The sequence below is a fragment of the Tachypleus tridentatus genome, chromosome 6 (genome assembly GCF_004210375.1).
Source record: "Tachypleus tridentatus isolate NWPU-2018 chromosome 6, ASM421037v1, whole genome shotgun sequence".
Lineage (NCBI taxonomy): Eukaryota > Metazoa > Arthropoda > Merostomata > Xiphosura > Limulidae > Tachypleus > Tachypleus tridentatus.
Genome location: NC_134830.1, coordinates 163164165 through 163225112, shown reverse-complemented (window position 1 = coordinate 163225112; position 60948 = coordinate 163164165). Strand labels below are relative to the sequence as shown.

The 60948-nt window shown below is 35.3% G+C and overlaps 1 protein-coding gene across 5 annotated transcripts; it reads right to left on the bottom strand.

Annotated features, from left to right (window-relative positions):
- Nucleotides 1–24080: 24080 nt before the first annotated feature.
- Nucleotides 24081–49079, bottom strand: LOC143254329 (MDS1 and EVI1 complex locus protein EVI1-A-like). Of its 5 annotated transcripts, none has more exons than XM_076509316.1 (3): nucleotides 48864–49079; nucleotides 28949–29078; nucleotides 24081–26730 (listed from the first exon to the last, which is right to left on the bottom strand). In XM_076509316.1, the coding sequence occupies exons 1-3, from the start codon at nucleotides 48886–48888 to the stop codon at nucleotides 24441–24443; spliced, it is 2445 nt and encodes an 814-aa protein (XP_076365431.1). In that variant the 5' UTR covers nucleotides 48889–49079; the 3' UTR covers nucleotides 24081–24440. The 5 variants fall into 5 exon arrangements, with proteins under 5 accessions (XP_076365431.1, XP_076365434.1, XP_076365433.1 ...); XM_076509319.1 differs by lacking the exon at nucleotides 48864–49079 and adding an exon at nucleotides 34243–34589; XM_076509318.1 differs by lacking the exon at nucleotides 48864–49079 and adding an exon at nucleotides 29237–29270.
- Nucleotides 49080–60948: the final 11869 nt, after the last annotated feature.

Sequence of the window (60948 nt, the reverse complement as noted above, 5' to 3'; positions counted from 1 at the left end):
GCACATAATTAATGAGAGCGTAACATAGCTGATAAACATACGATTAATGTATGTATATATATATATATACTAGCTTACCGGGTGACCTAGCTCACCTGATTGTAGAGATTATTCTTTCATGGGTGCATTAAGATGTCATTTTAGCAGTTTCTCAGTAAAATATATTTTTGTAACCAGGACACATACACACGTATTATGTGTTATGTTCTTGGTTTATATTTATCCACTAAATATGACTCAAACAGTACAAATTATAATAATCATTAGGGTTTACCCTTAAGGGCAAGATGCTTTATCCGTCATTTGCTGACCGTTACCACTTACGGTATCCTGATAATATTCTTTGTTACCACATAAATGTATTAATATCACAGTATGAATAGGATACATAAAGCTGGTGTGACAGTATATGATTTATATCAATATACATGATATGTTATTACTATATATAGATATAAAACATAGCATCACTGTAGATATATATTTATATATAACTGTATATTACTTATTATAACCATATTACCATATCATACAAGTGTGCATAGCGTACGACTCTATACATCTTGATAGAACCGTATATAATTAGGTATCGTTGTATGTAACTTGGTGCCGCTTTATATATTTGGTATAACTGTATACATGATTAGGTAACACCATATATAACTTGACATGATTATGTATAATTTTGTATCACTGTATGTTACTTGGTAGTCTGTATATAATTAGGTATTATTGTATATAACGTGGTAGGACTGTTTATAATTTTGTTTTATATAGCTTGGCATCACTATTTATAATTATAAATATATATATATATATTTATGTTTAATAAATCAAACTTCAGTCCCCCTGTGATAAAAATTAGTGTAACGAAGCTTTGTACAAACGTTTGACTTGCTTTGGATACATTATCTAAAAAAAAAAAAAATCATTGTGTGCTGTCTGTTTATTGTTGACATTTATCGCCAGCAGGTCACAGACACCTATTGTAAAAAAATTTCAGCCCAAGTTCAAAACCTGACAAAGCGTGTATAGCGAAAACTTTATAAACGTTAAGACAATCAACTGAAAGTGATTTTGGTCAAGTCATAAAATGATTCCCGTTGTTACGCGACCAACGTGTCAGAGAAAAAATACGGTTGATTAGAACAACTCATTTCCGTTTCTCAAAAGCACGTCGAGAGTGTTGTATCGGCTCTGAATCTTTAAACTCATGAGTCACGTTTGAACATTAACTATAATATCACGAAGTGAAAGAAACTAGTGAGACTAGTTTTAACCACAACTTGTACCAAATGAAACTGTTGTCACGAATAAAAAAAAAACTTAAACTAAGGTGATATATAAAATCCGCAATAACAGTACAATAGACACTAAGACTAACATGTTCCTATTTCAGAAATATAACTCAACATCGTGTTGATAATTTGAAAATTTTTTGTACATCGATTGTCAAATTTGAATCACAGAGAATTGTAGCTGGATCGTGAGTCACAGTACTTAGTCACGTCACACTGGCAACCCGTTGATACTACCCTTGATTTTGGAGTCATTTTTATCGAAAACGAATCTCTCTTTCGGTGCTTTTAATCACATTTGTATCGTCTAGAAAAAAAAACACATTCTGTTCATTAATCCAAAAAAGAAACTAGCACACTTGTAGTAAGTTGAGTTGCACGTGATAGATATATCTTCCTAAAGGGTACTAATTTTCTGTCACGCTCTGGTTCCTTTTCTGTAATAATAAGAGCGTGGTATTTACAACTCGGATAACCCTTAATTAGGGACTTTTCAACTCGGAGGGAATTTCACTTTTGATAGGTCATTCGTCCTTATCTTTTCACTATATGACCATCGTCAATTTTTATTTCCCCTTTCCCGTGGCTCAGAGGCATGTCTGCGGAGTTACAACGCCAAAAACCGGGTTTCGATACGCGTGGTGTACTTAATTCAAAACAACAAAAATTTTATTTTCCCTCCTGTAACTAATTGTTATTCTTCGTCTATTTACGTCATAAATTATCGGTAGAGGTAATGAGCACTCTTGAAAACAAAAAGCTAACCCTAATAAATTTGTCTGAGCTGTAAAAGTGAAGAGACAATTTTTTTTTTGTCATAAGACCCATTTTACGCGCACTAGGAATAATCCTATTAAATAAACTGAAAGTTATTTCAAATTTGTATTTTGGCTTTGTGGATTACTTATTTCAGTTTTATATTGAGACATATAACGAGTTAATCCTTAAAAAGTAAAGATTAGACTATGGATTTGGTAAACGTGGTTTATATTTTTATATAATGCCATTCACGCACGTATATAAATATACAGGGTGAGCCAAAAGTAGGTGGACAGTAAAAAAACATTTATTTAGAGATCACATATACGTACAACTATATGTAATAAGACAATTATATTAATGAAAATAAAATGTTATTTATTAACGCAAATGCTCAAATTGTTTTCCTTCTTGATTTACACAGCTTTGAAGTCTACCTCTTACGCTTCGACAACCATTTTTGCACAAGTCACTCTGGGCATTAATTTCTTGAAATGCATCTCTTATGTAATTTTTTAAATCACCGACACTTCTTGGTTTTTGACTATAAACTTTTTCCTTGAGTACTCCTCAAAAGAAAAAATCCATGGGGGTCAAGTCCGGTGAACGTGCCGGCCAATCGATTGGACCTCTTCGACCAATCCATTTCAATGGAAATGTTTCATCAAGATACTCACGAACTCCTTTGGAATAATGTGGAGGGGCCCCATCGTGTTGAAAATAAAAGTCATGTAAATTAGGTTCTTGCTGTAACTGGGGAACAACTTGATTCCTTAGAATTTCGAGATACTTATCTCCTGTAATTGTTCCGTCCAAAAAAAATGGTCCATAAACACCAGGACTTGAAATACCACCCCAAACATTGACACCAGGCTGATTTAGCTGTGGTTCTAATGTTAAATGCATGTTCTCACTATACCAGTAAACACAATTATGTCTATTGACATGACCGGATAATTTAAAAAAAGCTTCATCACTCCACACAATGTTATCTAAAATTCCTGGGTTTTCTTAAATCTTGTTCAGCATAATTTCACTAAATTGCAGTCGCCTGTCTGGATCATCCTCCAATGAGCCATGAATTAGTTGTGGTCGATAGGGTTTCAACCCAATTTGCGTTATAATTCGCCTAATATAGGTTTGTGGTATGTTCAATTCCATAGAAGTTCTTCTGGTGGACTTGTTTGGACTTTGAACAAATGCATCGGCAACACGTTGCTTATTATTCTCTGTACAGACTGTTTTGGGTCGACCAGTTTTAGCAGCATTAAGGATTGAGCCAGTGGCGTCGAATTTGTCACGGATACGGTAAATGGTTTGTCTTTTTGGAGCTGGAGTATCAAATTTTTCAACCCACTTTCTCCTTACGGTTTCAGTATTTTGAGATTTCCAATACTCTTTTAACACCCATATTCTTTTATCTGTATTTAAAGTATTTGACATTATGGGTTCTATTAACAATCTAAAAAAAAAAAAGAAAGCAGATTAAATTAAAACAAATGTAATTTTAAAATTGTAATTATATAACACAAATAATATAGTTGCAACATAGTTATAATATACAATTACATTAATATAACCGATACATAAACCTATTCCAAATGCTGTCCACCTACTTTTGGCTCACCCTGTATATATATATATATGCATAAATAAAAAGAAGGCCTCTACTAATAAAGACCGTTGGTGTTTAAAGGTAAAGATGTTATTGGCGTTGTGCCCACCGCAGATTTCGAACCCAGAATTTTAGCCTTATAAGCCCTAACGATTACTGCTGAGCCTCCGAAGGTAAAGGTGGGTGGTAAATAAAATAATAGCAACAGAGACAAAATGTTGGGTTTCATATTACACGAAATCATCGTTTGTTGACTTGAAAAACCTAAGTTCAATCACTGAAAGTATAAAAGCCATCCTTACATTTTCAACCAGAGATGTAAAATTACTAATGTAATTTCAACCACAGACGTAAATGAAGAGCCACACACACTTCAGCACGGATGTTAATAAACAGCCACACACACCCAACCACAGATGTCAATGAACAGCCACACAACCTTCAACTACAGATGTTAATGAGCAGCCACACAGCCTTCAACCACAAATATTAATCAACAGTTGTGCACATTTTAACTACAGATATTAATGAGCAGCCACACAGCCTTCAACCACAAATATTAATCAACAGTTGTGCACATTTTAACTACAGATGTTAATGAGCAGCCACACAGCCTTCAACCACAAATATTAATCAACAGTTGTGCACATTTTAACTACAGATGTTAATGAGCAGCCACACAGCCTTTAACCACAAATATTAATCAACAGTTGTGCACATTTTAACTACAGATGTTAATGAGCAGCCACACAGCCTTCAACCACAAATATTAATCAACAGTTGTGCACATTTTAACTACAGATGTTAATGAGCAGCCACACAGCCTTCAACCACAAATATTAATCAACAGTTGTGCACATTTTAACTACAGATGTTAATGAGCAGCCACACAGCCTTCAACCACAAATATTAATCAACAGTTGTGCACATTTTAACTACAGATGTTAATGAGCAGCCACACAGCCTTCAACCACAAATATTAATCAACAGTTGTGCACATTTTAACTACAGATGTTAATGAGCAGCCACACAGCCTTTAACCACAAATATTAATCAACAGTTGTGCACATTTTAACTACAGATGTTAATGAGCAGCCACACAGCCTTTAACCACAAATATTAATCAACAGTTGTGCACATTTTAACTACAGATGTTAATGAGCAGTCACACAGCCTTCAACCACAAATATTAATCAACAGTTGTGCACATTTTAACTGCAGATGTCAAATGACCAAGCCATATATTCTTCAACCCGAGATGTCAAGGTACCAGTTATATATTTTTCAACCAGGGTTGTAAAATGGTTTAACGATACATTTTTCAACCTATCAAAACGAAGAGTACTTGTAACTAACTGTTCACAGTTTACCATGGTACAAACTGTTTTGTTTCAATATTTGAATTCATTTGCAGACCTGTATCGAGTTTATTTTTTTATATGATGAATCATAATTTTATTACGTATACAATGTTATTATTCATAAAAACAATTAGTAGAAAACAAAATTACAGTACCATGTAATAGTGTTGAGTTTGGAATAATTACTAAATAAGATGTCAGATTATCCATATACTTTCAAATTAAGTAATTCATGTAAGATGTTACTTTATCCATATACTTTCATCTTAAGTAATTAGAGAGGAACACAACTTTATAAACCTAAATTCTGAGTTTAAATGCTACTTCACTCATCATGACATTTCTTTTATCAAATCTGGTACAGTTTTGTGGCTACGTCTTAACTGTTTTCACCTTTCATTTATTTGTTTGCTATTTTTGTATCAAACGAACGATTTATCTTCTCACACCACCCAGATTCCCCTTATCAACTGTAGCTATTTTATACTTTGACAGATCCTGTATCTTCTCCCTGTTTAGTGTAATGAACTTTACTTCTACATTTAGTATTATTCACTACACATACTTGCATAGCATTAGCGCCGTATACAAGTTTCTCATTGAGATATAGCTTGATACCAAGATATTTCACAATGAGCAAATTAGTTTGTTGGTAAAAGTGACAGCAGTAAATGTTCTGTACGTTCATAAAAACTTATAGATCATACGATAAAACTGTGCAGAACTTTTACACACGCACACTTATCTTCGGTAATATCAATCGTAAGCAATTTCGAAATGAAAATAGAAGATCATGCAAACACTGAGTAAACTTAATTTTGTGGCCCCGGCATGGCCAGGTGGTTAAGCCAGTCGACTTGTAATCCGAGTGTCGCGGGTTCGAATCCACGTCACACCAAACATGCTCGCGCTTTCAACCGTAGGGGCGTTATAAGTGCGACGGGTAATCCCACTATTTGTTGGTAAAAGTGTAGGCCAAGAGTTGGCGGTGGGTGGTGACGACTAGCTGCCTTTCCTCTAGTCTTGCACTGCTAAATTAGGGACGGCTAGCGCAGATAGCCCTCGAGTAGCTTTGCACGAAATTCAAAACAAACAAACCAAACCTTAACTTTGTATTACATACGCCATATCCTCTGGAACTTAACGTCATGAGAGGTCCAAACAGTGAACAGTAATACGTTTCTTCTTCCATTCGTTAATGTCTCTCAATAGCTAAGTTTAGATATTCACAACAAAGAACCCACTTTAATAGTATTGAGGATCAGAGATGGCTTCAATGAGTAACGAAGAAAACTATTGTAGGTTTAACGTAGTAACTATTATAGAACATCGTCAAATCTCTATGGATAAGTCGTTGTACAGTCGTTATTGTGCTGAATTTCTAAAGAACTTGCTCTTGTTGCGCGTTGAAGTTTCTCTGAACTTTCATAGATAGGTTTTGTTAATTTTTAAGAGAAACAAGTGATTGGCCAGAAGACAAGTATGAAGTTGGAATATAAAAAGTTTAATGAGTTGTTGTAACTCTTGAGGAAAGGAATATTAAGTTGATAGATATTTGTGTTTTTTAATTTGAATAATATGTTATTTGATATATGAGCTGAAATGGCCTAGTCAGAGGCTCCACATAGGGGGTACAATGGCCACATTAGATGCTACTTATATTGGGTAAAACGGCCACGTTAGAGGCCCTTCAAGTTCAGGTGTAGACATTCCTAAGTTAGTAAAAACTACTGATCAAAAGAGAGGACAGCTATTCAGCAACACCTGCCACGTCATGGTTACACTTAACTGAATAGAAGGATTAACTGTCATAATTGTAGCGTCCCTGTAATTGAAAGAACATAATATCGCAGGCCTAACCTAGCCTTCCACCAAGCAATCTGCACGCTAGTTACTGGAAGGAACAGAGTTTGTTTTTGTTTGTTTTTTCACCTCAGTTTGTAACAGCACAAAGCGTTTTTGGTCATCTGTACTGGATAATGATTTGTGACATAAACGATAAAAGGTAGGAATATAAGTAACGTATACGTGCCATAAATAAACAAATACGAAATATTTGTAACTACAGAGGGTTACACAGATAACTTAGAGCAAGAGAATAATAAATATAATAACTCTAGCTGTATTTCAACATTTTTGTTTACTCGGAAGTTTTAGGAGTGATATTTTGTAACTTTAATATTCATTAAATGTAATTAGTAAAGAAAAATCGAAAAAGATGCAAACTTGTTTGTTTGTTTTGAATTTCGCGCAAAGCTACACGAGATCTATCTGCGCTATCCGTCCCTAATTTAGCAGTGTAAGACTAGAGGGAAGGCAGCTAGTCATCACTACCCACCGCCAACTCTTGGGCTACTCTTTTACCAACGAATAGTGGCATTGACCGTAACATTATAACGCCCCAAGGCTGAAAGGGCGAGCATGTTTGGTGTGACGGGGATTAGAACCCGCGACCCGCAGAGTGCAAACTTATCAATGCCGTTCTAAAGAGACGTGTCTGTAAACAAACATGTTCGCCCTTTCAGCCGTGGAGGCGTTATAATGTCACGATCAATCCCACCATGCGTTGGTAAAAGAGTATCCCAAGAGTTGGCGGTGGGTGGTGATAACTAGCTGCCTTCCCTCTAGTCTTACACTGTTAAATTAGGGACGGCTAGCGGAAATAGCCCTCGTGTAGCTTTGCGCGAAATTCAAAACAAATCAAACCAATGTATATGTTTATACTGGCTATGAAACTTTCATTTCTTGTGGGTTTTTTCCCCGTCTCTTTCTCTGAACTTTATTCATACCGTCTCTCGAGTCCCGCCCTCTTATGACCTTAAAGAAGATGATCAAAAAAATGACTCAGAGAAGAACAACATAATGTAGTTACAAGTTTAGAAAACTCGTGAATGATTCACAGATCTATGAATTCAAAAAACCTTAAGATGTTCTTTGCATATCTGGAATTTTTTGGGTTAAATTATATTTATTAAAAAAGTAGAGAAGTTTTGTTTCAAGTGAAGGAATCAAGTTATGCTACAAGACCATGGTCAGCGAGTGCAAAATATTGTGTTTAGGTTTTCGTATTAGATCAACACACATCAGTAAAAAAAACAGTAAAAATTCATAGAAAAGAAATTTTATTTATCAAATGTAAATATAATTCTACCGTGTATATTATTAGCAAAACATTGTTACCTGATCTCAAACTTTTTTATTTCGAAAGGTCAGACCCTAATTTACTGATCAGTTTCTAGTACCTAAAGTGTTTATTACACGACTTATAGCCGGACGTCGTGACTGATACATAAATAGGTTAAAGTATCGAAATGAGTATGTTAATGAATACCAGTCATGTCTAAAATTGATTGTATACATAAAACAAACAGACTAACGTTAATAAACAGAAATTCTAAAACGAAATGGAGTATTTTATTTCAGTGCTTCACAACGAAAGTTCATCATTTGAAGGGCTTTAAGATGGTGGAAAAAGTTGGTCAAACTATATGAATTTTTATGCGAAAACTAGACACGTTTTACCAAATTAGTTCTTAGGTTTAAGTTCTGATGTATCAATGACCTCTTCCTTTGCTACGAACTACTAGCACGTGATTAACAGGACTTGGCAGCTTGTTTTGGGACTTTCAGAAAACAACAGCAAAAAATAAACAAACATACAAAAAAAACCGGCGTGATCCGTTTTGCAAAAGTTGAAAAAAAACTCTGATGAAAGCTCCAAGAACTCGTTCACAAAATACATTATTTATCTAGCTTATAGATTTAAGAGATCCTTTATACGTAAGACCACGTAGTACACAATGAAACCAGAAACAAGTAACGTATAAGGTTATAGTTAGCACGAAATCTTTTCGAAATGATCCAAATATGAATAATACATATACCATATCAAACTAAGGTATGCAGTATTAGTCCTCGCGTACTGCACTTCCTTTAGGGGTAATCAGCCTTAGGTCTCTGAAGAAAGTTAATATTGGAATGTAGTTACAAGTTATGTAGGAAGGTTTGACAACCGCATCACAAAGGTAGGCTAATTTATCTTTGTGTGGATACGAAAGATGAAGGTACTGGTGGTAAACCTTCAGAAACATGCACCTGCACAATACATCAGGTGAGATACTGTGGTGCAGAATTCTGTAAAGGAAGTTTCATATTTCTAGCATGAAATAGAGATTTATATAGAAATATCTACGTACTTTTCACTGGTGACAGTAGAGAGAGAAAACACAATGTGACAGTGTAGCCTGTAGAGATTGTGATGGTAACGGTTTTCACGAACATAGCTAGTGGCACGAGGATGGTATGCTAGCCAATCATCAATGTTTCTCCACAAGAATATGTCAATCATAGATGTTGTCTTTTCTCATTACAGAGACTTTTTGAACTGTGAAACTATCAGCAGGCTTCGAACATGTTTCCTATGAGGAGATAGATGTAGAATGGTTAGCAACTGATCAAGGCTCTGATGTCATCTACCTCAATGTAAAAACTTCCACTCCACAAGTGTGACTACTTTCATCTCTTAGTTTAAGGAAATCTGATGTGATTTTTCTTTCTAATCCTTTATCGTATTTTTCCTTTGTTAGGTCTATGCATTTCCATAGAAGTCTCCGACTTCAGAAGAAGCAGTTTGGGCGTGATTCCAAAGAGCCAGAAGGAAACTGTGTGGCAGTTTGGTCTGTTGATCTTGACTCATACACTCAAGAGTTCAATAAAGGGGCAGAGATACGCCTTGACTGATTCACTGGATTGTCTATGGGAAGAAACTTAGTTTTAACAGAGGAAGAACGTTGTAATATCTGTTTCCACTCTGATCCACTTGGTAAAGCAGAGTAAAGACAAGATCCGTTTCTGTGTGGGGTGACCATCCGTTCCTCAGAGGTAGCTTTGATCCAATTGGTGAAGCAGAGTAAAGACTAGATCCGTTTCTGTGTGAGGTGACCATCCGTTCCTCAGAGGTAGCTTTGATCCAATTGGTGAAGCAGAGTAAAGACTAGATCCGTTTCTGTGTGGGGTGACCATCCGTTCCTCAGAGGTAGCTTTGATCTACTTGGTGAAGCAGAGTAAAGACTAGATCCGTTTCTGTGTGGGGTGACCATCCGTTCCTCAGAGGTAGCTTTGATCCAATTGGTGAAGCAGAATAAAGACTAGATCCGTTTCTGTGTGGGGTGACCATCCGTTCCTCAGAGGGTTGCTAAGAGTTATCATTCTCTTTACATCTTTTTATCTTTCGTTTGTGACACAGTTGGTGATAGGAGAGTCATGGTGTTTGATAACTAGTAAAGAGTATTTCTAGCTTACATTTATCATGCTTGTTGTCCTTATCTGAACAGACGGAGCCATGACGACAGATGTTGGAATGTCTAGTTCACTGCAGATAAAATGTCTAAGCAAGTTTGCAACACTTGGCCTCTTTATGTATTGTAGATACCTCATCTTGACACCAGTATGAAGACAGGCTGAAGACAAAAAAAATTAAGATGAGCATTCTTGGTAACATATTTTTCCACACAGAGATTCACGTGACCCTGTTTTCATAATCGAGTCCCACTAGTCACTAGGCTATGCCTCAAAAATGATTTAGAGAAACATCTAATCGAATTTTGTAATTTGTGACTACTTCATCTGGTTACACAATTCATTCTTGAATAATCCTTTCTATTCAGTTTCCTGCAAATGCAATGTTTAAAAAAAACTGCATTAGTATACAAGTCTTTAAATGTTTAAAGAATGCTTAAAACATACAAATATGAAACCTTAATTAACAGCTTCATGTTGTGGTTTGAAAGAAAATGTGCTTATGATTCTACCAAGACTCCACACTTCATGGTAGACAATATACCTGGTGTAATTACTTGAGGCTAGCACGAGACTAATTACTACACAGCAATGTGAAATGTTGTAATCACTCTAGGTTAACACGAGATTAGTTACTGCACAACAGTGGGAAATGTTGTAACATTAAAGATTAGCACGAGATTAATTACTGCACAACAGTGTGAAATGTTGTAACATTAAAGATTAGCACGAGATTAATTACTGCACAACAGTGTGAAATGTTGTAACATTAAAGATTAGCACGAGACTGATTATTGCACAACGGTGTGAAATGTTGTAATAACTCAAGGTTAGCATGAGATTGATTAGTGCACAACAGTGTGAAATGTTGTAATAACTCAAGGTTAGCACGAGATTAATTACTGCACAACAGTGTGAAATGTTGTAACATTAAAGATTAGCACGAGCTAATTACTGCACAACAGTGTGAAATGTTGTAACATTAAAGATTAGCACGAGACTGATTATTGCACAACGGTGTGAAATGTTGTAATAACTCAAGGTTAGCATGAGATTGATTAGTGCACAACAGTGTGAAATGTTGTAATAACTCAAGGTTAGCATGAGATTGATTAGTGCACAACAGTGTGAAATAAAACGCGCAAAACAACTTTCTGTTCGAAAGATTGCTTATTTTATTATTTCTCACTGTGTAATAAATAAACAATTTTCACACGAAATGAGTTCGAAAGTCCCAGGTCAATTCTAGTTGTAACACTTGGTATGCCTTATCTGGATAGTTGTGCAAACTGTTCACATAAATATTATCACAGATACCGTGAGATAAAGGGTCACCACTCTGAGGATATGACAGACACACCTTAATATGGAAACAGTACGTGGATGCCTATATTCGTAAGCTCACCAATTACGAATCGAATTTCGATTTTGGAAGTGTGTGTGTTGATTTTCCCTACCATAAAGAGGATCTGTTTGTTTGTTTTGAATTTCGCGCAAAGCTACACGAGGTCTATCTGCGCTATCCGTCCCTAATTTAGCAGTGTAAGACTAGAGGGAAGGCAGCTAGTCATCACCACCCACCGCCAACTCTTGGGCTACTCTTTTACCAACAAATAATGGGATTGACCGTATCATTATAACGCCCCCACAGTTGAAAGGGTGAGCATGTTTGGTGCGACGGGCATTCGAACCCGCGATCCTCGGATTACGAGTCGAACGCCTTAACCACCTGGCCATGCCGGGCCAGAGGGGATCTAAAAACACCTTCAAGGATTGTGGATTGCTTGGTTGGATCTGATGGAATCCCACAGTGCTATCTGACTGGGCATCCATCCAATATTCTCATAGATAGTTTATTTGATAAAACGTTACCGACATAGATTTCTTTTTTGTTGCCACATGGAATACTAATTAAAAAACAATAACCTAAATAAGATTGTAGCCCGTACAAAATATTTCAACCATTTAAACAAAAAACCGGTTTGAATTTGAGGAACCTTTATCACCATTCAAGAAAGCTGTTTATACGATTACTGAAATTAATTGCTAATTAGTCTATTAATTAGCGTCGAGTATTAGTAATAAACCTTTATCACCATTCAAGAAAGCTGTATTTACGATTACTGAAATTAATTGCTAATTAGTCTATTAATTGGCGTCGAGTATTAGTAATAATAATAATAATAACCCACCCAATGAATAATTAGGCTTAAGTGATCGCATGAGCTAGTAACCACAACAACGGCTGATATCCAAATCGTAGCAACTTTCCCGTAACTGTTCAGCAAAAGGCATAAGTAGTCTTTGAGAAATAATTAAATAAAAATTGCACACAATATAACAGGCCATGAGACTTGTAAAAGCATAAGTGAAAATGGGATATTTTTTTTTTTAGCTCAAGTATGAAGTAAACGAAATCGTAATCACAAACCCCTACAAACACTTTGTTTGTTTGTTTGTTTTGGAATTTCGCACAAAGCTACTTGAGGGCTATCTGTGCTAGCCGTCTCGAATTTAGCAGTGTAAGACTAGAGGGAAGGCAGCTAGTCATCACCATGCACCGCTGACTCTTGAGCTACTCTTTTACCAACGAATAGTGTGATTGACCGTCACATTATAACGCCCCCACGGCTGGGAGGGCAAGCATGTTTGGCGCGATGCGGGCGCGAACCCGCGGATTACGAGTCGCACGCCTTACGCGCTAGGCCATGCCGGGCCCCCATATCAAACACAAACGAGTTAATGTTTTTGTCATTGCGTCAATATAATTTATCTATCACTTTTAAACAACTTTAATAGGAAACACTTAAAAGCGTCACTCTGAAAGCTTATCCATTACGTTCGTCACATATCAGGAAATCAAACGATACTGTGATAAACAGGCAGACACACAGGTAAAGTATTTGACTGTCTGAAAGATAAAATAGCCAATGAATGATAATAATAGAGCATTTTACTGCGCACTCTACCAGAAAATATAAACATTTGGTTCAAAGCTAAAAATGCACATTATTTAAATATTTTTACCCTACGGAAAGTAACATACCGAAAAAAAATATTTTTATCGGCGATTGGAAACTAGTTAGAAAATTATTTTTAGAAATAGTAATAATTAGAAATAATAGAAAAATTATAATAGTATTTATTCACTAAAGAACACAGTTTATATTCCAGATGGTCCGTTTGCATACCCCAATTTATCTGTATTCAGATTTAGCCTGAGTTCTCAGGACCCATACAGTAAAAAGCAAAAGCTTTGGTGTCACTGTCGGCAAATGGAAAGAATCGATGAACCGACTCAGATAAAGACATCAGCAGCAGAACCCGCCCCACTACCCCGCAGTGAGAGGTTCATGGCTATCTGTTGAAATGGCTCTATTGTAACCCACTAACAGGCTGCGAACCAAATATGACGCAGCCGTCGAAGGCCGGTGAAGCATTTAAATGACTCTAGGCCACAATACGACTGCCTATTTATCTATGTCGCCTCTTTGGATTGGGGGAAGAAGGTGTTCGCTAAACCGATACGTGCCAGGAGAATACGACGATCGGGGAGGGGGGATAGATAATAGCAAGGTGTTAGTGCATGGCTCCTACTGGATGAACAAAGAGGAGAGACGTTTAGAATTCAACCGTCTGCTGTGAAAAATCTTTGTGGTCTTATCCGGACTTCCAACGGCTCACAATTGAACGCCCTGCCCCCCATCATTGCCGTTCTTTTTGAGCTCCTCTGTCAAATGTGTCCCCAGAGTTTAAAGAGTTGTAACTCATAATTGACACATCAGCGGAAACTGGGTGATGGTGACAAAAGCCATAAGAATTACAGACAGAAATGTGTTCGTCACAAACACCTTGAACTGGCCGTTACGTTGTTCATCCAGGATTCTTGTCCTCTGGTGTCTGAGAAGAGAACGAAAGAAGTCTAATAAACGAAAAAAAAAAAAAAAAATCACTAGTAGTTTCTAGTTGCCTAGAAAAGGAACAACATTCTACGTAATTGTTTAAAAGGGTGGATTCAAATGTTCTCGTGAAAACGCAAATTATTCACGCTTTTGTTCTTAAGTCAGTCAAATGAACAGCTTTTAAATTTGGTTTAAGCCGTTTAATTTATTCTATTTGCAGTAATTTTAACAGTTTAAATCACACAAAATATTAACATCTGCTGGAGAAGAGGTTAGGGCGAGGCAATGTCTTCTGGTGTTGTTATTATCATTTTGTTAGCATACGTAAGATATCTCACAATATGCCAAAGTACATATTCTGTAGAGATTTGATATAACTTTTAACTGCACTTTTGGTACTTTATTACGGTACTTTTTTTTTCCTCCTGTAGTTTCGTTAACAAATATTTTCAAACTTTCTTTAAGCTTTAAATAAGTACAGGCAATGTCACATTACTTAACAAATTGTTACGACATTTTGATCAGTTTTTATCTTTAAAAACTCTCCTTTGTTTCAAACATATGGATGCTTCAGAGACTTCGAAACAGTGAATAATGAATGAAGAGTGAGTGATAAACGGAGAATCACGTTAGATTCTATATATCCGAATCTGTTTCAGGTTAATGAAAGGAAAATTCCTATTGGTCGACAGAGTACGAGACAATCTAAATCGTCTAATGGTGGATCTAGATAGATCTAACATATAAAACATTTCGAAATAAGCACATCACGCATTAATATAAATGAGTAAGATGATTTAGGATATTGAAAATTGAATTCGAATGTTTATCTAATTTTCATGCGTATCACTAGGGGGACGTTCCTTGTTATACAATAATTCTCTTCCCTGTGACATTAATTAAAATTAAGTGCGATTTTTCTTATTAACTTTTCAAATATTTCTCCTGCTTTGTTGTGTTCGGAATTTTCCTTTTAACAGCAAACGTTCCCTACATATCTGACACAAATATAAAATAGCTCTATTTTCACAAGAGTGTTACTCACTCGAACACGTGCTCTTGTGTGAGCGATAACTATTTATTCGCTATGTTCTCCCTCTCTGGTCAGTGTGGAGCTCACATATATTAATAAGTGTCATTTGCAAGGAAAACTATTACATCTATGTGTTCACAATTCAACAAGGAAACATCTCTAATCCTGTCAGACTATTGCGTTCTGGCCCCTGTAGGATACCTTACCCCCTCAACTCCGTGGCCCGAGTGGTAGACGAGCTTAAGTACACGTGATGAAGAGATTATTATGTGTCCAGCTGGGGTCGTTGCAATGATTTATTGCTAATCATAGGTTCACTCTAGAAGGATAAACTGTCAGACAAGGCTCTCACAATTCCATCGTCGAGGTGAAACGAACGCAGCTACTGTCTTTGTTATATCACACACTCAAACTACAGGGCAGAATCGACCTTACTTGGCGAAACGTCCTCAATAGTCCGGCATATAGATTTTGGTTTTAGTGTTCACCACTTTTCGATGATTTTGTTTCATGAATAACATTTTTCAATGTGTATAATTATAAATGATGTATTTTGTTTGTCAAAGTTGTTGTCGTCACAATCTTTGATAACGGTCTTAAGTAATGAAACTTCTTGATGTGGTTCTGGTTGTTAAAGTTTACTCCGCTAGGTTCTCTCAAAAATATTTTAATTTGTAAAATCTTATTCATTCGGTTTCAAAAGAGTTCTTGAGTTATGAAATTTTACTAACATAGTTTTGGTTCTGGACGTTTAAAGTTTATTTCACCATATTTTCTTAAATTGTGAAATTTAATTAATCCGGTTAAGGTTTATTTCGCCATGTTCTCTGATAAGTATTTTACATTCAGAAATTTTATTCGCACTGTTTTGGTTGCGGATATCTGTGTATTTTTCTTATAACAAAACTATATCGGGCTATCTGCTGATTCTACTGAGGGAAATCGAACCCCTGATTTTAGCATTGTAAATCCGTAGACTTACCACGAAACCAGCGGTGAAATATTGTGGGTGTCAGAATTATAAAATATACATGTACACTAGAATCTGAGTTTGACATTTACATATATATATGTCTGCGCATTCTCTATTGTTAATCACCAAGGATATAATTAACATCACTACTCATGTCCCCGTCGCAACAAACATGCAAATCCTTTCAGCCGTGGGGGCGTTATAAAGTTACAGTCAATCCCACTATTCGTTGGTAAAAGAGAAGCCCAAGAGTTGGCGGTGGGTGGTGATGACTAGCTATCTTCCCTCTAATCTTACACCGCTAAATTAGGGACGGCTGGCGCAGATGGCCCTCGTGTAGCTTTGCGCGAGATTCAAAAACAAAAACAACTAAACCCTAATCCTGATGAAACGAATCAATATCAGTAACTTTGCACAAACTGTGTACAAAATTTGCGGCAAAAGTAAAATTATTAACATTTCTCTGTAAACAAAATCTCTCAAATAAATACATTTATTTTTAAATCAGTTTTCTCTAACAGTTATGATACTAATCTTTTATAAACAGACAGTTTAATTAGTTACAAAATTTATTGACACTTTTTAGAGGGCGTGCGAGAGGTATCGATGTCTAAACATGAGACACAAAAATTGGATAACTAGAAAACGCTGTGTTTGTCTCGTTTAATTTTCATTTGAAGTGACATAATCGTCACGTAATTTCCCATTCGATTTAATAAGGTCTTGGTTAACATTTTTAATTTTCTTTAGTACAGATCTATTTTAAATTTCATTTCTGAGAAAACTGACAAACGTATACGATTTACTATACATTTACTGATACACCAGGTATTATACTATTTATGTTAGTTTTATTGGAAGGTTTAGAAAACTTATTATACCATAAAAATTAAATGTTGAAGGATTTCTTTCTGGAATATTTTTCAAGTTTCTTCAATTTCCATATAATTTTTTTTTAAATTTAATTAATGTTTTTTAAAAAAAAATTCCAGCAGGAGGAGCCAAGCTCAAACTACAACTTGGTCGTCTGTCATCAAACCACATAGCTTTTTAGTGGTTATCTTATACGTTTCAAACGCTCCTGTTGTAACATAAACAAAAATCTTTTATACGTAATATTTTGTAATTATTAATCTTATTATTTCGTTTAAAAATAATTTCAAAATAAGAGTCTACAATATAATACAAATTAAATTCTAAATTAACTCGAGAGGTTTTAGTTCATTTGTATTAACAACAATAATTATTCAATAGTTTAGATTAAAAAAAATTGTCCCAGTGACTCTACAATACGTTTGAAGGCTTATAACGCCAAAAACCATGTTTCAATAACAGTGATGGGCACAGCACAGATAGCCCATGGTGTAGTTTTGTACTTAACTTTCAATTTTATTACCTCAAATAAACCTTTTGTACCTTTAAAGTTAAATAAAAATTATTTTACATTTATCATAAAATTAATTATATTATTTTGCCTTTCTTAGTTTTTATTATTACTGAAGGTTACAGATACACACTGAATTCTCAAATAAAGAAGCCAAATAAAACAATTTTAACCGTGTTTATTATAGTGTGACCAATTACAAAAAACAAACCAGTTATTCTGTTTTTAATATTATTCATTTAATATGTACTTTATCTAGTTTTATTAAAAATACAAAATCCAAGGTAATTGTTCAAATTACGTATTCAGACCTTTAAATTTTTTATTTCTATGTTACGTGACACCATTCAATACTATCAAAGGATTTCACACTTATGTGTTTGTACGTAATGAAGTTGTCATCGATCTCTGACCAACATATCTCGTGATAAACGTTACTTCATACACAAATCTTGTAACATCCTTCGTAACGTGACAACTGCTGTTGTATCTTATTCAGATAAATATTTCAGGAAATGCCATGAAATGATTCAACTATCGAGTAGAAATTGAAATCACTCGTGTTTATTATGTGATGCTCAACACGTGGAAATATTCTCGAGACGGAAATGAAATCATCCTTGCTTCATAGGTGACGCATGCCAGCAAGAATTCTCGAGATGAGACTTAAATCAGTTTTGTTTCCTAGGTAACTCTCAACACAAGCACAGATTTTCGAGTGGGAATTAAAATTGTTTTTGTTTCCAGGGTAACGTTAAACATAAGCAGAAATACAAAAATTTTTTTTTTCAGCGGCGTGTTTAGGTAGGGTGTCCTAAGTGAGGCTTAGCACCACCAATTATAGCCTACAACAAAATCTTGACTTTAAATTTATGACTCCCCTGAATTTCACTAAAAAATTATTTTTCAAATTACTTCAGTCAAATTTATGACCTGGAAGGCCTAGTGCAGTGTTTCTGAGACGTTTTAAGTTCACGACATATTTCTAACGTTTCAAACTTTACGAGGCCCGGCATGGCCAAGACTGTTAAGGAGTGCGATTCGTAATCTGAGGGTCGCGGGTTCGCATCCCCATCGCGCCAAACATGCTTGCCCTTTCAGCCGTGGGGTCGTTATAATGTGACGGTCAATCCCACTATTCGTTGGTAAAAAGAGTAGCCCAAGAGTTGGCGGTGGGTGGTGATAACTAGCTGCTTTCCCTCTAGTCTTACACTGCTAAATTAGGGACGGCTAGCACAGAGAGCTCTCGAGTAGCTTTGTGCAAAATTCCAAAACAAACATCAAACTTCATGCGGCACATGTAAATAAATCCATATAGCAGATCTAATGGATCACCCCTAAATGAGATAGGCAAAAGTTATTGTCATATTGTGCATTAAGGAGAAAATAAATAAAATTTGAAATTAAAAAAATTTAAATCGGTAATAAATTTACATTACTGAACAAAGAGTATTTAATAATTGTAAAAATTCCGTGACACAATTGTGTGCCGCGGCACACAGTTTGGAAAGCACTAGTCTAGTGATTAGGGTTCTAAACTCATATTCAGATAATAAAACGCCTCGTCGTTCGAAATTATAGTCTTATTTGAAATATATCCTTAAAGGTTAAGTTTACATTGTTAAGGGAAGTTGCTTCTTACATCTCTTAAGGAGCCCCTCCCCAGAATGGCCAGGTGGTTAAGGCGCTCGTCTAATAATCCAAGGGTCGCGGGTTCGAATCCCCGTCACATCAAACATGCTCGCCCTTTGAGCCGTGAGGGCTCTAAAATATGACGGTCAATCCCACTATTCGTTGGTAAAAGAGTAGCCCAAGAGTCTTACACAGCTAAATTTGGGACGGCTATCGCAGATAGCCCTCGTGTAGCTTTGCGCGAAATTCAAAACAAATAAACAAAGTTGTTATGAAGTTAAAACCTATTCGATAATACGGTCTATAACTTTGGACCAGAAATTTCCCAGAACGTTTTAATCTCTACTCTCTTTCTGTCGAAGTGTTGAGACAGAAGTGTTCGTCTTTGGTGAAGCTAGGAACATCTATTGAAGATAGCTTTTCTCTGATCTCTTCATCTGTCCTGGACACACAGATGGAAACTCTTATTGTTGTCATATCATCCCCTTCTGGCCACTAGAGGACTTCAGTAAAGGGATCAAGCCCGAGGCCATAAATTACATAAAAGACCTGAACATGATCGTATGAACGTCCTTTTTCGAAGGCGCGAATCGTCTCACCTGCCACGCGGGAGACTTCACCAAACATCTTTGTTATGTTAAAAAGGTCCCAGAGCCCGCCCGGCGGGGCTGTCTGTTTGGAACAAAGATGTAGCCCAGTACATTTTTCACCTCTCCCCTCCGCGGTGTTTGTTACGAGATTTCTAAAGATTGAAGACCTTTACAGTAAAGCCATGATCACCCTTATGAGGCGATCAATAGCCGGCTCTTCAGAATCACGCAGGCGCGAGCTTCCCAGAGAATAGATCTATAGTATTTCAACACCAGTTGAGATTCCCTTCTTTGTTATACTGTCGAAGAAAAGCAAGTGGAGCACAGCAGAAAGGTCCACTACCTTCGATGTCTTTATCAGCACTTTCTACTTTCGTGTGTCTCTTAGGCTGAGGTGATAGAATATTGTCGTCCCGTAATCTCTACCCTCATCTGGAAGGTATTGGAGGGGAAACATTGAAAAAGGATTCTGTGACATTGACGTGTAGAAAAAGAAGTGGCTTTAAGCCTTTTCGTTATAACTGTTTAGCTAAAGCGTAACTCCAAGGAGAAACAAATTGTATATTGCACCATATTTATAATAAATTTTTCTACTTTAAGTAGCAGCTAGACGTTATGACTATTTATTATGAATGTAGAAGGTAGCTAGCAACAAGCAATCTCTGTTTTATCTTCAACAGATGCGTTTATAACGCAATAAATATATTTAGGTGCGAACGTCGAGAATCAGAAAACAGAGTTTTTATCAATCGACTTGGGCCCGGCATAGCCAAGTGTGTCAAGGCGTTCGACTCCTAATCCGAGGGTAGCAGGTTCGAATCCCGGTCGCACCAAACGTGCTCGCCCCTTCAGCCGTGGGGTCATTATAATGTTACAGTCAATCCCACTATTCGTTGGTAAAAGGGTACCCCAAGAGTTGGCGGTGGGTGATGATGATTAGCTGCTTTCCCTCTTGTCTTACACTGCTACATTAGGCACGGCTAGCGCAGATAGCCCTCGAGTAGTTTTGCGCGAAATTCAAAACAAACCAGTCTTCCAGTAGATCGTTTGAAATGTCAAATGAGTACTTTCTATCACAACTAACGATATTTTCGAATTCCAAGTATTTTTCGTGATAACAAGAAACCCACTTAAAGTAAAAATATATTTATTAATCCGAAGATGACCTAAGAAAGTTGAAATTTTGTTCTTTGCTTTATTAGTAAAAGTGTTAATACCCATACCAACCATCCTGAGATGCATTTTTACTTAAGTTATTTTTGTTCTTCATACCCGTGAAAGAAACCACATATAAAATATGTTCATAGATGTCGCTACAAGCATTCATTAATCGTTATTATTTAAACACAATTTAATTGAATCATTTTGTTTGTTTTTGAATTTCGCGCAAAGCTACACGAGGGCTATCTGTGCTAGCCATCCCTAATTTAGCAGTGTAAGACAAGAGAGAAGGCAGCTAGTCATCACCAACTCTTGGGCTACTCTTTTACCAATCAATAGTGGGATTGATCGTACCATTATAACGCCCCCACGGCTGAAAGGGCGAGCATGTTTGGTGTGACGGGTATTTGAACCCGCGACCCTCGGATTACGAGTCGAGTGTCTAAACACGCTTGGCCATGCCGGGCCTAATTGAATCATATTTTAGCTTTATAGATTTTTAACATTTAATTTAAGATAAACTAAAACGGTTTAGTACAATATTAATTGTTCTTCTTTATTTATAAAAATAACTTATTGATTGTTTACTTCGCGAATTAATGTAAAATGAAACTTAAGATTTATCATGCTTAAAACATAGATTGCTTTTTCTTAAATTTCTTAAATTACGCATGAGCTATTATTCTAGGAATGAATATCTCCACAAGAGTTCTTGTTGTATATTTATGTGTGTGTGTGTAACAACATCCACACGACACACGTTGTTGTTTTTGTTGTACGTAAAGCTTTACAGAACACAATGTTCTATCGAAATCAGTAATGAAGCGTTGTTATATTGATGTCTATGGAACACAAATTGTTCTTTCGAAGTATAAACTATACAGACAGAATTTTATTTAGATTAACGAATTTTATACGGAATGTATTTCTACATGAAGATCCATACGTGGGAATCGCTAAGGTTTTATCTGTTGTTGATGCATTTTTCTTAAATATGCGTATATGAACGAACAACTTCACGTGTTGTGACAAAACAACTTGGTGATAAGCATTCACAGGGGTTTTAAAAATCAATTGGATGCTAATTATGTATTAATTGAAATTTATGGGTGTGTAAATCTCACTTCACTAACTGTTTGGAGCTTATTATAAAATATAAAGCAGAGATACTGCTGGTTGAATCTCTTTATCAAGCACGGTTGCCCTTTCAGTACGTTTAAAGTCGTAATGATTGTGCTAAAAAAACTGGCTTAGCTGTTAACCTGTGAGTAGATATGGCGACTGATGGAATAAAGTTAACTTGTCCGAAAGTGTGTTCGTTCGCAAAACTAGGCTGCTTCCTCCCGCCATACAGGAGCTTTGGTTCTATATGGATCAACAGGGTTAGCATTTAGTTTTGATGGTTTTTACAGCAGCAGTTAATGTGTATGAGATCCCCACTGTAGCAATGAACGCGTGTCAAGATCCCCACTGTAGCAATTAATTTGCACCAAGATCCCCATAGTGGCAACCAATTAATGTTTACTGAAATCCCCCACGTAAGCATCTAATGTGAATGTTGCTGAGTTGGTTATTGTTTTATCAAAAACGTATATCGAGTGTTACTGAATAAAAATAATGGAAGTTGTTTTTAGCACACGCGTCTAACTGTGTAAGATTTTAGTGGAACCTACTCGGCAAATGTTGTTGTATTCTAGTCTGTATAACAGTGTTGTTGTACTTAAATACAAGAATACTATTGTAGAGATTTAAATATAAAATTAAATATAACAATAGTATTGTTGTATTTAATTCTGTACAGCAAGAAAATATTGTTGTATTTGCGCGTTTATATCACCTTAAGGACCATATACAAATGTTTTTGTTGTATACAAATCCATAGTGTCAGTCTATTGTATTAAGGCCTATTTCAAATCTATGCATTTACAAATGTTGAGAATGAATGGATGTGTTTTTATGTAGTGGATAAAACTAAAACTAAAGTAGTATCAGAGTATGTTGTATGTTTTATATTACTTTCGTCAGTAATCAAATACGTTACCTTTAATATGGAAAAAAAATTCTAATGGATCACGTGATTATGTATGCTAGAAAACGAAACTTAAAACTTGCTGCATTTGTTCTTGTGTAATTGTGTAATTTTAAAAGTGTAAAATATTATACAGCTTTAATTCTATCTCGTACAATGCTTTGAAAGAAAAAAACATGAGATGTGAGAACACATTATCAGACAGTGCAATGTGTGCCCGAGAAATTAGATTATGAAAATAGGACATCAGGTAGATTTATTGTTTCTGTACAAATTAAGGTCCTTTACAATATCGCTGTAGAAATTTCAGTGCTGTGTAATAATAGCTACTGGACCACATATTTCAAATAAACTTTTAACAACAAAAAGCCACCATGATTAAAAGTCTAGTGTCCTTGACTGCGAATTTTAGGTGTAGAAAATGGAGCCAGATAAGCACCGAATTTTTAGTTTTGTGCGCGTTTTAAACGATAATAAATCTTATTATTATGTGAAGAGAAGCCAAGAAGGCGGTGGGTACTGGTGAGTGGGTTTCCTCTCCCTGGTTGTTAGTAGTTTAAAACTTGGGATGGTTGTGCCAGAAGGGTGGAGCCTCTGATTAGACGTTTGACATATTTGTTGATTGTTTGTTTTTGAATTTCGCACAAAGCTACACGAGGGCTATCTGTGCTAGCCGTCCCTAATTTAGCAGTGTAAGACTAGAGGGAAGGCAGCTAGGTCATCACCACCCACCGCCAACTCTTGGTCTACACTTTTACCAACGAATAGTGGGATTGGCCGTCACATTATAACGCCCCCACGGCTGAAAGGGCGAGCATGTTTGGCGCGACCGGGATGCGAACCCGCGACCCTCAGATTACGAGTCGCACGCCTTAACACGCTTGGCCATGCCGGGCCCACATTTGCTGAAGAATGTGCCTTTCCGGTTGGAAATATTGAATCGTAATAATAATCACACTGATGGCCACGTTTAGAGCTCGCCCTCTACAATTCAAGTAATAAGCTTTCGTTTAGAAAATTTAAACTAAACAAAAACCACCAGTTATTTAAATGTTTGCTTGTTTATTGAAAGAATAATCAAACATCTTTTTTTTTTTTTACATTAATCTCGATTTAAAAATTTTCTTTATCAGCTTGGAGATACTGTCCACTGTACATAAAATGATTCAAAATGTCAGCTGAATACAGACAGATTAAAAACAAAAGTACTCAGAAATGAATTACATCGAAGAAAATTGTAGTAGTCTTTGGTCAGGCACAAATTTCGTCAAGGCGAAAACAAGGAATTTTAAATTATCAGAACGTCAATTCAAGTCATTTGAAAAAAACAAATCAATCGTCGCGTGAACACAAATGTATATATTACAGAAAATAAATTAGTGATGGACAGACGAGTGCTTCCAGATCAAACCATCACCATATAAGTATTCCCAGTTGTGGCGTAAGGCCCCTCTGTGTTGGTTTTCGTTGTGAGTTCAATACCTTGTTTATTAACGACATCTTTCTCTCGACACTGTAATTTTCGGGCTGAATTCGTGTTCTTAGAAATCACATTCCATGACAGACGAGAAGGGACAGGACTATTCAGTGGAGTGCCTTTGAATTCTGGCTTTGTTTCGAAAGGACCAAGTTCACAATCACCGTGAGGTTTAATAGGCTCTGATTGTTTTATTGAAGCTTCTCCGATTTCTTCGCAAAACATGTCCACTTCTTGCTCTTCTTCGGAATTTGTGGAATAGAGAGATTCTGAGGACTGATTGCCTCCTACTTCTCTGGTAAAAGGCGACTTTGGATGATTGGGGGAGGCTGTGGCGATCTGAGGATCTTTATCTTCATCCTCCTCGATCACACTGAGGCTTCCATCAAATAATGTTGATTCGTGTTTCTTCAAGTGTCGTTCCAGGTTCGTCTGTTGTCCAAAACTTCGATCGCACAGCGAACACTTAAAGGGCTTTTCCTTGTTGTGGATGTTACGCACGTGACGTTGAAGGTTCGAAGAAATACTGAACGATCTTTCACAGTACTTACATTTGTACGGCTGCTCACCCGTGTGGGTCCGAAGATGGCGAGTGAGATTGGCCGAGCGAGGGAACACTTTACCGCAAAACTTGCAAGAATAACGCTCTTTGTGTTTCCTAGACAGTAAAGGACTCGCGTCTTCCAGGATTCCTTTGCCTGGGTTGAAATAGGAAGAAATGTAACCGAAAGGACTAAAAGCGCCACTCGTAAAACTAGGGTTAAAAAGTGGACCTCTGTAAGGCATACTAACAGTTGGGGGTCCCAATACATTCGAAAACTGAGGTAGAATATTTTGTGGTTGTTTCATCCGGTTAAACGAATTAACCACGTTTGTTTCGGTCGCAGTAATGAGCCATTTATCTCCATTTTTCAATGATGTATTTAATGTTTTTTCTTCCGTTTCTGGCTTTTGAGGTTCTTTCTTTAAATTAATAGCCTCGGTTTTTGTTTCATAAATTTTATCATTAGAAATATCCGGAACGTCTTTACTTGATGTTACCCGTAAGTCGAGTGGTTCGTCACTGGTCAGCTTGTTATCAATCTCTTTTATTTCCTCTTTCGTGTCACTCGTCTTCTTATTAGTAGAAGATCTGCTTAGGTCAAAAGGCACAGAAGAAACGTCATCAGTCAACGTGTTCTCTTCAAACTTTAATTTTTTACTCGATGGCGGAAAGAATTGAAAAGGAGATTTCACATTTTTCGTCTGTTGATACCCTTTGTGAAACGCAATGGGCTCTTTAATGTATTCGGCAGCGGAGTCGTATTTCAAATTGCAATTGTTATTGTCAGATAAGTGAGAGGAATCTTCTTCCTCTTCGCTCAGAGACATGGAGACATCTTCTCCATCTGATCTCTGGTCTTCTGATATTTCGGAGTCTTTGCTTTCATAATTGGACCCTAGTGGAGTCAAGTCGGATTCTCCTGATGCATTACTATAAGCCTGAATTTGGTTGTGATGAAGACTATTAATTGCTGTTGAGAACTGGTTATTAGGTAAGAAGGGATGAAAAGAAAGCAGTGGCGGCATGGGAAACATGGGGCAACCCATGATATTTGGGGGATAATTGACACACAACTGCTTATGGTAGAACGGTAGTGATGTGGGCGTCGTTTTCAAAGAGTTTGAGGATATTTCTGGGCTTTCAAGGTAGTTGGACTTGTTAGGTATAACACTGTCATCTTGTTGCAGCCCATTTCCTTCGCAGAACCTTTTATGTTTGGACAAAGACGAGGCTGTGGGAAAACTCTGTCCACACTGGTAGCATTTGACTTGCATTCGACAGTTAACATGCATTCTTTTATGGCGACACAAATTAGAAAACTGAGTGTAAGCTTTCAAGCAAACTTCACAGCGGAACGGCTTCACACTGCTGTGGATGTGCATATGTTGCTTAAGGCCACTAGAGGTCGCGAAGGTCTTTCCGCAGTCTGGACAAGCATGAGAACGGGCTCCAATGTGCTGTGAACGGATATGACGTTGCAAGTTACTGGGATCTGTAAATACTTTATTACAATTTTCGCACATATAGTTACGAGAATCGTCGTGTGACACCTGGTGGCGAATCAAGTTACTTTTCCAGTTAAAAGTTTTTGGACACTTCTCACATTTATATTCCTTTTCTTGGTGGTCAGTGTCTTCTGGATCTTCTGGTGTTGTGTTCAAATGGTCAGATAACCTGCACATACAAACAATAGAAAGCTTCAAATAAACAATTTTGAGCTTCATTCTTCATATATATTAAACCTATGTTTACTAACCTAATGTTTGTTTATCGTTTTGGAGAGAGATATCAAAGCCTTAAAATAAGTCAACCCAAATAGTGAAAAATTTATATCACCTAAACTGCATGGATACTGGAATTATCGATTAATACAATCAGGGTATAACATTGCGTTATGATGTTCATTTAATGTGACATCTACATTAGCTCAGTATGACACCTAGAGTATATTTCTATGTATACAGTTGTTATTATAGATTATTATATATGCATATATATGAAAACAGCATCTGGCAGCGGGAAATAGGTATAAAGTTGCGTAATTATAAACTTGTTAGAAAATGTCAATTTCTTAGCTCTTACAGTTTGTATTTTTTTTCTTTTTGATTGAAAGAAACAAACCTTCACGAGATTTCAAGTTAAGGTTAATTGCTCTAGAATCAACACAATAAAACGAGATCACAAAAGCAGATATTCTAACTGAACAAAAACAGGTATTATAAACAATAAAACCGATTAATATTTTACCTTCTTATCTACACTAATAGCTGTCTCTACATGTGTTTTTACAACAACAACAGAAACAAACGAAAGAAAAAACTTTGTTTATCATTCAACAGGATTAAACGGGCGTGTGTGTGTCTTTTCTTTTTGTAAAGCCACATCGGGCTATCTGCTGAGCCCATCGAGGGGAATCAAACCCCTGATTTTAGCGTCGGTTAAACGAAATTTTAATAATATATTTGTCCCCACTAACTGTAAGAAAATACATATTCGTTATGAACTCCATTTTGTTTGTTTCGTTCATTGTGCATTTAAACGAAAACTAATTTATATACAAAACGTTAATAACATTTGTATAACCACGAACTGGCCACGTAGTTACCTAAATAATCTTTATGAACCTTCTTTTAAATCATATCTTGCTGAACTGTTTATGAGCCAAAATGTTTATGGATCTATGTATCAATTTCTTCTTTCGCCAAAACGTGAATTTCAGTGAAGACTGAAATAAAGGATTAATCTAATCCTTGGTTGGCTACTCTCACTGCAGTCGGCCCGGCATGGCCAAGTGTGTTAAGGCGTTCGACTCGTAAACCGAGGGTCGCGGGTTCGAATCCCGGTCGCACCAAACTTGCTCGCCCTTTCAACCGTGGGGGCGTTATAACGTGACGGTAAATCCCTCTTTTCGTTGGTAAAAGAGTAGCCCAAGAGGTGGCGGTGGGTGGTGATGACTAGCTGTCTTCCCTCTAGTCTTACACTGCTAAATTAGGGACAGCTAGCACAGATAGCCCTCGGGAGCTTTGTGCGAAATTCAAAACAAACCAAACAAACAAACTCACTGCATTAGACTCGTTTTACCGAGTTCGTGGTTCATCAGTAAGCCTGGAATAACGAATCAAATTGAAGATAAAACGACTTTTGCAGAAGTTGAATTTAAGCTGTTTGTGTTTGATTGGACGTATTGTCATTTCCTGGTCACTAGCAATCTAAAATATTTTAGGTGTTTCAATACCATGCGACCATACTGATTATCGTTTATTATTTGACAAATAATAATGGATTATTAATTTTGACGGTGTAATAAATCACATAACAAACGTGAATAATCGTTAATGTCACAGCTAATCCCATCAATTACTGCTATATTCAACTGTGCGTTTTATAAGGCCCGGCATGGCCAAGAGTGTTGAGGCGTTCGACTCGTAATCCGACGGTCGCGGGTTCGAATCCCAGTCGTACCAAACATGCTCGCCATTTCAGCCGTGGGAGCGTTATAATGTGACGGTCAATCCCACTGTTCGTTGATAAAAGAGTAGTCTAAGAGTTGGCGGTGGGTGGTGATGACTAGCTGCCTTCCCTCTAGTCTTACACTGCTAAATTAGGGACGGCTAACGCAGATAGCCCTCGAGTAGCTTTACGCGAAATTCAAAACAAACAAACAAACAAGCATTTTATAAATTAATGCTTTCATAAAGGTTTTGGCAAACTCATCAACATGAATGTTGTAGCAGGAAAAAAGACGTAGCATTAGTCAATATGATTTAATATGTAGAATACCCCTGCTGGTAGTGAATGGTATAAAAACAACTGGATAATATGAGGGCTGAAAATAAATCTGATTGAATTTCGATAGTAAGACAGGAAGATGTAACTTTATTCTATACCGTACCTCATGCTATGGCCAAGGACTCCAATTTCCTGTTTAAGTTCGCCCACAATCTGGGCTCCAGCGAATAAGGACTTGCTCGAAGTTCTTCCAGATTGGGTCTTCTCGTGATTAGAAGTTGAACTGATTGTATCTATATGTACATACAACGATTCCGAATAAATTCAAAGGGTTTCTCCAATGTACAGAAACATTGCAAAAGATAATATTCTGTAGAAAAGAGACATTAACATTTCAAACTAAAATTACGAATAATAAAAAGTTTAAACACTAGACTTTGGTAAGACTGACCGCAGTCATCTGTGTGCATTGCTTCATCTGTAAGCGCTGACCTGAAAATTCTAGATTCTTCCCTAGATTATTCCAGCTTTCTGAAGCTCATATTTCCTCAACCAGACGTCTTTTTGCTACTGATACCATCTGTGGGACGAATCTTGTTACATCACTTATGAAACAGACGACGTCCCACGGCTTTATCGCGCACACACGTATCCTGTTGGATGGTTCAATTAGTTTTTACATCAAGTAATAATACTTAATGTTAGAATTCTGCTAGCTCTCGTGTCTATTAATCGACCTACAAAGGTAGCTCGTAGCAATATTACTAGTTAAGAGTTATGAAACAGATTAGCTCGTTTACACGTATTAGTTACTACCTAAATAGGCATGGCCAACGTTACACGCGGAGAAAGTTGAACGTTTTTATCTCCCACAGAATATTTTCCGCGTGTTTTCACGACAATATCTGTTGGACTTTAAGACCTACATAAATTTTGCTCTCATAATTAGCCTCCAAAAGCTTAATCGTGCTAAGACGGCAGCTAAAATAACTTGTGTGAAGAAACGTCGCTTGGTGACTGAAAGATTCGGAACTCGAACTCATAATAGAGTGCGAATTTTTGGCGTTTCAGTATAACGTCAGTCAAGATTTGCTCTTCTGATTTTTCAGAACACTAACAGGAAATTCTGGGCACGGGCACTTCGTGCCAGTACCTAGTGACACTTCTGGTTGTGTGTTGAGTCATTTGTGTGAAAAAGTTGCGTAAAATTTAAATTATGTTTAACAATAAAGCGCGTGAGTAGAAACGTCATTTCTTTATCTTACACTTTTGACTAATTTCGTAGGTTTGGCGCTTCTACTGAAAATACAATCTCATTGTTTTAAGAAAGTGTAAGAGAATAAAAATTACCAATTATATGACAAAATTAGTGACCATAACAAGTATTAGAAAATGACAGTTATCTAAAAGAACCAAAACATTCATATCGGGACAGAAGTGAGAGTTTGTATCCCCATAATAAAACTTACGGATACTCAGACGTATCCATGTCTCGATGCCTTAATTAATCCAGTATATTCCTACTGGGTATTCAGAATAATAAAAAGTATTGGTACCCTAATTAAACAAGTAAACTTTTATAAAATATCTAATAAAGTTAAGTGGTTACTTTCAAAGAACAAAATAAATACGTTAAGACACCTATCTCTCCCATATATAACTATCCTATTATTACACCTCTTAGCACCAATGCTGTTTAAAAATTACTGACAAAATAAAATGTTGCAATCTTTTTAGGCTTCTCTAAAATGATTAGAATACAGGTTAAGTTTTTAAAAGGCCAACATCTCGTCGAAGCAGCCAAAAAACTTAACAAGTGGAAACACAGTACATCCTCCGTGAAGATAAACCAGAGGCGCCAAGCTAAGAATCGTAAAAGGTTTAGAGAAAATTCATGGATACGAACCGTAAATGACGACTTTCTTGAGAAGCTACATTTCCGATGTCAAACGCGTGAGAGGTAAATACCACTGATTGATACAAGTTAGGCCTAGTCATTTCCTGGCTATTTATTCGCTACTTATCTTGTAATGTTTCCGATCCCAAACCGCATTTAGCAACGTCTCATTATTTGAAGGAAGTATAATTAATATTTTCCCTGATAAGGTATAAGTATGGTGGATATCTTAAAACTTAATTGGTATTTAAGTAACAGAGCGACGTGTTGTTTTCGTTCCTTCAACTACAGTCGGGGAAAAAGCAAAAAGCGCGCGCGCGTGTATGTGTGTGAACACTGCACGCGTAAAAGAAAAAAAAACGATACACGTAGCTAATATAAAGATTATATATAGAATACATGAATATAAAAATGGGCAAAGAAATACCTCACAAATAGCATTATGAGATATTGTTTCGGCCCGGCATGGCCTTGTCGTTGAGCGCTCGACTCATAATCTGAGGGTCGCAGGTTCGAATCCCGTCACACCAAACATTCTCGCCTTTTCCGCCTTGAAGGTAGTTTTGATGTGACAATCAATACCACTGTTCCTCAGTAAAAGAGTCGCGTGTTCGAATCCTCGTCACACTAAAGATGCTCGCCCTTTCAGACGTGGGGGTGTTATAACGTTACGGTTAATCCCACTATTCGTTGGTAAAAGAGTAGCCCAAAAGTTGGCGGTTGGTGGTGATGACTAGCTGCCTTCCCTGAAGTTTTATACTGCTATATTAGGGACGGTTAGCGCAGATAGCCCTCGAGTAGCTTTCCGCGAAAGTAAAAAACAAACGAACACTTTTCCATTTCTCTGAGCAACTCTCCTCAGCAAAATCTTTGTTCGTTACGTTGAAAGACACTTATTTTAATGGCTTTCAAATTTTTGTGAATGTTTCTATTTTGGAAAGTATGTTTTCAACGTCTTCCTGTTGGAACAGATGTAGCAACAACTCGTTATGACTTAGTAGATTTGGAAAGAAAAAACTTTTGTCTCTGTTACTCGGTTACTTGGCTGTGTAAGAATTCTTTGATTGTAAAGAAATTTGAAACAATATTTGTTTTGTCTATAGTATCAAATCATAAAGCAGTGTAGGTGTTCTATAATGTACTTAACAGCTATGTTTGTATATTTTGAATTTCGCGCAAAGCTACACGAGGGCTATCTGCGCTAGCCGTCCCTAATTTTGCAGTGTAAGACTATAGGGAAGGCAGCTAGTCATCACCACCCACTGCCAACTCTTGGACTACTCTTTTACCTACGAATAATGGGATTGATCGTCACATTATAACCCCCCCCCCACACACACACACACGGTTGAAATGGCAAGCATGTTTGGTGTAACGGGGATTCGAACCTGCGACCCTCATATTACGAGTCGAGCGCCTTAACCACCTGGCCATGCCGGGCCTAACAGCTATGAAACAGGCGTTTACACAAGACATTTTATGTTCTGTTTAGTTAACTTAGTAGTTCCATTATTGTATTAGGTAACTTCTGTAATCTATAGCTATGGAATAGGTTATATTTAAATTGGGTATATTTTATCATTTAGTTATTATAACCTTCATTAGCAGTATTTAATATGTCGGATATCAATACTTTTTAATGTTGTTTTATTATTATTATTATTATACATTCTTAGGACTAGTATACATTTCCTAAGTTAGTTAAACCTTGTGAGATCTTATTGGGATTATTGGTCGAAAATATGCAACGGTACCTAAGTGATAAAACATTGAATTCTAATCTTCATATGTACAAATGTAAGAAGAGGATATTTAATAAGTTATACTGATTGGCATGTTATATCTTACTTTCGCTGTAAGTACACAACGTGACTTTGATCGGAAATTAATATTGATTGTTTTAAAACTTACTGGTCTGTTAAGTGAACATTTTAAAATGGCGTTTCTTGTGATGTGTTATAACTAATTATCTTCACATTTTCTAGACTATATCACATAAGCACTTTAACATACACTGTACTAACTTTAACATTGAGTTTTTGTTCTGTTTGTGAATATCTTCATGTTTATCCTCACGAACCTTTGTTAAGCTTTGCATGTGTTTTTTTTTCAGTTAACTAGAAAGCTATAGACCGGTGTTATGTTTTAAGTTAACGAACCTTTGTTAAACTTTGTATGTGTCTTTTTCAGTTAACTAGAAACCTATAGGCCGGTGTTATAGTTTAAGTTAACGAACCTTTGTTAAACTTTGTATGTGTCTTTTTCAATTAACTAGAAACCTATAGGTCGGTGTTATAGTTTAAGTTAACGAACCTTTGTTAAACTTTGTGTCTTTTTCAATTAACTATAAACCTTTGTTATGGCTTATGTTAACGAACCTTTGTTAAACTTTGTACGGGTCTTTAAAATTAACTATAAACCTATAGATCTGTGTTATGGCTTAAATTCATTAAACCTTAAACAAATTTTAGATTTTTTTTTTAGAATTTCAATTTCAGAAGTTCAAACTTCCTAAACTGCATACGTATCAGCAAACACAGAAATCCATTAAAAACAGTTTGATTGTAAAGCTAGTGTATTTGAGCAATAAGCCTGCGTTTGTTTTTTGTTTAGCCGAAAACTGTCTCGCAGATTTCTCAGTTGAACGCCATAAATCTCTATCGTTAGAAAGGCTTTTGTTCGGATGGCATATTGGATTTTCCGTTGTAAATCGTTTTACCTGCTGTTTGCTTAGTTAAACTTTTATATGCAACGAGTGTTACACGTTAGCACAATGTTGTTGTCTTCGTGTAAGAACAGCTTCGATATTAGTTTTTAATTTGCAAATATATTTCAGACAAAAAAACAAACATTTAACCTGCAAGTGATTTCTTAAAACATAAATACAACTGCAATGGGTTTTCTAGATATATTTAGATATATAATACTCACGCGCAGTTCGTTTAAAACCATATACTTATCAACTTGTGAGTGGGCATTCAAACCATTTATGTTTGTTTTTTGAACTTCGCGCAAAGTTACACGAGGGCTATCTCCGATAACCCCTAATTTAAGGGTGTAAGACTAGAGGGAAGGCAAATAGTAATCACCACCCACTGCCAACTCTTGGGCTACTCTTTTACCAACGAATAGTGGAATTGACCGTAACTTATAACGTCCCTACAGCTGAAAGGATGAGCATGTTTGGTGTAACGGGGATTCGAATCCACTACACTCAGTTTACCAGTCAAGCGCCTTAATCACCCGGTCATGTCAGGCCTTCCATGTAGTCTATCTGTTCGAAATTAGTATGACATGGATTGCCATCTCGTGGCTTTCCGCGAGAATTCAAAAAAGTGAGCGTGTTTGGTGCAATAGGGAAAGAACAATAATAAACAATAAGTTAAACGTTAGTAGACCCGTCGATAGGATCTTAACTGAAATATCACGCAGAAGAAAAGAAGATAGTAGAATAATACAGTAATTTATAAAGGGTAAATTTACTCTAACAGCAGAGTTTTCGCTTGTACACAAAAGGGAGGTATGGCATTACGTATTTTAGTACGTTTTGTAATGTTTACCTGATTTCAGTAAATTGTTTGTCGACCACCAAGATTCGCTGTCCGAACTCCCGCCTACTCAAGTAACGGCGTTTCTTATAGGCGCTGTTTGATGACGTTTCTTTACGTCATCACTGTTGTTGAAAGACCAGTTTTTCAGACTAGAATTGTGGTAATTTATTTTCAGGATAGCTAACAATATACATTTATCGAGACCATTCGCACGATTTAGAACTGGAGTTCGGAAGCTCACCAACAATACGCACTCTCACCGATAGCTGAAGAGAATCACCAAGTTGGCGTGAGTTTTACACAAAATGAATAACGCGTCCGTTTACGGAAAGCTATGGTCTTGATCCTGCCTGTTGTGTTGATTATATATAACAACGCTCTGCGTTACATCACTTCAAATTACCACTTTCGTTGATTACGTGTGTTTCTCGGTATTTCAACAACGAGTTATATAACCTTTCCTGAAAAACACACATCAACAAATCTCTGTTATCTCGGATCTAATTACAAACATGCACTGTCTGATTAGGGCCAACCTGTTTATTGCGACACAATATTATCATAGCCAGTGTGCGTTTGGACGGTTGTTTATTCAGAGGATAAACATTATAACTCGTAGGTGAATTTGGCACGAATCACTTATTTAGGAACAAACAATGACAAATTACAATGAATGATGGTAAAGAAACGCAGTATTGTTTCTCTTTCAGGCTATCCCATCCTAAACAAACATTACAGACTGAGTCAGACGAACGAGTGATTGGATCGGAAAGAACAAAGGTCCGGTGAATAACAAATGCTGTTTATGTGGTTAGGTAGAGTTTAATTTCACACGAGCCGCTCAAAAGTATGTACAACATTTTTACGTGGTTATAATACCATTAATAGAATTCACGAAACACGCGAACATGAATTATGCCGCTCACTGATATTGAATTATGTTGAAACTAAAGTCGATACTTTACACAGAACTGAAAAGTCTTACATCAGGAAACTGTTTGTTTTTCTCATTATTTTATTTTATAGATCGCACTAAAAGTTTAAATGAAAAGTAACACAATTAATAACAAAGGTTTTTCTAACTCGGCAAAGAAAAATTGTCTCGATAGTTGAATGGTTGTGGAACAACAACTGTGCTTTCAACAGTTTGATATAAAACCTGCCTGAAGAAAGATGGTATTTCTTATGAACATTTTCTGACGTCATTACTGTAGTTTCCACATATGTTTTGAGTTTGCATGTAGTTTCCGAACGTTCCAAACATGAGGTAATAATCCACATTAGGGGAAAAACCTACTGGTTTCAAGACAAGCAAAACTTTAACCCATTATGTCATCACTCGCATGCAGTGCTTAGACAGTGATTCCGAGGATTCATGGTTCGAGATCCGTTGCCGCAAACACTTGATCCTTAATATAAGACTGGCGGTTAATTTTCGCTGTTTGATCGAAAAAAAAAAACAGCTTATGTGTTTGTGTATGTGGGGAGGGGGGCGGTGTTGATAATTTATATTCATTCTTGTTCAGTACTAGAAAGGACTATGAGCAAATAGCCCTTGTGTAGTTTTGCACGAAATTTTTAAGCATACAAGGAAACAACCTTACTACATATGAGGGTTTCGTATTTTATATGCATTTCATACCAAAACCGTTCAACAACTCATTAAGCGAATGAATCATCAAAAATGAAGTAAAAAATTTGAGAAAATACTAACTGATACCAGCATGTCGTTCGATGTCTATACATAAAATGTTTACTACTAAGCCTTGATAAATATATCTCTTTCTTACACAACAGTTCCGGGAACTTATTGTTGCTCGCAACTAAGCAGCCATTTATCCTGCCTAGCTCACGACTGGCTATTAGTTAGCGATTGTAGTGCCAGGTGTCATCACAATTATCTGTTTCCGACAAGGGATATCGACCGAGTTTATTTGTAGAAGTCTATTTACATATATAACACGCTTTCGAAATAAACGTACTATAGTTTAAACTCAACACACAGACACACACGTATACATACTCCCAGTGTTTGCTCTTTTCTATGGCCACTTAGCCCACCAGGTGGCGCTAAAGGAAATTACTAATGTATTTGTAGGATAAGCTAATTGTTCCCTCTAATGTCAAGGTTCGATACTCGAGATGGAGACAACGCCGTTTGATAAAAGTTATCGGATGTTTTCCAAACTTAATTTGTAAAAGATGCGTATTGTGTAATACAACAGCCGGCAGACGTATTTTCTGTCTGTGAAGGTTACAGTATATTTATTGTAATGCTGTACATAAAACAAGCATCTTAAAAAAAAATCTATGACCTGTTCCTATGGTTAAAATTTTGAGTGCAGTATTGAAGTTAAAACAAACTTTATTTCGAAAATCTGTCTCCTTTTCCCATGGTTAGTGTCTTTAATGTCGTGTTCTATGTAAAACAAGCTTTTTAAAGAAAAATCTGTGTTATTTTCCTTTTGGCTAGTGTTTTAAATATCGTGTTCTATGTAAAACAAGCTTGTTTAAAAATATGTTTTGTCTTCCCATCATCAGTATTCTTAATATCGTATAGTATGTGAAACACCTCGTGAAAAGTCTGTGTTCTCTACCTATGATTAACATCGAACTGTTGATTTTGTAACCAAGTTAAAGTTATGGTTCCGATCCCTTATTGCTTACATCATATATTCACGTGGTAATCATGACACATATATTTATGATCTGATAAGCATAAAATAAATAAGGTAAGACAAAGTAATTTGGAAAACTAAGTTTATCCTTCACTAATTTTGATCTCACAGACATAGAAGATTCAACAGCACCCACCGCCAACTTTTAGGCAGTTTCTTTCTGAATGTGTGTGTGTTTTCTTACAGCAAAGCCACATCAGGTTACCTGCCAAGTCTACCAAGGGAAATCGAACCTTTGATTTTACCGTTGTAAGTCCGTAGACTTACCGCCCTTTCCAAAAGAATAGTGAGAACAAACGGTTACTCTTATAACGCATCTATGGTCTCAGAGAGAAGTTCGCGAATTTGTAGCAAGACGTCGTGAACTATAAACTTTCCAGTTCACAGCCCAGGCACACTAACCAATAGACCATGTCCATGTTTAGGAAAAAAAAATCTGAGTGTGACAATAATAGCTGTAAAACTCCGGAAAATACAACAAGTAAAGTTCTTTAAATACAAACTTCAAAACAAATTAAAACAACCAGTACTAACTTCGAAACAAATTAAAACAACCAATACTAACTTCGAAACAAATTGAAACAACCAATGCCAGCTTCGAAACAAAACAACCAATGCTAACTTCGAAACAAATTAAAACAACCAATACTAACTTCGAAACAAATTAAAACAACCAATACTAACTTCGAAACAAATTAAAACAACCAATGCTAACTTCGAAACAAATTAAGACAGCTTTGATGACGAGGAACTCACTCTGAGATAGTAAAATCTGAAGATGGGTTGAACTGGTAATTAGGATAACTTTATTACAAGTTTAATAAATGTACGACGTTTTGCCATCATGCTGGAAAAACCTTGTCGAGCTTTGTACGTTAATTATTGTGTTAAATTTGTAATAAAAGTTCCAGGTGCCTATATATCATCTATTTCAAATACAATATATTAGTACCCGAAAGTTAATAGTATAATACTTACTAAAAACGTGTGAAAGATTCACATCCGAGGTTTTGTAGTATTGTACTGGTTTAGAAATTGAGAAAGATTTATATCCGAGAGATCGCAATAATGTACTGGTTCAGAAACTATAACAGTTTGCCAAGCTAGAGTTAAGTTATTATTTGGTACTTGTTAAAGACTTGTAACAGATTAGTATCTGTTAGCAGTTTGTAACACGTTAAAAACTTTATACCATAATATCCTAAGTTTGATAAAAGTACTTGGACAACGGAATGTTTATTAAGATGTGGCATTATAATAGACGTTAAGATCTAGTCATAAATCACTTTTATTCAGTTGTGGTAAAATCTTTGTTCATATGAATACAGGTAGTGAATTTAAAATTATCTTTCTGTTTGATATTTTTGCCAGCTAGCGGATAAGAATCAAATAATTATTACACCTTTCAGTTTTAAATCAGCCGTCGCTCCATTTGAAAATATCTAGTTAGTGGTAGTCATCGGTAAAAAAAACAAAACACAAAACAGTTCACTAACTCCTGTAATAACATAAAACTCACCCAGTGATATGATCTTCTCTCCAATAAACTTAAGTTACATTACAAATCTAATGACACTTTGGTTACATCACTGTTTTCATTATATTCCCTATCTAATGACACTTTGGTTACATCACTGTTTTCATTATACTTCCAATCTAATGACACTTTGGTTACATCACTGTTTTCATTATACTTCAAATCTAATGATACTTTGGTTACATCACTGTTTTCATTATACTTCCAATCTAATGACACTTTGGTTACATCACTGTTTTCATTACATTACAAATCTAATGACACTTTGGTTACATCACTGTTTTCATTATACTTCCAATCTAATGACACTTCGGTTACATCACTGTTTTCATTATACTTCCAATCTAATGACACTTTGGTTACATCACTGTTTTCATTATACTTCCAATCTAATGACACTTTGGTTACATCACTGTTTTCATTATACTTCCAATCTAATGATACTTTGGTTACATCACTGTTTTCATTATACTTCCAATCTAATGATACTTTGGTTACATCACTGTTTTCATTATACTTCCAATCTAATGACACTTTGGTTACATCACTGTTTTCATTATACTTCCAATCTAATGACACTTTGGTTACATCACTGTTTTCATTATACTTCCAATCTAATGACACTTTGGTTACATCACTGTTTTCATTATACTTCCAATCTAATGACACTTTGGTTACATCACTGTTTTCATTATACTTCCAATCTAATGACACTTTGGTTACATCACTGTTTTCATTACACTTCCAATCTAATGACACTTTGGTTACATCACTGTTTTCATTACATTACAAATCTAATGACACTTTGGTTACATCACTGATTTCATTACACTTCCAATCTAATGACACTTTGGTTACATCACTGTTTTCATTATACTTCCAATCTAATGACACTTTGGTTACATCACTGTTTTCATTACATTACAAATCTAATGACACTTTGGTTACATCACTGATTTCATTACACTTCCAATCTAATGACACTTTGGTTACATCACTGTTTTCATTATACTTCCAATCTAATGACACTTTGGTTACATCACTGTTTTCATTACATTACAAATCTAATGACACTTTGGTTACATCACTGTTTTCATTACACTTCCAATCTAATGACACTTTGGTTACATCACTGTTTTCATTACACTTCCAATCTAATGACACTTTGGTTACATCACTGTTTTCATTACATTACAAATATAATGACACTTTGGTTGCATCACTGTTTTCATTACACTTCCAATCTAATGACACTTTGGTTACATCACTGTCTTCATTACATTACAAATCTAATGACACTTTGGTTGCATCACTGTTTTCATTACACTTCCAATCTAATGACACTTTGGTTACATCACTGTTTTCATTACATTACAAATCTAATGACACTTTGGTTACATCACTGTTTTCATCACACTTCCAATCTAATGACACTTTGGTTACATCACTGTTTTCATTACACTTCCAATCTAATGACACTTTGGTTACTTCAATAGTTTTATTATATTCCCTATCTAATGACACTTTGATTATATCCTTGGTTTCATAATCTTGACAAATAATATTCAGTTACTTCATTAGTGTGGTGCCCCTTATTTCGTCATCACAGTAATACATTCTTAGTTCTATAACAAGTCTAATGATGTAATTTCCAATTAACATTAAAGTATTCTAACTTCAGAATTAGTCTAATATTCCCCACTTACATTATTAGTCTAATACTCTCCAGTTACAATATTAGTCTAATACTCCCTAGTTACATTATTAGTCTAATACTCTCCAGCTACATTATTAATCTAATACTCTCCAGTTACAATTTGAGTCTAATACTCCCTAGTTACATTACTAGTCTAATACTCTCCAGTTACATTATTAATCTAATACTCTCCAGTATTATTAGCCTAATACTTCCTAGTTACATTATTAGTCTAATATTCCCTATTACATTATTAGTCTAATACTCTCCAGTATTATTAGCCTAATACTTCCTAGTTACATTATTAGTCTAATATTCCCTATTACATTATTAGTCTAATACTCTCCAGTATTATTAGCCTAATACTTCCTAGTTACATTATTAGTCTAATATTCCCTATTACATTATTAGTCTAATACTCCCTATTACATTATAAGTCTAATACTCCCTATTACATTATTAGTCTAATATTCCCTAGTTACATTATTAGTCTAATACCCTCCAGTTACATTATTAATCTAATACTCTCCAGCTGCAATATTAATCTAATAGTCTCCACTTAATATTAGTCTAATAGTCTCCAGTTACATTACTAATCTAATACTCTCCAGTTACAATATTAGTCTAATAGTCTCCAGTTACTTTATTAATCTAATACTCTCCAGCTACATTATTAATCTAATACTCTCCAGTTACAATTTGAGTCTAATACTCCCTAGTTACATTATTAATCTAATACTCTCCAGTATTATTAGCCTAATACTTCCTAGTTACATTATTAGTCTAATATTCCCTATTACATTATTAGTCTAATACTCCCTATTACATTATTAATCTAATACTCTCCAGCTGCATTATTAATCTAATAGTCTCCACTTACAATATTAGACTAATAGTCTCCAGTTACATTACTAATCTAATACTCTCCAGTTACAATATTAGTCTAATAGTCTCCAGTTACTTTATTAATCTAATACTCTCCAGCTACATTATTAATCTAATACTCTCCAGTTACAATTTGAGTCTAATACTCCCTAGTTACATTATTAATCTAATACTCTCCAGTATTATTAGCCTAATACTTCCTAGCTACATTATTAGTCTAATATTCCCTAGTTACATTATTAGTCTAATACTCCCTATTACATTATTAGTCTAATACTCTCCAGTAACATTATTAGTCTAATACTCCCTAGTTACATTATTAATCTGATACTCTCCAGCTACATTATTAATCTAATACTCTCCGGTTACAATATTAGTCTAACACTCCCTAGTTACAATATTAATCTAATACTCCCTATTACATTATTAGTCTAATACTCCCTATTACATTATTAGTCTAATACTCCCTATTACATTATTAGTCTAATACTCCCTATTACATTATTAGTCTAATACTCTCCAGTTACATTATTAGTCTAATACTCCCTAGTTACATTATTAATCTAATACTCTCCAGTTACAATATTAGTCTAATAGTCTCCAGTTACATTATTAATCTAATACTCTCCAGTTACAATATTAGTCTAAGAGTCTCCAGTTACTTTATTAATCTAATACTTCCTAGTTACATTATTAGTCTAATATTCCCTAATTACATTATTAGTCTAATACTCCCTATTACATTATTAGTCTAATACTCCCTATTACATTATTAGTCTAATACTCCCTATTACATTATTAGTTTAATACTCCCCAGTTACATTATTCGTCTAATACTCCCTAGTTACATTATTAATCTAATACTCTCCAGTATTATTAGCCTAATACTTCCTAGTTACATTATTAATCTAATATTCCCTATTACATTATTAGACTAATACTCCCTATTACATTATTAGTCTAATACTCCCTATTACATTATTAGTCTAATACTCCCTATTACGTTATTAGTCTAATATTCCCTAGTTACATTATTAGTCTAATACTCTCCAGTTACATTATTAATCTAATACTCTCCAGCTGCATTATTAATCTAATAGTCTCCACTTACAATATTAGTCTAATAGTCTCCAGTTACAATATTAGTCTAATAGTCTCCAGTTACATTGTTAATCTAATACTCTCCAGTTACAATATTAGTCTAATAGTCTCCAGTTACTTTATTAATCTAATACTTCCTAGTTACATTATTAGTCTAATACTCCCTATTACATTATTAGTCTAATACTCTCCAGTTACATTATTAGTCTAATACTCTCCAGTAACATTATTAGTCTAATACTCCCTATTACATTATTAGTCTAATACTCTCCAGTTACAATATTAGTCTAATAATCTCCAGTTACAATATTAGTCTAATAGTCTCCAGTTATTATTCTAATACTTCCTAGTTACATTATTAGTCTAATATTCCCTAGTTACATTATTAGTCTAATACTCCCTATTACATTATTAGTCTAATATTCCCTAGTTACATTATTAGTCTAATACTCCCTATTACATTTTTAGTCTAATACCTCCAGTGACATTATTGGTCTAATACTCCTAGTTACATTATTAGTCTAATACTCCCTAGTTACATTATTAATCTAATACTCTCCAGTTACAATATTAGTCTAATAGTCTCCAGTTACATTATTAATCTAATACTCTCCAGTTACAATATTAGTCTAAGAGTCTCCAGTTACCCTATTAATCTAATACTTCCTAGTTACATTATTGGTCTAATATTCCCTAATTACATAATTAGTCTAATACTCCCTATTACATTATTAGTCTAATACTCCCTATTACATTATTAGACTAATACTCTCCAGTTACATTATTAGTCTAATACTCCCTAGTTACATTATTAATCTAATACTCTCCAGTATTATTAGCCTAATACTTCCTAGTTACATTATTAGTCTAATATTCCCTATTACATTATTAGTCTAATACTCCCTATTACATTATTAGTCTAATACTCCCTATTACATTATTAGTTTAATACTCCCCAGTTACATTATTCGTCTAATACTCCCTAGTTACATTATTAATCTAATACTCTCCAGTATTATTAGCCTAATACTTCCTAGTTACATTATTAATCTAATATTCCCTATTACATTATTAGACTAATACTCCCTATTACATTATTAGTCTAATACTCCCTATTACATTATTAGTCTAATACTCCCTATTACGTTATTAGTCTAATATTCCCTAGTTACATTATTAGTCTAATACTCTCCAGTTACATTATTAATCTAATACTCTCCAGCTGCATTATTAATCTAATAGTCTCCACTTACAATATTAGTCTAATAGTCTCCAGTTACTTTATTAATCTAATACTTCCTAGTTACATTATTAGTCTAATATTCCCTAATTAGATTATTAGTCTAATATTCCCTTATTACATTATTAGTCTAATACTCCCTATTACATTATTAGTATAATACTCCCTATTACATTATTAGTCTAATACTCCCTATTACATTATTAGTCTAATACTCTCCAGTTACATTATTCGTCTAATACTCTCCAGTTACATTATTAGTCTAATACTCCCTAGTTACATTATTAATCTAATACTCTCCAGTATTATCAGCCTAATACTTCCAAGTTACAATATTAGTCTAATATTCCCTATTACATTATTAGTCTAATATTCCCTAGTTACATTATTAGTCTAATACTCTCCAGTTACAATATTAGTCTAATAGTCTCCAGTTACATTGTTAATCTAATACTCTCCAGTTACAATATTAGTCTAATAGTCTCCAGTTACTTTATTAATCTAATACTTCCTAGTTACATTATTAGTCTAATACTCCCTATTACATTATTAGTCTAATACTCTCCAGTAACATTATTAGTCTAATACTCCCTATTACATTATTAGTCTAATACTCTCCAGTTACAATATTAGTCTAATAGTCTCCAGTTACAATATTAGTCTAATAGTCTCCAGTTACTTTATTAATCTAATACTTCCTAGTTACATTATTAGTCTAATATTCCCTAGTTACATTATTAGTCTAATACTCCCTATTACATTATTAGTCTAATATTCCCTAGTTACATTATTAGTCTAATACTCCCTATTACATTTTTAGTCTAATACCCTCCAGTGACATTATTAGTCTAATACTCCCTAGTTACATTATTAGTCTAATACTCCCTAGTTACATTATTAATCTAATACTCTCCAGTTACAATATTAGTCTAATAGTCTCCAGTTACATTATTAATCTAATACTCTCCAGTTACAATATTAGTCTAAGAGTCTCCAGTTACCCTATTAATCTAATACTTCCTAGTTACATTATTGGTCTAATATTCCCTAATTACATAATTAGTCTAATACTCCCTATTACATTATTAGTCTAATACTCCCTATTACATTATTAGACTAATACTCTCCAGTTACATTATTAGTCTAATACTCCCTAGTTACATTATTAATCTAATACTCTCCAGCATTATTAGCCTAATACTTCCTAGTAACATTATTAGTCTAATATTCCCTATTACATTATTAGTCTAATACTCCCTATTACATTATTAGTCTAATACTCCCTATTACATTATTAGTCTAATATTCCCTAATTACATTATTAGTCTAATACTCCCTATTACATTATTAGTATAATACTCCCTATTACATTATTAGTCTAATACTCCCTATTACATTATTAGTCTAATACTCTCCAGTTACATTATTAGTCTAATACTCTCCAGTTACATTATTAGTCTAATACTCCCTAGTTACATTATTAATCTAATACTCTCCAGTTACAATATTAGTCTAATAGTCTCCAGTTACTTTATTAATCTAATACTTCCTAGTTACATTATTAGTCTAATATTCCCTAATTACATTATTAGTCTAATATTCCCTAATTACATTATTAGTCTAATACTCCCTATTACATTATTAGTATAATACTCCCTATTACATTATTAGTCTAATACTCCCTATTACATTATTAGTCTAATACTCTCCAGTTACATTATTAGTTTAATACTCTCCAGTTACATTATTAGTCTAATACTCCCTAGTTACATTATTAATCTAATACTCTCCAGTTACAATATTAGTCTAATAGTCTCCAGTTACATTATTAATCTAATACTCTCCAGTTACAATATTAGTCTAATAGTCTCCAGTTACTTTATTAATCTAATACTTCCTAGTTACATTATTAGTCTAATATTCCCTAATTACATTATTAGTCTAATATTCCCTAATTACATTATTAGTCTAATACTCCCTATTACATTATTAGTATAATACTCCCTATTACATTATTAGTCTAATACTCCCTATTACATTATTAGTCTAATACTCTCCAGTTACATTATTAGTTTAATACTCTCCAGTTACATTATTAGTCTAATACTCCCTAGTTACATTATTAATCTAATACTCTCCAGTTACAATATTAGTCTAATAGTCTCCAGTTACATTATTAATCTAATACTCTCCAGTTACAATATTAGTCTAATAGTCTCCAGTTACTTTATTAATCTAATACTTCCTAGTTACATTATTAGTCTAATATTCCCTAGTTACATTATTAGTCTAATACTCCCTATTACATTATTAGTCTAATACTCTCCAGTTACATTATTAGTCTAATACTCTCCAGTAACATTATTAGTCTAATACTCCCTATTACATTATTAATCTAATACTCTCCAGTTACATTATTAGTCTAATACTCCCTATTACATTATTAGTCTAATACTCCCTATTACATTATTAGTCTAATACTCTTCAATTGCAATATTAGTCTAATACTCTCCAGTTACAATATTAGTCTAATACTCTCCAGTTACACGATTAATCTAATACTCTCCAGTTACAATATTAGTCTAATACTCTCCAATTACATTATTAGTCTAATACTCCCTATTACATTATTAGTCTAATACTCCCTATTACATTATTAGTCTAATACTCTTCAATTGCAATATTAGTCTAATACTCTCCAGTTACAATATTAGTCTAATACTCTCCAGTTACACGATTAATCTAATACTCTCCAGTTACAATATTAGTCTAATACTCTCCAATTACATTATTAGTCTAATACTCTCCAGCTACATTATTCATTGTTCCTAAGAAGTCTAATAGTCCTATCCGTTTAATATCTTAATCTATCTGGCTTTGCATTGTCCTCACTTCTCCAGATATAAGTTGTGCTATTAATGTGTAAACGCTACAGACAAATAATTATTTTGTGCGCTGCGGAAGAAAGGTAATTGTGTACATTAATGGAAATTTAAATTAGACATTAATCCTCGCACAAAAACAAATAAAAAACACAGTTAATGTCATTTCTAACTTTTATGATGAATTATATTGACTGAAGACAAGGTTGTGATGATAGCGCTCTTAATAATTCGCTGAACTTCACAGTGACCCCATCAGACTTAGGATTAAAAGACCATATCATATTTATTGAAGCCCCCCCCCACAAAACAAAACAATCTAAGGCACTTACTTATGCTAAAATAAGTGCAATGTATGTGGACTCTGAACTTTATTATTTTTCAATAGAAATTTATAATTGTGTAACACAGAATACTTTACGTTTCAACTTATCAATCAAGGTTTGTTTATTTTTACATTTTTATCTTTAACTAAAATTATTCAACAACTGTACTTCGACAGTTATGCGTTTCGACTGTTTACATACAACAGAAGCAGTTAGATGCGTAAAAAGTGCATTTCCTGGAAGAGACGGAAAGGTTCAAAGACGTAATGTAAAACGACCAATTCTAAACGTCTACACAATGGCGCATTAATAAACTACAACATAACCTTTCAAAATCTAGCCAGTCATTCCTCTAACAAGGCATTTTCTTCGTAACGCATACGTTTGTAAGTATAGGGTGTATCCACAAGTGTAAACGTAGTATTTTTACATCAGAGCAAAAGAAGGGTGTATTGGCAAATCTAAAGATAATATGTTTACAAAAAGGGGTGTAAAAGAATTTTTACGCAAGTGTAAGTAAAGTATTTTTTGAGTGTATAATCAGTAATAAACGCTAAGTTTATATGACGCAATAATGACTGCACGATATAAAGCTATAGCATAAATTGTATATGTCTGAAAACCCCGAGTTCCTGTGTGTTTTTCTTATAACAAGGCCACATCGGGCTATCAGCTGAGCCCAACGAGGGGAATCGAACCCCTCATTTTAGCGTTGTAAATCCGTAGACATACCGCTGTACTAGCGGGGGGGGGGTGCCCTCGGAGCTCTTAACACAGATGATAGAATTTTCTATCATACTGATTAGATGGTGGGCGGAGTAGGACAGTGGAAAGTCTGCCTTTTTTAACGCACGTAAACTGTTAAATCAACTAAGAATATATTAAACAATAGCATTGTGTATAGAGAGTAATGATACAGTTGTACTCGAAGCACATTCTGTAACGAAGTATAATTTAACGTTAAAAATAATTACCTATGAAAATGTTTACTGGCTATTTTTCATGTTGTAATATATTCTGTTATAAAGTGATACGGGAGTTAACAATTCTAAAGTTATTTCGATTTTCTTTAACGGGGCCGTGATATGTCAGTCAAATATAATTAGAGATATAGAGAGTGCGTAAAATAATGTATTTGCACATGTTATTAAATCTTTAAGAAAATAGCAATTTGAAACTAAATGAAAATAATTTGAAATTAGATTTTATGGGGAAAACAACAGCATAAATGTGGAGATTTGAAACTTATATGTTAATGGAAAAACAATCTATTAGTAGTTCTAACGTGTATATGTTTTAGTTGACTCGAAATGGAGTGTAGATTTGAAACATAAGTTTCAAACTACTAATACTTAGTTCTAACGTGTATATGTTTTAGTTGATTCGAAATGGGGTGAAGATTTGAAACATAAGTTTCAAACTACTAATACTTAGTTCTAACGTGTATATGTTTTAGTTGATTCGAAATGGAGTGTAGATTTGAAACATAAGTTTCAAACTACTAATACTTAGTTCTAACGTGTATATGTTTTAGTTGATTCGAAATGGGGTGTAGATTTGAAACATAAGTTTCAAACTACTGATACTTAGTTCTAACGTGTATATGTTTTAGTTAACTCGAAATGGAGTGTAGATTTGAAACTTGCGTTTCAATGACAGAAAGAAACAATTTGAGTATTAGTAGCTCTAATGTGTTTCTGTTGTAGTTAGTTGGTATGAAACGAGATAGAATTTGGAACAGAGGCACTGTTGGCCAAATAAATCTGAATACTTTGTTTTCTTATAGCAAAGTCACGTCGGGCTACCTGCTGAGTCTACCGAGAGGAATCGAACCCCTGATTTTAGCGTTGTAAATCCATAAGGCTTACCACTGTATTATCGGGGGACAATTTTAATAGTATTAGTTCTGAATGATTTCTCCTGAAGTTAGTGGCTAAATGTTTTGTGCAGTAGCTCATTATGGTCAAAGATAAAAACACAGTAAACAAAAACTGTTCTTTTCAGCCAGCAGTAACTTTTCTAGACTGGTCCTTAGATTGTATAAACTTTATCGGTACAAAAACCAATCGTTCCTTCAAGAGAGTTATCATTTTGGCTCTACCAGTTCTAGAAACTGGCAACCATAGACCAAGTCGAAAATAAATACGAAACTTCACAGAAACAAGAAAACATCAATGCTTCTCACATAAGTTACGACTAACAGTAACAAAGAATTGGATATCAGTTCCTTTAAGGACTGAAATAGTTTTAAAACTACAATAGATTTTTTTTAAAGTTTTACTTACCGACTAGGCTGAGGGTTTCTCTCATACCGAATAGGGTTTTAGTGTTTGTCCGTCGTACCACTGAACATTTAAAAGATATTTTAGTATTAGCGATGTCAACAGCATTACCTCTCACTCAACAGGGCGCAGCACTGTTCGTTACATCACGTGCAGGACACGCACATGCGATCCCACCAAGAACGTGCTCGAATCTCAGACGTTTGCGCATTTAAGAGTGTGAGATCGACTTCGCCAGTCCGATTTTGATTAGAGGTGGAGTTTGTTTGTCACGTGACCGCAACTACACACTCTTGAATGGTTCGCGTATGTTAGCTGAAGAACCACCTGCTTTGACGCTGGTGCACTTCTACGTGTCTGTGCTATAATAGCGAAAAAGGAAAAAAAGAGAAAGACCCGTTTCAGAGGCTCATCCGTGTATTTTTAGTGCTAAGCTCTGTCAAGACAACTGCATGTATGTATGCGTGTACGCGTGTGTTTTGTGACCCCTAGGGAAGCTGGAGTGTCAAAGGCAGAAAATTCAAATGTTCCCTTCCGTAACTTTATTTTCCAAAATCAGTTTTTCATAATATTAATGTATCAACTTGTGTTAGGAGAAAATAAAGGTTATGAAACGAGCTCTCATAATCAACGAGTATTTAAAATCAAATCTGAAAAACAAACAAACACATATTTGAACATTTAACAGACGTAGTACCAGATGTATCTCAGAACGGCTGGTATGGGTATTAACACTTGATAAGCTGAGAACAACGTTTGGGCCTTCCTTGGCCATTTTCAGGTTAACAAAGAAAGGGTTTGCAATACCGGTAGCAACAGTCGTAATACCAATAATAAGAGTAGCTGTACCAAAAATATATACTTCATAACGCATCTATCTTCCAGTGGCACAGTGAAAGGTCTGCGGATTTATACCGCTAGAAACCAGGTTTCGATACCCGGTTAGCAGAGAACAGATAGCCTTTAGCGCAGCTTTGTGTTTAACTCCAAACAAGGATAAAGCGACCTCTGTCAGTTATAAATGATATAAACTATTATTTTTATTTCTGCAATAAATAATACGAGTTTCTTCATTTTATAACTTTTATACAAATAGATACCTTCATATAGCCGTTATTTTATACAGGTAGACTAGTGGAAAGGAAAATAACTAACAGCACCCAAGGGGCGACTCTTGTCTGACTCAACATGGGATTTAACTGTCAATCTTATAGTGAGCTCCCTCACGCTTCCAAAGTAAAGAGCGAATTTTTTTTGTGTCAGCGGGCTTCGCATTAAGGGCACGTTAGCCATTCGGATACGCCCAGCAATAATCTAAGACAGTTGTAAAACAAAAAAACGTTAACTTACAGTAACAAGTCTTAGACAGAGTAATGCAGCTTTGTTGTGTTTATGTGCTCTTGATCTGCCTAATGGAGGAAATGTTCATATGAAGCTACTGTCAAATTAAGATTCAACTTACACCAACAGACTTCAGCTTAACCATTTAATTAGGTGTTCACTTGTACATATGAAATCGTAATATCAACTTATGGCAAGTAACAGCAACAAAACTTAAGTATACTGACGGTAAGAAGGTGTTTTTTAGCACTGATTTAATTACATGGAGCTCAAAGTTACATCTTCTAAGTATCCTATTGAGTTCTGAGTTTCTTACCTTTAAAATACAATGTTAAAGAGTTTGTTAAACATAACTAACTTATATCTTTGTGTTATTTTACTTTATATTCATACGCCGGCTGGTAGCCAGGCATGACCAGGGGGTTAAGGCAATCGACTCGTAATCAGAGGGTCTTTGGTTCGAATCCCCGTCACACCAAACATGCTTGCCTTTTCAGCCGCGGGGGCGTTATAATGTGACGGTCAAAAAATCCCGCTATTCGTTGATAAAAGAGTAGCTCAAAAGTTGGCGGTGGGTGGTGATGACTAGCTGCCTTCCCTCTAGTCTTACAATACTAAATTAGGGACGGCTAGCACAGATAGCCCTCGAGTAGCTCTGCGCGGAATTCGTAACATACCAAAATCAAACCCACGGCTGATAAAGTAATAAACATGCAATCTCAAGACGGCTGGTACGGGTATTAGTACTTTAATTAAAATAAAGCAAAGAACAACGTTTCGACGTTCTTAGGTCGTCTACAGGTTAACAAAAATGAAATACCTCAGGAGCTTCTAAAGTCGAAAATCACGGCTTAGTTGTACTCAGTAACAAAATAAAGTTAAGGTCGTTTTATTTTAAATAACGCAGCGAAGTCAATTGCTTTATTTTTGAATTTCGCGCAAAGCTACTCGAGGAATATCTGCACTAGCTATCCCTAATTTAGCAGTGTAAGGCTAGAGGAAAGGTAGGCAGTCATCACCACCCACCGCCAACTCTTGGGCCACTCTTTTTACCAACGATTAGTGGGATTGACAGTAACTATATAACGCCTCCACAGCTGAAAGGACGAGCATGTTTGGAGCGACGGGGATTCGAACTCACGACCCTCGGATTACGAATCGAGCACCCTAATTACTTGGTCATGTCGGCCCGCAGTGAAGTAAAACTTACTAACTTTTGAGGTCGTAATATCAAGTTTTTACAGTTTCTTTTAAGAATATCATTGTATTTTGGTAACGAACAATTATTTCAAACCGACTGGCCTGACACCAGTTATTTATTCTTTATTTGTAGCCGAAAGCAAAGTTTATTTTATCGACACAAATTAATTTATGTTGCACCAAAGAAAATAATTTTATTTGGAATCTCTGAACCTAGTTTAACGTACGAAGCATGCCAACGAGTATACGAGTTAAACGTATATATAAGTTGAAATAACCGACAATTGACAGAAATGTGTAACATGAATTGAAACAATGTAAGTTTAACAGAAATCATGTATTAAAATGCAATAACTTCAACATGAACTTTATTTCAAAAAGTTAAAATGTTAACAAATAAAGATTTTGAGCTGACTCTACCTTTGAACACCCTACATCTCAGCGACCACGAGATAGGGTTGGTTGTTTGAAGAACAATCCAACAACTTTCATACTTTGACCTTGAATATCTTTAGAATATTCAACGTTGTCTTGTCAACCTTGACAAAACTGTTTGAGATTGACTCAATAAGCTGGAAGTAATCAACCAAATGACTTTACAAATGAGAAACCAGGTTAATTTGAATTTTGACCCCTTTAAGACATTCCTCATAGTGTTTACATACACATTTTGGCTGAGATTGGCCCGATAAGCTCGGTGGAGCTAAAGTGCAAAACGAGCAAACATTTCGTCTTTATATATACATAGATTCAAGAGTTGTATTTTTAAACAAAACCAATCGCATGATCCAACAGTCAAGTACCACATTGTTTATTAGCTTATTCAAACCTTCTCGTGGATCGTTCTTTTACTGCTTTTCATCCATAAAATGCAAGAAAAAAAATCATTTTAAAATCTAGCCATCAGATTAATGCGCGTGTATTGTGCCACCATGAAAAATAATTCTACTAAAACCTTTTACAAGAGTTATACGACATGAACCGTAAAACAAGTGTGCATATCTTTCACGTACTCATAGTGTAGCACGTTACAACCGGAGTACTTATTTTGTCACACCACTAGCATTAAACGAACCGAAATGTCATGTGTAGGGTTTGTAGTTCTGGTTTCTTTCTATGGTAGGAACCGGGTTCCTGATTTACCACGAAGATTTTCGCCACGTAGAAAAGTGCGTAGTAAAGACCTACTAGAGATGTTCTAAAGAACATTGTTTAATAGAGAAGGAACACTTGAATTTGTTAGCACTTCGTTGAACTTGTAAACAACAACGCGAGTTTGATTTTGTTATTTAATTTGCAACAATTGCCTGTATTCTCTGGTATAAGTAATTGGACTGATCCAGTTTCTGTTAGGCCTAACGCACCGGGTTGGATTTAAACCTCAAACATGAACAATTACAATACTGTTGTAATAATATGTGTTGATTTAAACTGTAGCGAAATATTGTTGTTTACAAACGTTACAAAAACAGACAACGAAGTGAAAAACATTTCAATGGGGTTCTGTGTCGTGTTTCAAATATAGGTTCCTTTATTAACGTTCTGTACTGTTCACCTTCAAGGCTAATCAGTATGTTTATCGGTCCGGCGTGGCCAGGTGGGTTAAGTTGTTCGACTCGTAATTCGAGGGTCGCGGGTTCGAATCCCGGTCGCACCAAACCAGCTCGCCCTTTCAACTCTGGGGGCGTTATAACGTTACGGTCAATCCCACTATTTGTTGGTAAAATAGTAGCCCAAGAGTTGGCGGTGGGTGGTGATGACTAGCTGCTTTCCCTCTGGTCTTACACTGCTAAATTAGGGACGGTTAGCGCAGATAGCCCTCGAGTAGCTTTACGCCAAATTCAAAAAAGAAACAAACAGTTTGTTTATTGGCCCAGTGTTCACTGTTTAACTGATGTTATGTTTGAACTCGTTTTCTTATATCTTTGTTATTTGTTTCGTTTTGACGTAAAGGATTGACCAATGACTATCTTTTAAAAATGACAGAGAGAAACAAACATTTAATTGTCCATTAAACATGTTTCAGTTTCTCCTTTTTCACACGTGTTTTATGCGGTTTTGAAGGAATCAGAACATACCTATTTTGCTATCAGACACTGTCTAATGAACTGCTACACATAATCATCAGTCTGGGTCAGTATCAAAGAAATGAATTAATTTATGGAACTTCACTTAGAAATATTATTTAATTAATTATACGTTGAAAACTGATTAATTTCCATTCTCTGTATTCTTGGTAAATTTAGCAACGCTACCAAATTTATGACAGAATTCCTAGTGTGAGTATGTGAAAAGCAGTTCAGTTCGACCAATCATCAAACGTTAAACAATTGAAAACAGCCTCGAAGCTGCTCATGTCAGATGCTCCCGAATGAGACATCTTTCTTACAGAACTATTGTTGTGGACGCATTAAGTAGAATGGCCTTTCACACCTTGTTCTGCCGCCCTTTAGGGACTGTCCAGTAATCTTCTGTGAATAATACGAAACAAGTGACAAATTTGGTGTATTTTAGATCTAGTAAAACCTATTTACGGTTTCATAAATTCGCGTTTTTATTTATAGATTTAAGAGCGATTGTTAAAAATATTGTTGTTTTCTGTATGTTAATTTGTTGTTCAGTGCAAAGCTACACAACAGGTTATTTGTGCCATGCCCACTATTGGAATCGAAACCCGTGTTTTAACCGTTATTGTTAGGTTACTGTTTTTAAATACTGTTTGTTCAACCCCCATGTCATTATATTTTGTTTTAAGACTAATTCGCTATGATAGGTTTTTCGCAGAGGAATCTAAAAATATAAATAAATACGTACATATATATATATATCAGGGTGTGTTTTTGTTAGTGAAAGTTCAACTATTTGAAAAGCAAATGCTGTCCATTGTGTGGATTTGTGTTTAATTACAAACAAACAAATCATAACAGACTCCAGAGTAGTTCATGCGTTCTATTTTCAAACTCATATCAGATTAATTCGTATGTCTGCCTTCAAATGCATATCAGACTAATACGACTGCTTTCAATTCCATATCGGCCCAACATGGCCAGGAGGTTAGGGTGCTCGACTCGTAACCTGAGGGTCGCGGATTCGAATCTCCATCACACCAAACATAGTGGCGGTGGGTGGTGATGACTAGCTGCCTTTCCTCTAGTCTTACATAAAGACGGCTAGCTCTCGTTTAACTTTGCGCGAAATTTAAAACAACAAACACAAACTTATGTCGCGGGTTCGAATCCCGGTCGCATCAAACATTCTCGCCCTTTCAGCTGTGGGGGCGTTATACTGTGACGGTCAATCCAACTATTCGTTGGTAAAATAGTAGCCCAAGAGTTGGCGGTGGGGAGTGATGGCTAGTTGTCTTCCCGCTAGTCTTACACTACTAAATTAGGGACGAGTAGCGCAGATAGCCCTCATGTAGCTTTGCGCGAAATTAGAAAAAACAAAGAAACAAACAAACTTATGTCAGACTAATTTTAATCGTTCCTTTATAACTAAATGATAAACATTAACAAGTAAATGTGGTTTGAATTTAAAACTGATGTCTGGAACATATGTAAATATGGAATGGCCCCCTAAGCTAATCCCTTCAATTTCAGTCCACCTCATCATCAGTTATTGTGGGTCTTTGTCCAAAGCTTTTGTAGAAATCGGCAAGAAGACTCAATAGCAGTAGAGTCTTAGTACTGACGTGACTGCACCTTCAAACAAGTTGGCTCTTTCCTTTATAGTAACCTGAGGTTCAGGGAGAAGGTAAATGCACGTGCGGGGCGTGGACTCTGCCCTCATTGTATTTCGTAGTTAGACCCTAATGAAGAAGTTACTTGGGTGCTAGTGCATGAACTCACAAAGAAAAAACCAAATAAATTTTGTGGGTGTGTTGGGCGAGCTTCTAACTTGTGAATATCTGTCGTATCTTCCCCACACTCACACTACCCCTGGTCTTTCTTTCCCTGAAACCTCTTCATTAGCTGGATTCCCCACTTAGTACCTTACAGCGTGTCGATCATTACTATGGACCACCATTCGGACATTGGTACTAAGAAACGTTAAACATTATTGTAGGAAGTAAATTTATAAATAACATGTTCAACATTGGTACTAAGAAACGTTAAACATTATTGTAGGAAGTAAATTTATGAATAACATGTTCAACTATGTTGTTGATAAACAGCTTACTGAAAATGTGATACGAGGCTTATAGTGAAAGTGTGGAAACATTCCGAATATTTAAAATTATGATAGAAGCAAATCTAATGGTCGTAATGCACTCTAAAATAAATAAAACGTTTAAAAAGACGTTCGATCAATACAAACACACGTTTGATGAACGAAATAATAATACGATTTTGTGAGCTTCTGCACTCCAAAATAAAAACAGTATATAACTGGGTTTGTGGTTTCCTTAAAACAGCCAGCAACGTACATAATGAACAGTGTTTATGTTATTCAAATACAGGTTATTTTGAAATGGTAATTGGCCATAATGAGCTAATACCATGCATCATCGAGGCGAAACGACACACACAGATCATAAAAGTTGTAAAAAAAATTTACAGCGACCAGGGTCACGTTTCACCAGTTACTGGATTTGAAACAGCAGATGTTTGCTAGATAGATAATATAACCAATAATAGCCTTTATTTTTCCACTTTTTTAATCCGGGTAACTCTTCGTAATTGATTCTCTGTAAATGTAAAACAACGATAACGTGGCTTAAAATAATTTCAAAAGGCTACGAGCTAACCACGCGAAAATTCAGGGTTCGATTCCTCGCGGTGGACAAAGTAAATAGCCTACTGTAGCTTTGCTCTTAAAACAAAGAAACGGAGGTGACACCTGGGCTTGAAGAGACAATTTAAAAATAATAAGTTTAATTTAATCATAACTTAACAATTAGATTTAATAAGATTACGTTATAAGACCAAAATATTTCTGAGACATCGGAACAAATAAAGACAAATTACGTTTACAGGATATGTGTTTTATTTTCATCGAAATTACTGGCAGTTATCCTATGAAAACTCAGCGTTTTACATATTTTTCTTCAAAACTTTTGCGGTAACGAATGTTTCAAACGATTAATGCGTTAAAAGAATGAATTAATGTTAAGAACACTGATCCATACTACTGTGTTTTAGTACTTACTTCCTTTTAGGCGGCGCTCAAGCTGGACTAAAAACTGTATTATCGTGAAAACCAATATGGTGTAAATTTTAGTTATTAAAAACTCCTATGATGTACGCTTTCACGTTTGTACATTTGTTAACAACCTAAATATGTAAGTTTCATGTTTGTACTATTGTAAAAAATATGCGACAGAACTTTTGTAAATATTATATTGTCATAAAACCCTATAACGTAAATTTAATGTTGTGTGTTTTTCTTATAGTAAAGCCATATCGGGCTATCTTCGGAGCCAATCGAAAGGAATCGAACCCCTGATTTTAACGTTGTAAATCTGTAGACTTACCGCCATAGTAAAGCCATATCGGGCTATCTTCTGAGCCAATCGAAAGGAATCGAACCCCTGATTTTAACGTTGTAAATCTGTAGACTTACCGCTGTACTAGTGGGGGGCAAATTTCATCTTAGTACTTTTGTTAAAAACCCTTATGATGTAGGTTTTCGTATTTATCCTGTTGTTAAAAAATCATATGATGTAAGTTTGCTGTTTATATTATTCCTTAAAACCTTAAAACGTAAATTTTGTGTTTATGACTTAAGTTTAATGTTTGTTCTATTAGAAATTCTTATGACGTAAGTTTTCATCTTTATACTGTTAGAAATTCCTATGACGTCACATTTCATGTTTATACTGTTAGGAATTCCATATGTTGTAATTTTCATGTCCATATACTGTTATAAATCTTTATGACGTAATTTTTGTGCGATATTGTTATAAATTCCTGTGACGTAATAAAAATGAAAAAGAGGTCGTGACCATTAAACACTCACTTTACTAAGTACAAACAAAATAAATACAAATTTCAGGCCTAACAATATATCAGTCCAGTAATACAGCAAACAATTAACAAAAAAAAATATATATATACTTTTTTTTTCCCCTAAACAGAACGGTATAAATAAAACCAAACCAAAAGTGCAGCTCGGAAGGAAGGAGAAAACAAAAATCGCTATAAAATGTTACTTACCGTTATATTCTCTCATCCCACAAATATTTAAAGCACAACTCTGGTTCAAGTACTTTTAACTTTATATGATAAATTATTTGTGTGGGGTTTTATTGTAAGCGTGAAACCTTATTAAGAAATGTGACAATATGACAGGACAGTACCAAAACCTAAACCTAACGTGTAGTGTATTATACTTCATCGCCCCGGCATGGCCAAGCGTGTTAAGGCGAAATCTGAGGGTCGCGGGTTCGCATCCCCGTCGCGCCAAACATGCTCGCCCTTTGAGTCGTGGGGGCATTATAATGTCACGATCAATCCCACTATTCGTTGGTAAAAGAGTAGCCCAAGAGTTGGCGGTGGGTGGTGATGACTAGCTGCCTGCTAAATTAGGGACGGCTAGCACAGATAGCCCTCGAGTAGCTTTGTACGAAATTCAAAAACAAACAAACAATTATACTTCATAGATTTCTCAACGATCCCCCAAGTGAAATTGAACGTAGTTTTTTCTATGATATATACCATGTTTCTCCGATAATAAGACCTACCCATAAAATAAGACCTAGTGTGATTTTTGGGGATAGCTTTAATATAAGCCCTACCCTTAAAATAAGCCCTAGTTAACAGTGGCAGGAAGAGGAAAGAAATAAAAAAAATTTATTTATTAATTAGTTTAATAGTTAGTTAATTAGTTTGTTTAAGTATTAATCAGTTAGTTTAATAGTTTAATAATAGTTTATTTTAAATGGTTAGTTTAATAGTTTTACTTTGTAACTTCATTTTTTAAATATATCAAAGTAAGACATCCCCCCGAAAATAAGCCCTAGTGTCATATTTTGGAGTGAAAATTAATATAAGCCCTGTCTTATTTTCGGAGAAACACGGTATATATTTAGTGTTAACTAAGCATCTATATTTCAACATCGAGAACGCTACGACGTCTTCAAATCTGAGGGATAGAAAGGCGGTCTTTATTAATTAATCCTTGTTGCAGACGTGTGGACCTGTAAAGGGGGTGTAGTGGTGTCTAAAGGGCACGTGCACACTTGTCAACAACCAGCTGCAATTGATCAAACAAATTTAACATGTTTTAACATCGATAAGATGTGGTTTTCATCTATATCACTCTGTTTCGCAAGTAATTCTAGTAACAGATAAAAAAAACAACAACACGCATTCTCTTGTCCTTGATAACGTGCAGTCTTGGCTGTGCTCACTTCAGCTGGTCATGTTATGTGTGCCATGCCAGGAAAATGAATGGAGCCTCTTGAACTCTGATGTTTAAATGGTCATACCAAGAAAGTCGGGCAGCTCTGAGTGTGAAAAACGTACATGTTATATCATCACCAGAGAAATACATTTCTCAGAGATCGGTAAATAAAAATTAAAGGCTTAGCATCACATGTACGTGTATAAAAACATCAGTAAAAACTAGCGTTTCGTGAGGAGAATACAAACAAGAATACGTATAACGTATATATATATATCTTACAAACGCAGTGGAAAAAAGTTTTAAGTCCATCAGGACGAGAGAAAATAAAAGAATTAGGCTCTAATTACCGAAGATATACGTGTATAAATAGTTTGAAATTTGTTGGGAAGGCAACTTGGATTTCTATAGTTAGATAATAAAATAAATAGCTCGATTGTAAGTCTTTATACGAAGAGTGTTAGAGCTTTTTCTAATTTTGGAGCTAACACGGCTACAAGACTTTTCACCTTATGAGAAAACAACACCACCTTTAGAACAAAAATATTTTAAAAGAATGAAAAATGCAACGGAAGTAATAAGAGGGTATTTATTAATAATAAATCAGGAATGAAAGATGTTTAATATAATGTTACCCAGCTTGTAACTGTCATGTTTATTGCTAACAAAAACCTTTTGACTGTTTATCTGGTTTCTTTCGGCCATCTGGAAGAAAACAGTCATTTCTGGTTTAATTAATTATAAAAGCAAATTGCTTCACAATAACTTTTATGGTGTGAACCGAAGTTACGTTATCGAAACTGATTTTATCATCGGCTTTATTTACGTCACAACACACCAGAGTTAGGGTTAAGAATAATTAACACTATGTTGTTTATTTATTTTAACACCATATAGTGTTAACTGTTGTTTTCTCGAATTAACTCTTTTATTATTCAGAAGAACTGACAAATTAGAAAGCTAGTCCTGTTGAACCCAAATCTAGATTAAGTTAACACATCAGTGGCAATCAGTGTGTATTAATTTAGATTGTTCATAATTAAGCACAAAACCTCCGATTCCCGTAGTAGACACAGCAAAGGGTATCGAAGGCTGTCGAGAACTCATCAGAAGGTGACCACGCTAATAAATAGAGATACAACAAAATGAGATAATTTAAACAATATGAGAAACAACAAAAGTTTGACGCGATAGAAATAGCTCGAAGTGTTTCTCTTTTGACCTGCCTCACGGCAGAAATAAGTCTGAGGGTCATAAACTAAAAGTGGTTGTTCGATACCCGCGATGCGTAGAACACAAACAACCCATTGATTTGTTTTGTGTTTAATAGCAAACGAGAATTCACAGCCACAGATGTTTTTTTTGTTTTGTTTTTTTAATTTCGCGCAAAGCTACACGAGGGCTATCTGCGCTAGCCGACCCTAATTTAGCAGTGTAAGACTAGAGGGAAGGCAGCTAGTCATCACCACTCACCGCCAACTCTTGGGCTACTCTTTTACCAACGAATAGTGGGATTGACCGTCACCTTATAACGCCCCCACGGCTGAAAGGGCGAGCATGTTTGGTGCGACCGAGATTCGAACCCGCGACCCTCGGGTTACGAATCGAACGCCTTAACACGCTTGGCCATGCCGAGCCCAGCCACAGATTTTCATAATCGATATTCAATGCTTTTATTTTTCCCTTACAATAAGGGGCCTCAGTGGCACAGCGGCATATCTGCAGACTTACAACGCTAGAAAGCGAGTATCGATACCCGCGGTGGGCAGAGCACACATTGTGTAGCTTCGTGTTGAATTACAGCCAACCAGCCAATCAAACCCACAATAAGGAGGCGAAAGGAATACTTTTGTTCCTCTCGCTTTCCTGTCCGTTTCGTTAATTCATTTTTTGTTATTTAGGTGTACGTTTTAAGCCTGTTTTGATATATTTTTGTCGTCCTAGGAAGTTTTCAGATTAAACTAAACCCAAATTAACCCTATCACAACCAGCTGTGCCCTTTCCACTTGCCCAACACCAGACTTTTTTCCTCGCCTGAAGGGTTTCAATTCACACACCTCACCCCCTCTTCAGGAAGCAGACAAAAACATTTTCAGTTAAAACGTGTCAGCCATATTTTATTTTGTACTCACGACTTGTGCATCAGGTTTCTGCTGAAAAGTGTTTATTGTTGTTTTATTATTGAATGACCTCTTGAGTATGA

What these genes read in the sequence shown, in the direction of transcription:
- LOC143254329 (XM_076509316.1), bottom strand. Translation starts at nt 48,888, where the DNA reads ATGAGAGAAACCCTCAGCCTAGTCG. An exon ending in AGAAACCCTCAGCCTAGTCG is followed by an intron (nt 29,079 to 48,863) that starts GTAAGTAAAACT and finishes ATGTACATATAG; the next exon opens with ATACAATCAGTTCAACTTCT. An exon ending in GTCCTTGGCCATAGCATGAG is followed by an intron (nt 26,731 to 28,948) that starts GTACGGTATAGA and finishes TTGTATGTGCAG; the next exon opens with GTTATCTGACCATTTGAACA.